General features: G+C 40.0%; 3 protein-coding genes and 1 long non-coding RNA gene across 5 annotated transcripts in view; all 4 read left to right on the forward strand.

Moving 5' to 3' along the window:
* The window catches only part of LOC119719128 (UDP-D-xylose:L-fucose alpha-1,3-D-xylosyltransferase 1-like), a 7081-nt gene extending 4600 nt beyond the window's left edge, over positions 1–2481 (forward strand). Inside the window, exon 3 of the mRNA XM_038188452.1 lies at positions 538–2481. Within this exon, the coding sequence (XP_038044380.1) occupies positions 538–1469 (932 nt within the window). The 3' untranslated portion in view covers positions 1470–2481. The remainder of the gene's footprint in view (positions 1–537) is intronic.
* Positions 2482–11512: 9031 nt separating this feature from the next.
* On the forward strand, positions 11513–54911 carry LOC119719662 (mucin-2-like; the record flags this gene model as incomplete). The annotated part of the gene is made up of 72 exons (XM_038189160.1): positions 11513–12163; positions 13348–13499; positions 14044–14520; positions 15242–15367; positions 16514–16622; positions 17655–17921; positions 18370–18586; positions 19220–19607; positions 20683–20813; positions 21127–21236; positions 21937–21983; positions 23043–23283; positions 23646–23695; positions 23940–24005; positions 24934–25191; positions 26057–26358; positions 27237–27399; positions 28384–28624; positions 29340–29389; positions 29960–30013; positions 30341–30478; positions 31276–31562; positions 31776–31890; positions 32216–32269; positions 32516–32569; positions 32815–32868; positions 33115–33168; positions 33416–33469; positions 33846–33983; positions 34780–35066; positions 35280–35394; positions 35719–35757; positions 36004–36057; positions 39203–39256; positions 39656–39724; positions 40040–40246; positions 40435–40503; positions 40819–41025; positions 41214–41282; positions 41598–41804; positions 41993–42061; positions 42377–42583; positions 42772–42840; positions 43156–43362; positions 43553–43621; positions 43937–44143; positions 44331–44399; positions 44714–44920; positions 45107–45175; positions 45491–45697; positions 45886–45954; positions 46269–46475; positions 46664–46732; positions 47048–47254; positions 47443–47511; positions 47827–48033; positions 48221–48289; positions 48605–48811; positions 48999–49067; positions 49383–49589; positions 49778–49846; positions 50162–50368; positions 50557–50625; positions 50941–51147; positions 51336–51404; positions 51720–51926; positions 52115–52183; positions 52500–52706; positions 53673–53741; positions 54058–54264; positions 54453–54521; positions 54838–54911. Coding segments are annotated over exons 1-72 (10506 nt in total), but the record flags the coding sequence as incomplete, so codon positions are not given.
* Positions 54912–54917: 6 nt separating this feature from the next.
* Positions 54918–55753, forward strand: LOC119719530. Its single transcript, XR_005269980.1, has 3 exons — positions 54918–55044; positions 55233–55301; positions 55618–55753. It is a non-coding gene; the product is annotated as an uncharacterized LOC119719530 (long non-coding RNA).
* Positions 55754–64677: 8924 nt separating this feature from the next.
* LOC119719531 (intestinal mucin-like protein) overlaps positions 64678–68647 on the forward strand; it is a 4502-nt gene continuing 532 nt past the window's right edge. Inside the window, exons 1-6 of one of the 2 annotated variants that reach the window (XR_005269981.1) lie at positions 64678–64859; positions 65167–65272; positions 66051–66170; positions 66834–66893; positions 67634–67999; positions 68065–68647. The exon at positions 68065–68647 is cut by the window's right edge and continues 532 nt beyond it. Coding sequence is in view for 1 of the 2 variants with exons in the window: in XM_038188989.1 (XP_038044917.1) it covers positions 64686–64859; positions 65167–65272; positions 66051–66170; positions 66834–66893; positions 67634–67947 (774 nt within the window). In the remaining variant the exon portion in view is untranslated. Of the gene's footprint in view, positions 64860–65166; positions 65273–66050; positions 66171–66833; positions 66894–67633; positions 68001–68064 lie in introns of those variants that run through there. The other variant, XM_038188989.1, reaches the window with a different exon arrangement.

Raw genomic sequence — 68647 nt, forward strand, 5'->3', positions numbered from 1 at the left:
CATTTTAGCTGTTTCGTTAAGATTTGTTTTCTTCTCCTTTTACAGACTTTTTGTCCATAGGTTTAGCACACGTTTCTTCTACCAGTCCACTTTGGCACTTTTTTTTTTAAACCGATTGATTTCGGACTTTGTATATAGAACACCACCCACAGATGGTCCTAGAAGAAATTCGTGATCGTGACGTCATTTTCATGTCTCCCTAATGTCACATTTTTCAGAAGTGTTTAAAATAAAATAAAACAATTGGTTAACGTTTTTTTTAATTTTATTTTTCGCTTCAGATTTTTTTATTGCACAATATGTATGCTTTTATCTCGATCGTATTGAACAAGAGAACGAGTCGGGCATATTAAACAGTGGTGTTGAAGTTTTCCGGTTTGGCATTTTATACAAATGTTCGTGCTGCTTATTTCTATCAGCTGATTTTTTCAACGCTTCTTTGAAAGCGCTTCGAAAATTGAAATTCGTGGAGTGTTAATTGGGCGAAACATGTTGGAAATACCTTCAGTATTGAATATTTAAACTCTTATTTTTCAGATTGGTCCCGCAAGTGCGATCCATGTGTAATTCATAAGACTGCAATGATAAACCAAGCTACGGGCAATGTATACAGCAAGGCAACCAACGTCCCGTTTGCAAGGGCTGATGAGCGTGGACGATTATCGAATTGCACACTTCATGACATCCTACAGCGACCCGGTGTGGTAATGTTGACAACAACCAACCTGGGCTTCCTAGACATGACCATGAACATGTTGGCAAGTGTCCGTAGGGTGGGCATTTGTGTCAATACAACTATCATTGCTGAGGATGAGAAAGTATACCAATATCTGCACAAAAAAGCTCAAGGTGACCCAGCGGTGCATGTAGTGGAAACCAACTCTGGTCTCATGCCAAGTAGTGAACTGCGACGCTACAAAAACAGAAGTTATTTAGACCTAACGAACAAACGCCAGGGGTATTATTTTAGTCTGTTGGAACTAGGCTTTGAGATTCTTTTCACAGATTCTGACACCTTTTGGTTCCGAGATCCATTTCCGTTCTTCCAGGGAGACTTCGATATGTCTATGCTGGACCCGAGATCACCTTATCCGATTCGCACCTCAAAATCACATTTCTGCTCCGGTTTTATTTACATGAAGCCAACCAACGTGACACTCCTGTTTGTTAAAGAGTGGATTCAGTCTCTAAAAAAGAAGCGTATTATGGATCAGATAATGATGAACATGCTATTGCAAGATGATAAACCCGTGCATGTCAACATCAAACCACTCGACATTAAACTTTTCCCAACCGGGCCTCCTTTTTACGATTTCTTGGCGAAGAACGCCAGCTACTCAGCTGTTGTGATGCACGCCGCCAGTATCCATGGACACGATGAAAAAGTACGAAAATTCAAAAGCTCCAATATGTGGTTGGTCAATGCAAGCAGTGACGAGTTGGTTGCCCGTGAGCAATATAATAATTAATTTTTTGAACTAATAACATTTTAAGGAGATGGTAACTTTTAGACTATTTTTTTTAGACACGTTGCTCACATTTTCGGCCTAAGCATTCATAAAGTCGTGTCATTAAATAGACTGTTTTCCCACTAAAATACACGATGGCAACCTTGTTTAACTGCAAAATGCTTTCGAATATTTGTTCCTTTTTTACGTATGCACAAAATTCTTGAGTGGGACTGAATCCAAAGATTACGACATTAACTTTACGAGTAACGTACTTCGTCTTTGGTTGTATTCTCCCCCTGCGCTTTGTTTCTTTTGGCAAAAGGCGCTATATAAATACAGTTAGAACTACTAAATCAGATAAACGGCCAACAGATTTTTTTCTAATCGCGTCTGCATTAGGGCGACACACGTTATTGGGGCGACAAAGTGGTGTCGCCCTATTGTTAAAACGACCCTTAGGACAAGCAATATCGTCACGAACTATCTAGATCGATTCCTCGTGGTCCAAAACATACCTATACCTAGGCAGGATAAACTTGGCCTACGTGACATTTTAGGTTTGTACACAAGCCTTTGGGAAAGTCGCCCTATTATAGCAGTAGTAAATAATAATATTATTATTAGAATTAGTATTATGATGTACTGAGTGTCATCAGCATAGATATAATGACAGAGACCGTGGCGGCGGATGACGTCACCCGTTGGTATCACATTGAACAGGAGTTGGCTAAGCACAAAGCTTTAGGGAACACCAAACTGTAACGGGTAAGAGACACTCGCTGCTAAGACGGTGACCCTCTGTGATTTTCAGAAGAGCTGGAAATCTTGACTTTCTGGTGGCACCCACCTTTTCTCTGTATTTGCGAAGGGTGATAATATTCTTGTCACTTTTAGGGATCCCGATGATTTAGCAAAGGAAACATTAAACTTTTGAAATGTACATATTTTATAAAGCGACTTTTTATGTAACATTTGGATTATCTTTGGTGATTATAAATGATGTTACTGTTGAATTGTTTTCTACGTACAATCTTGTTTTAAACTATATTGTACATGTATTTCCTGAAGATAAATGTTTGTGTTTCGCTCACTGTTGTCTGTGCTGAACGATGAATAATCCTGACACCCTGTTTAATACAGAAATTAAAGATCCAGTTCTGAACATTCCTATGGGAAAAGAAGTTGTATTCACCAATTCCAATCAGTTCCTAAAATGTAATATTCCCTCATTTTTTGGGTAAAATATAATAACATCAGCTAGTCACAACTTGATGTCACCATACCAAACAGGTTTCTGGTCAGTCTGATATAGATATGGAAATTATAAAATAATCAGGAAAGATATAAAATTGGTCATAATCTTCTTCCAAAAATGAATTCCCAGTTACTCCCATCTGTTCAGACCCGAACCCGGATCTTCTTTCACAACGCCACGTAGACATTTAGTATTCTGCATATTAGTTTTCAAAAATAGCATCTCTCGATCAATACATTTTGCCAGAAGTCACAGAAAAGGAGACCGTAACAATTGCAGTGCAGACAGAGCAACGCCTTTGTGTCGCCAACGTTCCAGATGTTGCGATTTCGTGGAGTTGCTTTCATTATTATATATGATTCATTATTCATCAGTTGTCATTCCGTCCATCATGATCAGTTAATACCAGGGGTGTGAAATCTCAGCTTTAAAGCTGATTTCAGCTTTTTTGGTTTTGGATTTCAGCCTTTTTCCCTCACTTGCTGTGCACAAAAGTATAGGAGATTTCCAAAGTTCAGCTTTTTTACACCTTTTTTTCAGCTGTTTTCAGCTATTTTGATCAGTGGTCACTCACACTCCTGTAATACTAACTGTCAGTTGTATATTGAAGCCAACTACATGTAGATGATTGAACACTTTGATTTTTGTCAGAACCATAATGAGCAAATGGAATAACTGAGGATTGTACAAAAATCCAAGTCATCAAGTTGAAAGATAAGCTGTATGAGCTCCGTACGCAGGTACGCTTCAACGGCCTGGGCCCAATTTCTTGACTGTGCTTACAGTTAGCGAAAAATCCCTGCTTACTTTAGCAGAAATGTGCTTGCGGTAAGCGTATTTCACGTGTTAGCGAGGAATTTTGGCTTCTGCGCATGCGTACAGTCCGTAACTAAGGATTCAGTGCTTAAAGGGTTAGCACAGAATTTTCCTGCTAGGGCGGTTAGCACAAATGGTGATGGTAAGCACGGAATTCTGTGGTTAGCAGGCATTGGGCCCAGAAAAGGAGAATTTGGGGAGACCAGACTGGTTCCCGGTTCATCTGCTGGGTGTTTCGAATGATTCAAAGTTATTTGGGGCGGGGATTAGTCAGGGAGACCATCACATGTTAAATTCGAACGTATTCGTAAGACCCGTAAAACACTATGGCTTAGTGTTGTGCAAATTCTGGATAAATAAATTGTGCGTACTCCGCGCACAAACCAGGACAGTACGCACATGCGTCCAAGGGGCTCTCAAAGTGGTAAAACGCGCCCTCTTTGTTGGCGCACGGAGCCCATAGACCACTCTGAGACCGGTGCACTGTACATTCACGGAGGCCCCCTTTCCATGGAGAAGGTATGCCGGCTGTTGTACACAGCAGATGCTACATGAGTGATATCTTAACAGTAGCTGGCACAATGCTTTTGCAATTGAAGGGGCCTCCTTGAATGTACAGATTGTCCCCAAAAAAGTAACAACACTTAAATACCATTATGGTTTTCCAATAAACTAGGGGCAGTATACGCTGTCCATTGATATCTTGGATGCATTCCTCTGGTCAAGCATCACTGAGTTCCATTGTTTTGAAAATGGTATGTGAAAACGCTCTTGGCAAAGTTTGGAGTAAAACATTACAACCACATGCAGACATATCACTCAAAGGATAAAGAGATATTTAACTGTACGAAAACATGAACAAAAAAAAAGAAATAAATGTCACTTGATAGAATAATTTGAATACAATCACACAGTTCATGATTTCTATTTTTTCACAGGACATCTCCTCATCTCATGTACTACATGTACATGTCCAATGTACGGTCCAGTATGCACACACAGTCACGAACTAGCGCACACAAGGTAGGAGGAAATTCCTTCAATGCTTGTGCGCCGTAATGGCAGCCATGCTAAAGCCAGGGCAATAATGGGAGCGCCAAGAGTGTCACTTTATTTTGACTTTTGGACCGAACAGTTTAGATTTTTTTGACCGAAAAGGGTTTTTATGAAAGGGAATAAATATGTGCTTGGTCGGTATTAAACACTATGTTTAAGACTGGTTGGAGTCTGCAATGCTGATAATTACCCCTGGCTTCACCTCGGGTAATTATCAGCATTCCAGACTCCAACCAGTCTTAAACATAGTGTTTAACACCTCCCAAGCACACATTTATTCCCTTAATAATGGTCATTGAGTTCACATTCTGTGTTTGTGCTACCTTCTGCACTGCAAAAACTGCAGTGTTAAATTTACACCATTGGTATATATATAGGACCATCTGGTGTTAAATTTTACTGGTGTTGTCCTATATAGATACCGAATGGTGTTAACTTAACACTACAGTTTTTGCAGTGTGGGGGACATCCTGTATACGGTGACAGTGTGCACGGCATGGTCCATAGGTAAGTCTTGATTACTGAGTGTACCCATTAGTACATTGACATCACCATTTTGCTAAAGTTCTTATTTTTTTTTGTAAAGTAGGCATTAATGGGAAATTATCATAACTGGAATTTGTACAAAGAACTAATTTCTTACATTAATGTGGTATTTACCCATTTGGCACTAAACAGCGCACTTTAGAAGAACAGCATATCAATTATGGGCGAGTTCTGCTGATTTCAAACACTGTGCGTACCCCCAAACTTCGCTCTAGGCCTGAGAATCGTAATAAGCATTTTAAATTCAGCGCTGACGTGTAAACAAATGCAGATGGTTCCGTACGACGCCCCTCCCCAACAAAAGCATTCTTTTTTTCACAAAATGAGCAAGGCGGATGTAGACAGTAAGAGACAGTTTTCCCGTCAGCACAAAAGCAGCTGCCGAATTAATTCCCAATTCTTTTTAAATTGTTTGTGTAGGCTTATTATTTGCAAACTTCATACATTATGCCTAATTCATTTTCTTGTCAGCTCAGCAGTTTTAATTGCCCAATCACATCGGTTGTTTCAAAATGCAAACGTGGATCAAAATGAGGGCTGATTTTTGCGGTTAAAATTCAGAGCAATGAGGACAAAGTGATTTAAGGTATTCGTCATACACTGAAAGCCAATTCCACTGGCAAGCGTTTATTAACCGTTTACACGTAGAAGTGTGAGGTTGCGTTTTCCGAGTTCTACAGACGGACATCGAAAGCAAAGGAAGGCGGCCGGGCAGAGGAGCAGCGCGCCGGTGGTTTCGCGATGGCACGCCTCCCGCTATTCCAGTGCCTCGTTCTCATTCTGCTGTCTTGGTCTCTAAGGTAACTGTATACGCCTATGGTGGGGTTGTCGGGATGGGAGGATGAACATTTGTATAACCCTAACTTCTTACGTTTTGTGTGAAAATGTCGATCACAGGGCGAGTCAGAATGATCTGGACCCAAATTAAAGAAAATATTAAAAATATGTAGCAATTGTCAAAACAAGTGAAAATGAAATATGAGATACGCGGGTATTTTGGACATATTTGGTAAAAGTTTCATGTATATCCATCTTACCATTTTGAAGAAAAGCGCTGGTAAAGAATACACGCTAAAAGAAATTCTGACCATCGTCCATTCTGACCAAACAAATTTATTAAAATAAATGAAAACCTAGTCTTGGTGACCGACTCACTTGAAGTTCTTGACACAATTCAAAAAGGCAAAACCAAAATTAAATAAAAATGCAAAATTCCTGTGGAAGACAAGGTAATAACCATTCACATGAAACACTGACCTTTTTCTCCATATTATACTCTATTTGCCATAAAAGATCTGGTGAACTTCGGTCCAGATTATTCTGACTCACCCTGCACTCAGTCGCTCAGTTTTTGTCACTATTTTTTTTTACTTTCTGACTTTCATCAGCCTGGTGGATTTAAAAACTAAAAAAAGGTTTTATTTATTTCTAAAGGAAATCAGACATGGTTGCCAACTAGAGATTGGGATTGGATGTAATGTGTGGCAGAACATTAATTATGGGCAAACAGATCAAGCGAACCGGACATCGCAAGTTAATTATCAATGATCAGCTGTATGAAATTTAATCTAAAATTGAATGTTTTGGAATAGAAGGATATGTCAAGTGGGAAAGAAATAAACGAAGCAGTATAACAAATCCGCAAGAGGTGCCGGCAAGTACCAGTCCAGTTTAAATGAGTACTTTCAAGATGATGCCACCTTTGGGGCTCGAGTTTACCACGAAAGGAAAAAGAAGATTGTCACAAAATAGATTATTAAAATTTGATGCTTTCGTGTATTTAACGTGCTAAGGAAGTTTGGAGTAGGCCTACGCACAATTTGGGTCCTCCGAAATTTTAAAAGATTTTTCATTCAAATACACCAACTCCAACATTCAATTTCGTCCACGACAATTTTTACATGCTTTCATCAAAACCAATTTTGTCATCTACCGTTTAATTTTAAAGTTTGGTCACCCTCTTTAGTCACTGGGTCGAGAAGATTGGTCAGTATTATATCAAATTCTTCTAAGCTGTTGCCGAATGGCAGCATTCAAAGATCAAATTATTCTTATAGAAATCAATTAGACGAATTTGATTTCTGAATAACAAGGTTTGGCGCAGACGATATTAAACATTGGAGGTGCACTTAATCGATGTTGATGGATATTTTGAATATTAGAAACGGTGAACTCGAATGATAAACGTTTTAAAATAGCCGAGAAAACCTATACTAAAAACTACGTGACATTAATCACTCTGTCCTGCTGTCATAGAAGAAATCAAGTGATGTTTGTAATTTCCAACGAATTTGACCGACTTTTTCGAATAATTAACGAAATCGTGTTTCGTTGCCCAAAATTTCGCACGGTTTTTACTATTTTCTCGAATCTTCAACGGTTAGTTTTTGAACATTCTTCTTTGGATTGTGAGGGTTGTTATTATGGGAAACTACTCTTTTATTTCCTGCTCGTAGATGCGATGCGAGAAGTGAACCTGTGTGCAGAAAGATAGAGAAAATTTATTACCCTGACGAATTCATTGGTTCGGCCAGCAGCCTGGGGCATTTTGTGGAAGTTAACTACGAGCAGAAATTCGTGAGAAGGTGAGAGGAATGTTTTTTCATACTTATGTACTGTTAAGAATATTATAATCACATTCCAACCCAGGACACAAAAAGGAGAATCTAGCTGGTATGGTAGAAATCAAGGATCCTACACAAAAGGACTAAAGGGACACAGGGTCCTGGAACAGCCCAGTGGGGCAACAAAACGCGCTTTGAACGAAATTATGTTAATCGGAAAGAACATTTAAAAGTAGGATATAAACATCCACACAACTATCCTTTAAAAACTGTGCATTTTTGTGTTATTCCTGTATTTTGTGGGCAAGGACGACTTTCAGGGTTCATTTTTGCGACCCCAAAAAGTCGAGCTATTTTGGTGCTAGTTGTGATTCCATCCGTAAAGTGTTCGCCTTTTGCGGACCTGTAAGAGAACACATTTTGTGCATTGGTGATTGGTCACCGCTGTTCCGAGCACGGTGCTGATGCTGTGTAGATACACCATAGAGCTGTATACAGCTCTATGAGACACGCGCAAGATATATCGTACAATGACTGAGAACGACAGGAAAAACGTATTCGTACTCCGTCGTGTCCGATGTAAACAACCGTTTTCCCCCGTCTTTTCATGGGAACGGTAAGCCATTCCTTTCAACCATGCATTAAGCACTTCAAATCAAGGGTATGAGTCAAAATCATAAGCTTTCTTTCACTACAAGAATACTTCAATATGTACTTATACATCAATATGTACTTTTTAAGTACGGAATTGTAAACAAAACCACCGTTTTGAAGTTCTGTCCATGGATCATAAAAATGTGCGTTCTTTTAGCAAACAGAAATATAAATCACACACGTCCCTATGTGAGTTGTTTTTGTTTTGCTGAATAGTTTTTTTTGTGATGCGTGGACAGAAATTAATAACGGTGGTTGTGTTTAAAATTACGTATCTAGAAAAGTACAGGAGTAATGACAAGGTAATTGTTGCATAAACCACAGCAATAAAAACGAGTTTGGGAAAATCGGCCCTTTGGGTACTGTTCATAGCGGACGAGACTCGACATTATGGCACTATTCGCTTGCAGACAGGGAAATTATTTTGGTAACAAAAACGGAATTCACCGTGGGGGTATTCTTCAACCGACCCCTCCCCCCCCACACACACACCCATGTTTATGGTGTGAATCGAGGATTTTCTTTCGTTTCTCTTCCCTTTTCCTTTGTTAGTACTTTTTCCACAACTTTTTCGCAACAGCTCTCATTGGTTTTGTACACGTTTTTTAATCGAGGTCGTCCTCGATTTGGTCGTCCTCGATTTGGTCGTCCTCGATTTGGTCCCTGTCCTCGATTCACCGATGGTTTGCACGTGTGTGTCCTCGATTTACACCATAAACGAACTCGTACTGTCATTAACAAGTCCTTTGAAAATCGGCTGGTTGAATGGGAATTAATTCGGTCATGTATATATATATACAAAATTGCAGGTGTTGTTTCGTATTTACTAACGAAACATGTTATATGTAAGGCTTTAATGTTCATTTTTATTGTAGATATTATTGCTGTGACATTTACGACAGGCCAGGCTGGTGCGGACGACGTGAGTTTTTAACCCAAATATGCTCTGAAACATGGCATTTCATTTAGAACTAGGAATGCAAGGCTGAATTTTGACAAATTAAAGCCATTATTCCTGCCATGGGCGTAGCCAGAGATGACATGGGTGGCTAGTGCGTGAAGTGCTTGCCTCTCACCACTGTGGCCCAGGTTCGATTCCCGACTCGGACCATATTGTCGCGGTTTTTTTTTAACATACTGGCAAACAGGTAGCACCGCGCATTTTCCATGCCAGCGAACACCAATACAATTGTGTATCCTGTTCACCGGTATGTAAAGGCGGTGGTAAGGCGAGTTTGGTTGGGTTCATTAACAGAACAGGGCCTGATCTATATCAAATTGCAATATAATTTATTTCAATGATAACACGCCAAAGAAATATAGGTTTTCCTGCACATTTTAAATCTTGTTTTATATATATTCATAACTTCAATTTCGTCTCGAGAAGACTGGAACGCGCAAATACGATTAATTTAGTCATTGGTCATGCCAATTGATCGACGGTCAGTCAATGTCAACATTGTACATAATGTAATGATTGAATTCGTCTTTGTTCAATCGATTTCAGAATGTTTCGACCGAATTCATCGCATGGTCTGGCGGTAAAGAACTATGTGAACAAGTTTATCGGCCTGCTCTAAGTATTCTGAAAGATTTGGAAACATGAATAGGCTACATGTTGCTTTTCATAATTGTTTTAAGTGTAGACCTGCTTATTTGAATGGAAAGAATATATTTTCGTTTGCCTCTGTATAGATCTTATTTCTTCCAGTTGTTGACGGATAAAATTGGCGAAGAACTTCCTTGATACTTTGATAATTGTGGACGACGAAATTAAAATGTCTTTCACGAAAACGGATGGCTAATGTACACAAATAGGTATTGAAAAAGATACAATTTTGCAAATTGACATGAAAAATGCTTATTTATTACACGTTAAACAAGGAAAATACTTGACAGTCACACACAAATAAAGTAAATATGCAGCAAGTAGTCAACACCACTGACAAATTCTTCAAGCGAGCGCTGCGGAGGGAATACTGAAGGTTTTATGTTGGGCATTGGACTGACTCTCCATGCCCGCTCAACAGCTGCTGTATGCAACTAGAGTTAAACTTGAATGAAATGAATGAGATGAGATGAGGTAAAAAATACCGGAAAAAAAACTTACAATCGTGCGACGAATTGAAATTAAATGTGTATTACATTGATTGCAAAACGACGGAGTTGCTTCATCTATCGTACGTTTGGCAATTGTGGACGACGAAATTGAAATGTCTTTCACGAAAACGGATGGCTAATGTATGAAATTGTTTGAACAAAGTGCAAATATGAGCGGTCATAAACAAACTTGAACATGTGATATGCAAAGTCAGGAATTTTCGAGACGAAATTGAAGTTAACCGTGTTTAAATTTAAAGGAAAAAAGTTTTAAAATGTGCAGAAAGAACCTATACAAATAACTTTCGGTAGAGGGCGAATATTACGCGAAATTTTCTCAATTAGTAGTCAATAACATGCAATATGTAATATAAAATATATGTTTTAATATTAAAAATATGTTTTATTAAATGAAGCGAGCCCAAAATATATTTATTTAACATTTTTTTCTTCTACTTCGGTTACTGCAGTGTCTTTTCGACTCACACTGTACATGTTCACTCTATGGAGTACATACACTGTTAGTGTGAAGAGTTCACCAATTTCTGAACATAATGAGCCCTAGTTTCACATATCGTTTTATACTGCATTGTTATTGCTCGATTGTTTTTGAGTTTCACATATCGTTTCTCAGTCTGTCTTATACTGTATTGTTATTGCTCGATTGTTTTTGGTAGCCCACTGCCAGTCAGATTGTTCAGAGGACAGGGGTCATTGTACCATCACAAACACGACTTGCACAACAGATAATGAAGGTATGAAAATGACAGATCGTTTCGTTTTTACGAACAATCGGTTTCCGGAACAGCGTTCTAGACAACTGCACTGAAAAAATTGCCTCGGTTAATTTTACCCCAAAAAAGGGTAAAAACTGCAACTATCCAAAATTGGGTGTTCAATAACCATTTGTTTGGGATAGAATCTCTGTTAATTCCACTAAAAGTTGTGGTCATACAAGACCAAATTGTATGACCACAAGTTTTGGTTGAATTTAGCAGAAATTCTAACCCAAAGAATCGGTTATAGAACAACCCAAGTTTGGGAAGTTGCAGTTTCACCCTTTTTGGGGTAAAATAAACTCAGGCAAGCTTTCAGCGAGGAGCGTATATTCGAAACCCCGTTCTCGTGTTGGATGGAGACGAGAACAGGGTCCCAAATGACGGGGAGCCAACTCGTGAACTTACTCCCCAACACCCCCAGCACCATATCCCCCTCCCCTTTTTATGTTAATGAGGCCGGGTTTCCGGTAGAAGAAACCTGTATTTAGCACGGATGAAATCCCCCTTCCTCCACTGTAACACCCTCCACCCCCCCCCCCCAAAGATGAGAACCCTGGCTAAGCCGCTGGTGGGGAGCACGACTACCAGTGCTAGTGCGAATACGAGTACCGGCACGCGAATGCAAGCACAAGAACACTGCATAAAATGTGATTTGTACGTTTACAACGTTGTAATTGATTGTGCGAAATTAGGTACAACTCAAATTGGAGTTACAACTCCACAATCAGACATTGCAGTTGACGAGCCATCGACGGGAGTATGTAGCATCTGCTGCGGCGGCTCGGTCCGGACTTTTGACGGTCTGTCCTACAACGTCCCGCTCATGTGTCGACACATCATGGCGCATTTCAGCAGCGAAGACGATTCTTTTACCGTGGACATCGTCCCCAATTACACTTGCGATGGGGCTTCGGAGGAATGTCGCAGCGCTGTAAATATCACGTGAGTATCAAAGCTGTTGTCATGCTGGGGAAACAAATGTAATTAATTAAATGTAATTAATTGAATGAATCGACGTGATCAGTTAGGCCAAATAAATTGGAGACTTTTGAGAAATTGGTGGCAGTAAACTCACCGGTCCTTTTTCCATTGTTGCGTCATATTGAGCTTGCGCACTTTAGCTTAAACATGGCATAAACAATGAGTGAGTTCCGAATTCCAACTTTGCAGGGACATCAAGTTTTGCCGATTTTTCTTTCCGGATACGAATGGCATAGTACGTGTGCAAAAGCATAGCGGGGTACCAGCACAGTTGAGGGATCGTCGTGTTGTGAAGTAACAGTTTTGCAAACGAAATTTGGGACAGTGAAGTGTTTTTAGGCGTCTGGTGTGTTCAAACTCAAAGGAAATTTCCATCTCTTTTCGATTGCACAAAATAGAGATTCGGTCATACCGGCAACGTCCCCCATAGCCTTGTGTGTATTTATCTGCCACGGTGATCCCGAAAAAAGTCGAGTCTTGCTGTGCACCAGACTATTTTGGAATACCGAACTCGCTTATTGAAAAGGACTGTGCTTATGTTTGCAGTCACCAACGTCTCAAAAGTCTTTCATAAGCAAAACTTTCAGGAACAGATCAAGTGTGTCACAAAAACGTCACAAAATGTAAATCAAATTAGGCTCGGGCCGCCACCGACGTATAATCTGTATAGTCTGCGTTTATACACTGCGTATACGTCGGGGAAGGGCAAAACCTAATTTGATTATTAAAAGAAAATATGTTCAAGCAAAACAATAGGAATAGTGTGAAATTCACACGTTTTTTTTTTTAATTTATGAATTTCATCAAATGCATCCCACACCCGATTTTTGCGTGTGAGACCTTGAGGGCGCGTGGGACATCGCGTGGGATGCCTCGCCTGGGACGTAGCCTTTCGCCAAGTTCAGCGTGTTTTAACTTGCGGTGCTACTCGTGCATGATGAATTAGTCTTCGCTCCAGTCGCTCGCAGTTGTAAGCCACGATGGCCTTGGCGAAAAGGCTACGTTGGACGGCACGTGGAATTCCGCGGCCTGGCTTGTACTCACAATCTCCGTTCAACGTTATACCTTCATGAAAGACGGCCAGAGCTTAATGTGCACTCGCACTTGTTTAGTTCCTCTCTTAAACTTATATTCTTTGAAAACAGGACTGGGGCCAGCCATGAACTATTGGTGATAGACTTGCTCCCCGGCGGAGTCGTCCAAGCAAATGGCAGGATCGTCGAAATGCCATTCCACAGTACCACTAACAGCAAGGTCTACAAAGAAGGAATTTACGTTGTATTCCTTTCTATGGATGGTAAATATCCAAACTATTCAACAGTCTGCTATGTGTTTTAGCAGCTACGAATTCCCCCACATGGATTTATTTTCGGACAATGAATCATCTGCATGCAATGTAATTAGGTGAGTATCCAAAAAGGCGAAGGAAGCTTTATACCGTCAAACTATTAGGAAATCCAAGCGGAACAATTCACATTATTATGTAGTGAATGCCAGGGATATATTAGTGATCATCTATTTTTATTCGGGATAGATCGGGGGTATTCGTGGCCATAATTCGGGAATGTGTGAACCTAGCAATAAACTGGCAAAAGGAGCCGGAAAGTGCTATCGTATATGGAGCACCGCGTGATGGACTAAAATTTGAATCATTTTGTAGACCATGAACAAACTTCCAGTGATTAAGTCAATTATTGTTTGGAATTTTGTGCTCCCGGCCCGGGTCAGCTTCACTATGCTTGGTATGGTCTTGTTTAGGGATATATATAGCAAGGGTTCTGAAAGTTGAATATTGTGACATTCGTTCCAGTAAGCTTTGATATTTCTTCGAATCCACACAGGAACGGTGAAGGTGTCTTTTGACGGCAGCAACAGAGTAGTCATGGCAGTCGATCGACTCTTCCACGGCGCCAACGGTCAGGAAAACACCATGAGAGGTTTGTGCGGTACCTTCGACAACAACGCCGGAAACGATCTGAAGGGGATGACGGTGGCCGAGTTCGCCAATCTCTACAGGGGACCGTTTGGTCAGTGTTCCGCACCCCTGAAAACCAGCGATCTCAACCCATACGAGAGTCTGACCCCGAACCAGCAAGAAAACGTGACAAGGATCTGCGAAGAGTTCGCCACCAGCCCTCGCTTCAGCGGGGGCAGACAGCGCGTTCGGGTGCAGTCGTTTCGCAACTCCTGCAGGTTCTCCATGTCGCTCTGTCACCGCGATCGATCACAATGCGACATCTGCGCAGTGTACTCCGACTACGGGGAGGCATGCTCGAGACGGGGCGTTATAACCAATTGGAGATCACGCGACTTCTGCGGTAAGTTAAACAAAAATAGCTTAAAATAAGGTTAGAAGAGCAAGACCTAATTTGATTTACATCGCCCCGACGCAAAATTCCATCTAATTATGAATTGTTAATGCGTACCCGCTGCTATGTAAGCCTACACTGATTCGAACCAGTCACCAAATCCCGTTAGCTCGGTGGTCGAATGGTAAGACATCTGCACAAGGTTCGAGTCCCACCCGAGTGACTTTCGAACTTTCACTCGGGAGATAACACACTGAGCATACAGTGTTTATACCTCGGCGAAGGGCAAAACTTAATTTTGATTGATATCACCACGACGTTAAATTCCGTCTTATGTATAGCAATAGGTCATGTTCTATACTAACGTGATCCGTGTTAGCATTTAAAGGAGCTTTTAAATTATTCGTGTTTAAATGAAGGCATGTGGAAAATAAAACTTCAACCGATTTTACACTGTTACAGAAAAGTGTACAAATACCCCCGTAGCTGGCTCTGAACGTATTTTGAGGACACGCGTATAATTATTGTTACCAGTATAATTGTTTAAGGGTATCAGAGCAGGGGGCATTATTTTTTAATGAATTTCTAAGAAAAAACCCAGAGCTTCAGCTCCTGGGTTAACACCCCTCCCCCAGATCCTCGCCTGCTTTTGAACTGGACAGTGTGGTCGTATAAAGACAAAGAGAAAAACTCCTTAGACAATGTATTTCTTTTGCCTTTTTATGGGCAGGTATACAATGCAGTAACGGCATGGAGTACAATGAGTGTGGGTCGGCGTGTCCTCGGACCTGTGAGAACATGTTCTTTTCTGGTGTCTGCGATAAACGTTGCATTCCCGGTTGTCAGTGCCCGGATGGTAAGTGTTACCTCTTGACGGATTTCTGATTCAAACTTTAAACCGATCGATTTATTCGTAAGATGAGTTTTTCAGTCCAGTGCTAATAATTGCAACGTGTTCATCTGTCATGAAATTATATACGAACAATCAGTAAGGAGCTTTAAACAACAGTTTCAGCCGTGTGGTTTCGGAGGGCGATTTTTGAATGTTACATGACACTTTATTTTGAATGAAACTACAGGCACACAACATGTCACGTTGGCGGGCGAAATCTTTTAAAAATAGACCGTATCATGCAACTTTCAGGGCTTATTTCCCTTATAATGATCCAAGTATGTACTAAAAATCATGATCATTACTTTTCGTTGAAATTGTAAAAAAAGGCCTTGCTACGTGCATTTTTTAAAGTTGTAACACGGGCGTATGCAATACATGTCAATCTTTTCTAGCCTTACGAATATTAATAAGGTTCCAATCTATTATGGTGTGTAGTAAAAATTTGAAGAAAAAACCTCTTTCACGAGTTATTACTTGATAAATATCAGCCTCTTTGCCGGCTTCCATTAGTCGATACCGAGACCCACGCCAAGTCACGCCGACTGACGCTAATAAATATGCATCGGCGTCATTGTGTTGCCGGGCCGAGATCGGTCAACCGTAGCTCCTACAGCACTGTAGGTTTTTAGCTGAAAACCATGGGTTTTGATGGCAAAAATTCCTCGTCGAAGTTTTGCTTGGAGATGGTTAGGTGTAACACAAGCGTTTGCAACAACAGATTAAGCTACAATTCGGAACATTCTTAGATGATATAAGTGTCCAACTACTCTGAAAGATTTCTTCCCGACTTTAAGGTCAGCTTTACCAGTAACCAGTATTGACGTTTTGGCATCGATGAGGGCGATTTTTCCACTGACATGAAGTTAAGAATTTCTTCCTCCATTATCGTTTCAATCATACTGAGTATATTTTCTGAGAAACTCGACGTTCAATAGGCCGTTTTTTGTGGGTTCACAAATTTCACTGCTCTGTTACAGCGTTTAAGTACGTAATCGGATTAGCTTTGCTGAACAACAGGCACGATTGCGCGTTCGCAACCACACGGCTGGATTTTGCTCATTGTCTGTATAAACCTTTCCATATTTTGAACATTTCCCTTTTATCTAGGAACTTATTTTGACGGTGCCACATGCGTTCTCAAAGAAAACTGCCCTTGTCGTCATGGTGGGCAGCTGTTCTCGGCCGGTACTACTGTGAGGGACACCTGTAGAGAGTGGTGAGTGTCGCATCAGGTTGCTTGAGCTGCGAATCAGCTCTTCTCTGCTCGACTCGCCTAAAATGTGTTGCGTTGTGTTGCTTTGTGTTGTGTTGGGTTTCATTGTGTTGCGTTGTGTTGCTTTGCGTGGCGTTGGTTTGGCTAGGGGTTGGGTTTGGTTGGGTTGAGTTGAGTTTGGTTGGAGGTTATTTTTTTTGCATTCAATAGGGGAAGTTGAACAATAACGGCAATAGTGTCCACAATTCCCGAAACTCCAAATTGACGATCGTGTACAAAACATATGAGAGGTTTTTCTAAAAAAAAAGTTCACGTACAAACAAAAAAGGGGCAACAGGGGTCCACGATTACGTGTTTACAACTTGTGTGTGTGGGTTGGGTTGGATTGCGTGTGTAAACACCGGCAAACGTGAATGTAAGACAAAGAATTGGGGCACAAACAATACGTCCACGATCTCAAATCGTGAACAAAATCAATGAGAGCTGTTGCTTAAAAGTTAGAGAACAAACAAAGGAAAGAGGATTAGGGACAATGGGGCGTCCACGATTGCCGGTGTTTACACACGTGTGTGCATATATTGGGTTGGGTTGGGTTGGGTTCCTGTGTAAGGGTGGGTGCGTTGGCTTGGGTTACGTTTGGTTAGGTGGGGTTGGGATGGGTTGGGTTGGGGTGGGGTGGGATGGGATGGGGTGGGGTGGTTGGGGTTGGGTTGTCTATTGATACACAAAACATCACAAGTAATTCAATCCAATATTCAACTGACTATAGCTATTCAAAGTAATCATGCCCTCTTTATTTTGTTGATTGGAAATGGGCTTGCGTTTTGCATGGACATGTGATGTACTAGTGACCTATCATTAGTACGTGGATTACAACAATGGTTTAGCATGAATTGCGCCTCCGAGTGGCAGCCTTGTGAATCATTGTAATGGTAGGGTCAATCCGATGCATGCAAATGCCTGCATGCGCTTGCGCAAAAGTTAAACTTGTCTCTAAAGAACTTTTTTTTAAAAATTGTCCCTTAACTCCATCAGTATATGCATGGAAGGCAGGCTCAGTAACTGTAAGAACATCTCCTGCCCGGCTACGTGCACCATTTATAGAGGGCGCTCTTTCACCACATTCGATGGGACCAGCTACGAGTTTGATGGCAATTGCGAATACGTGCTTGTCCAGAGCCTGGGCAGGGACATCGCCACCTTTAGCATATTCATGGATAAGACGGGTTGCAAGGGCAACAAGCTGCGCTGCAATTCGCCTCCCGGCATCAGCGTCAGGTCTCCAGACGGTTCTCTTTTTGAGTGAGTTGCCTTAGCCTATTTTAGCCAACTTTTAGTTGGTTTTTCTCATTACGATATCCGATTCTCAGACCGACATTATAAAAAAATAATAAGACTGGCATTCAGGCAGTTTGAGAAAGTACAATTAATTTGCCCAAGCTAAAAACAAAATAAACTTGATCAGTCATTAGCAGACGTGCAAAAAGAGACATGACATCCACACGAAAATAGGAAAACTGTCCCTCAAACCATGTTGCATATCTGTTTACATCGATAATGCATACAGAAGAAGCAGATGACACCACAAAACCGCTTTAAAAAATACAATGGACACGCAGGTGCAGTATGCAAACAATCCAAACCAATAAATTTGACCGCTCATAGATCTTAAGATCTAAAATCAAAATATCAACTTTGGAATGAAAAGTCCTTATTCTGCGATCTCTTTTTATCTTGCCAATAAAAAAAGACTCAACAGTCAAGGTGAAGTCACTGTGAGTATCAACAACCAGCCAAAGGCGAGGATGGATTTGCCGTACGAAAGATTTGCTGTGAACGGCGCAATCTCGATAAGGCGTGTGTCCTCCACCTTCACTTTGGTGAAAATGCCGGAGCAGGGAATTGAGCTTCTGCTCGGCATGGATAACCGCATCTATGTGACTGCAGCTGAAACCATGCTTGGCAAGGTATGTCATATCACCGCTATACTATAAAGAAGAAAGGAAGGATGTATGCGCATGTTTAAGGTGTGAATCGAGGACACACATGTGTAGCATCATCGAGTAATTGAGGACAGGAATCTAATCGAGGACGATTATAAAACGTGTACAAAACCAACGGGAGCTGTTGCAAGTTACTATTAACAAAAGATCAAAGATAAAGAATAACAGAAAAGCCTCGATTTAAAGTCGGGCAGTTCTTGTTAGTTGTGATGCCAGCCGTAAGGGTTCGCCTTTTGCGGACTTGTTAAGAAATCACATTTTGCGCATTGGCGATTGGTCACCGTTGTTCGTGAGCACGGTGCTGTGTACGTGTGTAATACTAGACACACACAACGTGTATCATACATTGTATGAAAACGACAGGAAACACGTGTCAGACCTCGTCATGTCCGTTGTAAACAATCGTTTTTCCCCCGTCTTTTCTCGGGAACGGTAAGACATTAGGTTGGTTTCCTTTCAACCAGATGTGTGAAATAGGATAAGTAAACAATCCAAAACATGACATTTTCGGGGATTTCAGGACATCCAAAACATGACATTTTCGGGGATTTCAGGACGCAGTGCCCCTTTAAGGTTTTCTTCTCCTTCAATTTGCAGGTGCATGGTCTTTGCGGAAACTTCAACAGGAAGAATGTTGATGACTTCCAGCTCCCCTCGGGGTCGACTGTAGGAGTGCCGAACCTGTTCGCCCCGAAATGGAACGCCAATGCTGAGTGTACTGAGGGCAGCCTCGGGAACGGCGAAGACTTCTGTGAACTCGAGCCGACTTATCGTGCCTGGACCAACTCCGTCTGCCGTATACTGAAGCAGGCTCCCTTTTCGGAGTGTTTCTACAAAGTGGAGACCGTGAAGTTCTACAAACAGTGCTTGAGCGACGGATGCACGGACTCGGCGGCGGGAGCGACGTGCTTGGCCTTCGCTGCTTATGCCCGAGAATGTGCTAAAATGGGTGTTGTCATTGACTGGAGGAGCCAGCATCTGTGTTGTAAGTATATAGTCACTGAAGACTGCTTCCCCGGCCGCCCCGTCCCGCCCCTCCTAAAAATATGGGGACCGGTAGCTAGCTCTCATTTAAAGCCATTGATTGGATCACCTCTGCGCACGCGCATCATTGTTTAGCAGAGTCCGTGCATGGACGGTGATTGAACACAGGTTTTTTTTTTTACTCACCATGTATTTATTTATTTATTATTACATTTCTTTACCCAGGGTATACCAAACAGTTTAAAACTGGTTTCCATTGGGGCTCTGCATACATTAAAAAAACTACAAACATGTATATATACAAATACAATACATTACAAATACAATACAATTCAAAACAAAGGGATAACATCATTAATTGACTAATGCATAATTGTTAAGCAAATGTTATAAATACAATATATTGTAAAACTACATTATAGCTACATGTACAGTGTGACAGTATTGTCGTGTGATGTGTACCTTCCTCCCCATTCAGTACTATAATAATCTAAATATGGCAAAACTAAGCTAACAAAAAGAGAGTGCAGTCTGCTTTGGGGAACATAGTGGCGGATTCTATTTAGCATACCTAGTTTAGAGGAAACTGTTTTCTTCACGTATGGAATGTGTGGGCCCCAACTTAAAGTTCATCACCTAGACACTTCAAAGAGTTCACCTTTACAACTGGGCTACCAGCAATACTGACATTAAGGCAAGTACTGTAGACTTTTATTTTAATTCCAGTAAGCATGGATTTGGTTTTGCTGGCGTTTATTGTAAGTTAGTTTCTGACACACCAATCGTAAATTCTCGCTAGGGCTGTATTCAGGTTGTTCTCTATTTCATCAACATTGGTTGAACTACACGTTGATGTCGAGTCATCGGCATACATGAACAAAGTACATTCATTAGGGATACAAAGGGGTAGGTCACTTGTATAAATACATGTAATAAGTAACAGTGGACCTAAAATTGATCGCTGTGACACGCCAGTGTTAACTGGTAGGGCTTTAGATATGTTGCCCTCAATGTTCACTCATTGACTACGTTCACTTAGATATGTATACATTTTTGTTTCTGCATGATGACAACAGCCGCTGATTGTCCTAATGGCAAGGTGTACAAAGAGTGTGGTTCAATGTGCAACGTGACCTGCCACGATCTGACAAGTGCTTCTGAGTGTGAAGAACAATGCATCCAGGGATGCCGGTGCCCCGATGGAAAGGTAACAACTAACGGGCCCACTTGGCCCACCAGTCAACGCCTGGGTATTCTGTAATTTCATGCTCAATGCTCCGAGGTTGACTTTTGGTGAATGTTGACGTGTTTTCACACCTAGTAACACCTTACGATGCTCTTCGAACCAATTTGATCATTATATATCGAAATTAGCTACAAATGGTTTTCCTAAAATTAACAAATAGATAACTCTGTCAAGTAGTCTTAATAGTTTAGCAAAGTGCGGCGATGCGTCAAAGTTTGATTTGATATGAGTGTTTAGCAACTAAATTTACTTCAAACTGTTTTTGTTGCAATAGGTTTTCAGTGACGAAGAAAACAAGTGCGTAGCCGTATCGGAATGCCCTTGTCAACGTAACGGGAGGACGTTTCAACCTGGCAAGGATTGGTGGGAGTCTTGCAATCAATGGTAAAAGTCTAAATGTGTACAGAGAAAAGAAGCATTACCATACGTTTCATGATCAAACTTATCACCGTATGTTCCGAACAGTACAGTTGTGCTACTCGCCCGTATTGTGCAGTAGGACCATAAAAATGAAAAGGCTTCGCGAGTTCGCATCCCCGTGACGGCTGCACTGCCTTCACACGCTTCGCTTATATTCCTAGCTGCATACGTTACCATATCTAACGGTTCCTAATTATGCGACCCCATCCTAGCAGATGCGATAACCGTTTGCCAGTTGAGGCCTGTTACAACTGATAATGTAGTAACCAACGAATAATGTATCACCAACCGAAAATGTCACATAGATTGACCGATACTGTATCACTAACCGATAATGTAACACGAAATTGACCGATAGTGTAGTAAAATTAATGTACTATACTATCAGTCAGCTGTTGTTCCCTTATCGGCCGTAACCGATAATGTAACACAAATTTACTGGTGCTGTGGTTACATAACAGTGTCCGTCATTTTTTGTTACATTATCAATTAGTGATAAAATATCGGTCAACTTTGTCGGTTGGTGATCAAACGTTATCAGTTTGTTACTACATTGTCAGTTGTAACAGGGCCGAAGCCATAAAACGTATGTGATTAGGCGAACTGTTTGACAGCAATACAGTCTTTACTCACATTGTTTTTGTTTTTTAAACTATTATTGCAGCGTGTGTACAAATGGTATCGCCAAATGTTCGCAAAGAACCTGCCCAGGTGAGTTCCTGAATGTTCCGTTGAATTGAATAAAACATGTTGTTTTTTTCTGGACTAAACAACTTTCGTTTTGTTTTTGGCCGGTACAACACAAATGGTAAGTCATATCTTTTGTGTCTAGTTTTGAGACCGACCAACCTTTGCACGGCTCGGAGTTGGCTATTTGGTTTCATGCCGCTTCACTCGGTCTTCAATTAATGCGTTGCCCGTCTCTCCAGTTTTTCATCCAGGCTTCGTGAAAACTCCTTTTTTCCCTAGTTTCTGCTGCCTTTGACAACAACTCAGGGCTGTTGTAATAGTATAACAAACAAGACTCATTTGTTGTATTTGGCATGCCTTCGAGAAAATATTGAGAACAGTTACTGTCTTTTTTTACCGGATTTCACAGATCCCAGATTTCACCAATGCTCTCAAATGTAGCCAACACGTGCAAAGAAGTTAGGAATTAGTTTATATCGTTTTTTTTTGTGTTGGCTATTGGAAGAGTTGATGAACTTATTAAATCTCGAAGAGGATCTGCAAAAGGGAATGGCAACATACGAGAGTAAACATTTTGTGGATAGACGCTTTGCATTTTGACGTCGCATCTGAGGGCAGTTCTTGAGTTTGTCTACGAGTAGCACTTTGTGGTTCATTTTCACTGAGCGTTACACCTGTTAATGGTGCCTTAAGGAGACATATTGTCGTCATAACTTATACCTTCGGGAGACACCGGGCACACTGTCTCCCTAATGTCACAGCTACTATTTAGAGGCAAAATTATATCGTCGCGATAGGCTAGATCGATTGCTCGTAAATATATATACCAAAATTCGTGGGGTAGGATGAGGTACAGTTGCGTTAGGGGTCATTAAAGTTGGAAACCATGTGTGCACAATTCTATTGGAATGTCTCCCAAATGACCCATTTATCTTTAATAAATGATTGTCATTAATTATTATTTTTTTTTATTTATTATTATTACTTATTATTTAGAATCGAAATCATAAATCCTGTCATTGGTAAGAACGCTACGTGCAAATGTTAATCCTTTCGCATTTTACATTGTTTACTGTCCAGACCGCATTGACCAGTGTCCAGACGGCTTAACGTGGATGAAATGCGTGCAATGCGAGCGTCAGTGCGACAACATCCACCTGTCATGCAAAAGGGGGCATTGTTCCCCGGGCTGCGGCTGCCCCATTGGATTGGTCCGTGCACCTGGCGGTGGGACGTGTATCAAAGAGGAACTGTGCCCTTGTTACCACAACGGCCGTAGCTACAACACAGGCGAACACTTTAACATAGACTGCAATAAATGGTGATTATTAGCCAGACGTTTTGTCCTTTAGTTTATTGAACCCACAAAAAAATTTCAAGATAAGCATATTAGATAATAACTTCTACATTATTGCCACACTGCCTTTTCAAAAAAAGTTTTAGTCCTGAACTGCTTGATTAAACAGGAAAAAGGAAAAAAAGTTGGGTTGGAAAACGGCTGTGTGCATTAATGAACAGTATTTTTAGAGTTGATTTAACTAAAGTACAAGTAGAAACGGTTTTTTTTTTCAAATCGATTGAGTAGTCTACTTATTTTTCTCCCTCCATGTCCCCTACCCCCCCCTATTTTTTTTTTAAAGGGCGCAAAATCCGCCAATTTAAAACACTTGTGCTTTCTTTCAGCGTTTGTCGTCCGAACGAGAACATCGAATGCGAAGATAAAACGTGTCCAGGTAATTTCCCCATACAAGTTCAGGACTTGTGTTCAAAAATGCATTATGTTGGCAATGTTAATTTATTACTTTTTTTTTAGCGAGGATGCTGTTTGTCTGTCCATAACTAAATTTTTCCATAACTAAAAAACAAAATCAAGGCTGGGATCAGCAATCCTCAACCTTTCTTGAGATGTTTTGTTTTCCATCCACATTTTTGTCTTTCGAATGATGCATCATAAATCATTTTATTATCCACCTGTAGCTACCTGCCGATCTTATGGAGATCCACACTATATAACGTACGATGGCAAAAAATACGATTTCCAAGGTAAATATTTAACATTTTCGAGTGTGAAAACACATTTGAAGATCGAGGTACTCTCCTTGTTCTTCCCCCCAAAAATGATGTTTTTCTCCATACGATATTTCAATTTGTAAGTTTTGTTTGAAAGTAAAAAGTTTCAATTTTGTTCCTAGTCTGCTCTCTACTGACAAAAAATACATTATTGTTCTTTTGGACGCTTTTGAGACCTTAACGACAAAGGTACGCTTGAATTATAAACGGACCTCTAAAATCCGAGATTTGTAAGGGAATTACATCATATTTACTCAACACAGGTGACTATAGTTTCGCTCGATGCCTCAATCAAACCGCGTGAAATTGTAGTGCTAGAAAATAACCCATTATTTTTCGGGCTGAAACTAATAAAACAGCACGGATTGAATTGACCTATAAACAGTACGAAAATGTATCATAGCGATTTGTTTCAAGGTATTTTATCAGTAACATAACTGCTGTCAGGAGTAACAAAATTAAAATTACTATTTGAACTGTATACATATTTTTTTATTCACATATTTCTGGTAATAAAACCAACGATTCCTCAAAAGTGCCCTATATGCACTGTAGCTCGACAGCCAGAAGAGACCTATTAAAAGACAGAAAAAATTACAGTTTTAAAAGTGGGAAGAAACCCCAGAAGAATATTCTGGGGAAAGCCACGCAATCAAGTATAGGGACTGAAAAACCCAATCCACATGTGGACCAGGGTAAGAATCGAACCAGGGCCACACGGTGGAAGGCGAGAAAAGTAAGCGCTTTTGGGGGTCAGGGATCTAGACATACACCTTTATAGATGGCAGTTTTAAAGTTCTGTAGCTTCCTTGCAGCCCCTGTTCAACTTGTATTATTTTGTATGTCTAGAAGTGTCAATCATTAGAATATAAACAAACCATAAATGCTGGTTATGTCGCAGGAGATTGTCGGTACATTTTGACAACCGACGACTGTGGTGAACATGGTGCACGAAGCACATTCAAGGTGGTCGTTCAGAATGTCCCTTGCGGAACGGGTCAGGTGACCTGCACCAAGGCCGTTGACGTCACTATTCATGGTGTCACCATTTCCCTAGTGAGAGGTGCCAGACCCTCCGTTCGACCCCGTAAGAAAAATCAGAAAGCCAAGTTCGAAATTCTGTATCCTGGAATGTACGTCGTTATCGTCACTGAGCACGGTAAGTTGCCTAGAACTTTTTTCAAGTATAATGTAATGCTATACTTTAAAAAAACAGGTCCAGGTTGGATTCTCGGAATCCGAGTCCAATTTGACTTTGAATCCGGCTTTATTAGGCCTGACACTTTGACGGGTCACAATAACACCTTTCGGTGGAAATTACCCGGAAATGATTCAAACAAGTTTTGACCTCGAAAGAGAATCATTTTGAACCGGAAAAGTCTCAGGGCCCAACCAGTCGGTGATGGATATTTATTGCTCGTTTTCAACTTACGATTTGAAGGTTTCCATGACATATTCAACAATAGGAGTGATTATGCGGTTAAACCACCTGACAAGAAATCTCTTTTGTGTGTTTGTGCGCGTTTAAACTTTAAGTAGGATTAAATTAGATAAACCATTTCTAAATAATAATAATAATAATAATAATGGTAATAACAATGTGGTGCTTATATAGCGCTTTGTACCAAAAGGTGTCAAAGCGCTTCACAATTATTACCGCTGATCATCAGGCCATAAGACCAGTTTGTGCAGCAGCTCGAGGTCAGCGCATCCTGGTCTCTACCTTCACAGGTACCTATTTATACTCCTGAGTGGAGAGAGGTAATTGTAATAAAGTGTCTTGCCCACGCACACAAGCACCATGTTGTGGTACGTGGGTTCGAACCCACGTACCAAGGCACGTGAGTTGAAAACCGTAACCATTGGACCACAGCACTCCACAAAATATGGGTCTATTTGGAAGCAATAGACCCATAGAGCAGTCAAGACAAGGAGTCCAAACCATCCTCAAGGGATAGCCATGGGGCTTCTGTCTCAGTTATGCTAATGTTCAGACAACAATTCATGTCTTACGTTACTCACAGGAATCACCGTGATGTGGGATAGACGTACGTCCGTCTTCGTCACCGTAGACGGGAAATTCTACCAAAGGACCTGCGGCTTGTGCGGTAATTTTGACAGTGACAGCACGAACGACTTCAGGACGAGAGCGAACGAGGACGGTGCCACCGCCGTTGTGTTCGGCCACAGCTGGAGGATCAGTGACGGCTGCGACATGCCCCCGATACCCGAGCATCCCTGTGAGAAGTTTCCGGAGAGAAAACGGTTTGCGCAGTCCGAATGCAGTAAACTCAAAGACCCAATATTTAAGGAATGCCACCGATTGGTAAGCTAGTTCAAATCAGTTTATTGAAATTCCAAGGGGAAACATGGTAGTGAGTCAGTTTTGAACACTTTTTATAGGCAAAAATGACACCTTTGCCAAGGTTTCCGGTTTGAGCCAACGCAAAAAGTGATCTTGCCAGAGAAATGTCATTTTGACCCAGAAGAAAGTGTCACTTTTGACCTTGAAAAGTATCGGGTCAAACAATGACCCAGATTCCGGATGAAATCTGACCCGGGAACTTTCTGAGTGCTGAACATTTATTTTCACAAGGACACTTTCAATGACAGTACAAAGGAAGCATGTTTTCGGTGGTTTTTAATAGAAATAGTATTGAAAATTTAAAAGAAGAGGAGTTATATTAATTACATTGCGCCCCTATTCATCTCGCACTTCATGCGCTGCCTCCTTTGTTCCGATCAGCATCACCCCTTCCTTCTCACTCCCCTCGTTCCTTCCGCCCAATCCCTTCACTTTGATCATCGCCTGCTGCCACACTAGCTTGGTACATTCCTTATTGATTTCTCCTTCCATTCTTGCATGCCGGTGTGTGCCCTACATGTTTGTTTCTTGTGCCACTGTCATGTGCCCCTAGCAGGTCTTGTTAAGACCGAAAAGTCAGGGCAGCTAATTTGGTTGAGTTAAATTATGGCTTACTATTGTTAATTCACGTGTATTGAATGGGAGGCGTTTCGTAATATTATTTCAGAATAAGTGATTCGTATATAGAATTGACAACGACTTCTCTATATTTCCGAGTAAGTTTCTGTTTTCAAGTGGCAATGATTTAAATCTGGGTTGAAATCTTAAGGTCATATATAACTAAAAGTAAATCCAGCAATCGCTAATTGTCTCAACTGTTTTTTTTTTCCGGGATCAAGGTCGACCCCGAACCATTTATTGAAGATTGCGAGTATGATACATGTGAATGCAACCGAGGAGGTGATTGCGAATGCATGTGCACTGTCCTCACCAACTACGCCAAACGCTGCGGTGAGCTGGGCGTGATCCCGGGCAACTGGAGATACAACCTAAGCAGATGTGGTAAGTCTCTTGTAGGAATATGCCTTGACCAAATTTTTCATGATTTTTGTACTATACAACATTTGCAACTGCTGTAATTTAAAAAAAAGGATTGATTTGGTTGTTATTACATTTAATCACTTAAAGCTCAAATTGTTTATAAGCAGAAATTTCGAATCAACTGGGTCCATTTAGAAATATTAAAGTCGAGCAGTCCCTCTGCATAGCATACTGTCGCACGCAGAGCACTTTGAGCCTAGGAAATACATGAAAAATATGTGTACACAATGCCCATAGACATGGTTGGGATACATAATACCTGAAGGCTAGAATAAACCAATTAGATCACGGGATTTCTAACCAATTGGCAAGCAGGACAAGTTTGCAGCTTTCCATTCAGGATGGGGTGATCTTCAGCCAATGAGAAATGGGCGGCAAGGCACATTTGGCGAACCGAGCCACAGGCATTGCGCAATTTTGGCGGCAACCCTAGCGTGCAGTCACTTTTGTCTCGGTCTCCAACGGACAAACACTGGACTAATTGAAAGGGTCTCCAAAATTGCCCAACACTATGGCTCTCAGAATTCTTTACTGAAGAATATTTTGATCTTTTATTCATGAGCTCGGCGGATGGATTTAGGTCCTATTTACCGGTGTGCACCCTTCTTCACTTATGTATGTATATCCTCTCCGTTCACAAGTACCCCCTCACCGGCAAAGAAAGCACTCGAGAATGACCGATCGACACCATCTTGCCTGACTGCAATTTTGCCGCGACGCGCGGGGGTACCATGTACAACTGCGTGTACATAGTACAAATCCCCTGGTGCACGTGCGTCACACACACGGAACGGTGCGCGTCAACCAGCTAAATGTCCCACCCACGAGACGTCGTTGTTGGTAAAAAGGGCGCCCTCTTTTGTTGGCGCACGGAGCCCACACAGACAGTTTATCAAAGGGTCAGGAATCCTTTACTGGCAACTCCTTGTCTACTTCAACCGACAGAATTTATGTGTAAGGACGGGATGGAGTATACTACATGCGGGGAAATCTGTGAGGGCACCTGTCAGGGGGAAGATTTGAAGCGAACTTTCAACTGTAAGATGAGCTGTGTGGAAGGATGTCATTGCATCAAGGGCACCAAGATGTGGAAAGATGAGTGCGTGAAGACGCCTGTCTGCCCATGTATCTACGACGGCAAGGAGGTGCCACCTGGCTACACTGTCATTGAGGACTGCCGAACTTGGTAAGACTCATTCAAATTTCATGGCTCAGCTTGATTGCCCTTAGCGAACATTCCCTGCTTACTGCGTCACAAATGTAGTTAGCGAGGTTTGTTTTTCTTAAACGCATGTGCAGAGACATCGGTCAAAAAGGATTCTGTGATGTCCGTGGAAACTTAAATGAAGAATCTTCGTCGACTAAAACTATATATATCACGCTGCCACCATTCCAGTCATGTTCAGCATCAAACAATACCGAAGGATAATGATTTTTGTGTTTGTGCAAAAAGGAACCAGACTATATTTTTCTTTCCAGCCTCGATTTTGGTTACGTTGATTTAAATGGGAAAAAAAAACCCAAGATGGCCACAACATGATAATGGTCTATTGAATGTAATTTTGCTAGGGTTACGGAGGTATGTCTTTAAGACCCTTATTCTCTCCACTTGGACAAGTGTTTTTAATACAAGCACTTTACAGTTTCCTCTAAATTAAAATTTACGATATAGGCATCCCAACCGAGCAAGGGTATCAAGGAGAAATCATACAAATTGACAAAAACTATGGCTGCCTTTGTATTTGGTACTTTCTGTACTAACGAATACAGAAAATGATGTTTTCACAGTGAATAAATTTCAGTGCATAATAGAGTTTCATTCCACAATATTTTGGCACGATCAGTAAAAAAAAAGGACCGAACAAATTACGAGAGTCTATTTTTCATTTCCTTTTTGGCAGCACCTGCAAGGAGGGACGGATGCAATGCAGCGGGTCAAGTTGTACAACAGGTACTTGTATTTGTCTTCTGGCAGAGAATGCGCGAACCTGATACTTAAACTTAAAAAGAAGTTACAAGAGTGCTCAACTCCTTTGAATATGCCTGAAATTTAAGCTTGGAAGTGTTTGTGTAAATAGTACTTCCTTTACATATAACAGATGATTTTTTGGTGGCTAACAGTGCACGCTTTAAAAGTTCAGTTTTCCTGAAGGATTTCTAAGGCTTGCGTCTATTATTACGCTGCAGTAGAGTCAGGTGGTAAACTGAACTGCTCAGGGACATAGCAAACACGAACAAGTATTCAATCAAACAAGTGTTCCGATATTCTCCAATGATTGACAAGGGGATGATTTTAAACGTGCATGCGCAAATGTCTCGATTGGAATTTTTAGATCCTCGGGAGTTGGGTCGTTTGTTTGAAACTATCCTCTGTAGTAAGTTTGTGCGCTTAGTCTGTGGGAGAATGTTATATTAAAGGGACAAAGGGAAACACATAACATTGTCCTGGAGAGTATGGTAAAACAACAGTGTGTGTGTGTTTTAACAGGTTATATCACAATTTTTACTTTTTTTCCGGCAGAAGAAATTACAACAGAAGCAGAAGCAACAGAAACTACACCTCTCACCACAAAAGGTTAGTAGATACGAGCAACTAAAAATATGCCTGTTTAAACACCAACATTAGGTAGAAAAGAGGCATGGGAAACGCCATTGTCACTTGCACTCTTGAAAGCCGTTCATCATTTAAAAATCATATTTCTCTTTGATAGTCAATTGCGGCCTCGTTTGCGTCTGTGAGCTGGACTGTGATGGTATACTCCTGAACCACAACTGTCCTCGTTATGTTTCTTCCTACTTTATAACTTGCACCAAGTGTCCACAAGGCACACAGAGGAGTGAGAATGAAGCGTATTACGTAAAAGAGTGTGTATCTCAATATCTCAAACTCATTCATTATCAGAGGAGTCAACATCAGCAGTGAGCACAACAGAATCTACGACTGAAGCAACGGAAGCAACGGCAGTGCCGACAAGCATCGTGGAAACTACCTTGACCACTGAAACTACGACATTCACTGAAACTACCACTCCAGTGCCAAGTAACTTCTTTTGTTATTTTCACTGTAACGACGGACATGCTGATTACAGAAACAATCAACGGACGCTTATATTAAAGAACTGCTGGGTGCCATCTCACCTGTAACTGCTTGTATATGTACACTGTAGATCATATGAACAGTGAACAAGCAACATGCACCTCTGATCAGTCCTTCATATGCTGTCACTCTTAGGTTATACAGCATGTCTCCCAAAAACAATGTAGCAGTGAAATGACATTTGTTTCTGAGGAAACTAAGTCGTGGAGCTGGTGGTTTGTAAATCAATTACCTTGAGATGGTAGAGTGCTTCTTTACCCTTGACGGGATTTTTTGTTTGGTGTGATGTTGACCTTTTTTTTGAAAGTCATGGCAAACCCTAGACTGTCAAAATCTGGGCCACTTTTTAAGATTAACTGACGAATGAAAGGCTTTTATAGACATTCTTGATAATAATGAATGCCTTTCATCAGATGCCAGATAATCTGAAGAGTATCCCAACTTGAAATTCGAGTCCTTTCATTTAATAAGCTGTATCTCTAGACTAGGGTGTCAAAATGAAATTAGATAAAAGAGCATTGTGTAAAGTACTTACTATATCTACAGACTCTGTAGATACGTTTTGCAAAAGGGGAGTGCCAGTACTTTTAATAATGATGGATTCATAAGTCCATAGTCCACGTTTTTCTTCGTCTTTTATTCAGTAAGCTACAGCCCGAGTGTGCTCTCAGTATTGATGTGGAGTATGCAATTTATATTATGTCTGTTTTATTTTCGTTTGTCGTTTTTGTTTTACATAGATTGCTTCGAAAAGTGTCACGTTGTGGAACCTATTCAGTGTGAAGATCAAGAGGATGAAAACTATGATCAGCAGTCCCCTCCATTCAAAACAGACAGCTTTTGTCGTCCCGATTCCCTACATTTGAAGACTTACCCCTGTAACTGCGAAGAAGGGTATCTCCGAGACTACAGCGATGACCAGAATGAAAAATCCCTGCAATACCAGATTGGCTTCGCCTGGGACACATACATGTGCGTGAAAATCGAAGATTGTCCTGATTGTGTTCTCAATGGTGAAACGTACGAGGTCAGTTTCCGTTATGTTTTTGTCGGGCATTAGAGAATTTAACAAGAACACCATCAGATCCGAATAAAACAAAATAGAACTTGCTTGCATGTTATTCCTCATTCCATCATTCTCGTATTCGACATTTAGCTTTTATCATTTTGTTTGTACTCTCACCTTCAAACAAATCTTTAAAATAATCAACATATAAGGATTGTTAAATCTTATTACCAGCGTGAAGAAGAAGTCATATTTGGATGTGACCTTTGCAAATGCCAGTCTGGAAGCAGCGAAGACAATACATATGAGATGATCTGTAAACCCATTCCTGGATGTACAACAACTACAGGTATCATTACGAATACCCTTTTCTTGTTTGGTTTTGTTAATTTTCTTTTGACAAGTGTTCAATATGACACATAGTCGCAGATTTTTTTTTTTTACATAAGACAACCTGAGCTTCTAGCTTTGATACTAACATTAGGTAGAAAAGAGGCATGGGAAACGCCATTGTCACTTGCACTCTTGAAAGCCGTTCATAAGTTGAAACTCATATTTCTCTTTGAAAGTCAATTGCGGCCTCGATTGCGCCTGTGAGCTGGACTGTGATGTACTCCTGAATCACAACTATGTGTTTTAAAAGGTTGTATAACAATTTTTTCTTTTTCCGGCAGAACAAATTACAACAGAAGCAGAAACAACAGAAACTCCACCTCTCACCACAAAAGGTTGGTAGATACGTGCAACTAAAAATATGCCAGTTTAGACACCAACATTAGGTAGAAAAGAGGCATGGGAAACGCAATTGTCACTTGCACTCTTGAAAGCCGTTCATAAGTTAAAAATCATGTTTCTCTTTGATAGTCAATTGCGGCCTCGATTGCGTCTGTGAGCTGGATTGTGATGGTATACTCCTGAACCACAACTGTGTGTTTTAACAGGTTGTATAACATTTTTTCCTTTTTTTCTGGCAGAAGAAATTACAACAGAAGCAGAAGGAACAGAAACAGCACCTCTCACCACAAAAGGTTAGTAGATACGAGCAACTAAAATATGCCTGTTTAAACACCAACATTAGGTAGAAAAGAGACATGGGAAACGCCATTGTCACTTGCACTCTTGAAAGCCGTTCATAAGTTAAAAATCCTATTTCTCTTTGATAGTCAATTGCGGCCTCGATTGCGCCTGTGAGCTGACTGTGATGGTATACTCCTTAACCACAACTGTGTGTTTTAACAGGTTGTATAACAATTTTTCCTTTTTTTTCCGGCAGAAGAAATTACAACAGAAGCAGAAGGAACAGAAACAGCACCTCTCACCACAAAAGGTTAGTAGATATGAGCAACTAAAAATATGCCTGTTTAAACACCAACATTAGGTAGAAAAGAGACATGGGAAACGCCATTGTCACTTGCACTCTTGAAAGCCGTTCATAAGTTAAAAATCCTATTTCTCTTTGATAGTCAATGGCGGCCTCGGTTGCGCCTGTGAGCTGGACTGTGATGGCATACTCCTGAACCACAACTATGTGTTTTAAAAGGTTGTATAACAATTTTTACTTTTTTTCCGGCAGAACAAATTACAACAGAAGCAGAAGCAACAGAAACTCCACCTCTCACCACAAAAGGTTAGTAGATACGTGCAACTAAAAATATGCCAGTTTAGACACCAACATTAGGTAAAAAAAAGAGGCATAGGAAACGCAATTGTCATTTGCACTCTTGAAAGCTGTTCATAAGTTAAAAATCCTATTTCTCTTTGATAGTCAATTGCGGCCTCGATTGCGTCTGTGAGCTGGACTGTGATGGTATACTCCTGAACCACAACTATGGGTTTTAACAGGTTGTATAACAATTTTTACTTTTTTCCGGCAGAACAAATTACAACAAAAGCAGAAGCAACAGAAACTACACCTCTCACCACAAAAGGTTAGTAGATACGAGCAACTAAAAATATGCCTGTTTAAACACCAACATCATAAAAGAGGCATGGGAAACGCCATTGTCACTTGCACTCTTGAAAGCCGTTCAAGAGTGTGTATCGACCGAAGCTCCACCAATGACGAAAACCGAGCAACCAACAACAGGTACTGAAAACACTCATTATTGGCCATAAAAGAAAGGTTCAATCCTTGTTAAGGTTCGAACATGCAACAACATCATCAGAAATTGTGTTTTGCTTGAAGAGAATATGTTCCGTGCATAGGTAAGCTTTCATGAAATAAGTAATGTCTCCAGTAACGTTTTAAATCCACGATTTGAGGCCATTATGAACTTTCAATACCTCAAACTCGTTCATTATCAGAGGAGTCAACATCAGCAGTGAGAACAACAGAATCTACGACTGAAGCAACGGAAGCAACGGCAGTGCCAACAAGCACCGTGGAAACTACCTTGACCACTGAAACTACGACATTCACTGAAACTACCACTCCAGTGCCAAGTAACTACTTTTGTTATTTTCACTGTCAAGACGGACATGCTGATTACAGAAACAATCAACGGACGCTTATATTAAAGAACTGCTGGGTACCATCTCACCTGTAACTGCTTGTATATGTACACTGTAGATCATATGAACAGTGAACATGCAACATGCTCCTATGATTAGTCCTTCATATGCTGTCACTCTTAGGTTAAAAAGCATGTCTCCCAAATACTTTGTAGCAGTCAAATGACATTTGTTTCTGAGGAAACTAAGTCGCGGAGCTGGTGGTTTGTAAAACAATTACCTTGAGATGGTAGAGTGCTTCTTTACCCTTGACGGGATTTTTTGTTTGGTGTGATGTGGACCTTTTTTTTGAAAGTCATGGCAAACCCTAGACTGTCAAAATCTGGGCCACTTTTTAAGATTCACTGACGAATGAAAGGCTTTTATAGACATTCTTGATAATAATGAATGCCTTTCATCAGACGCCAGATAATCTGAAGAGTATCCCAACTTGAAATTCGAGTCCTTTCATTTAATAAGCTGTATCTCTAGACTAGGGTGCCCCAATAATATTGGATAAAAGAACATTGTGTAAAGTACTTACTATACCTACATACTCTGTAGATACGTTTTGCAAAAGGGGATGCCAGTACTCTTAATAATGATGGGTTCATAAGTTCATAGTCCACGTTTTTCTTCTTCTTTTATTCAGTAAGCTACAGCCCGAGTGTGCTCTCAGTATTGATGTGGAGTATGCAATTTATATTATGTCTGTTTTATTTTCGTTTGTCGTTTTTGTTTTACATAGATTGCTTCGAAAAGTGTCACGTTGTGGAACCTATTCAGTGTGAAGATCAAGAGGATGAAAACTATGATCAGCAGTCCCCTCCATTCAAAACAGACAGCTTTTGTCGTCCCGATTCCCTACATTTGAAGACTTACCCCTGTAACTGCGAAGAAGGGTATCTCCGAGACTACAGCGATGACCAGAATGAAAAATCCCTGCAATACCAGATTGGCTTCGCCTGGGACACATACATGTGCGTGAAAATCGAAGATTGTCCTGATTGTGTTCTCAATGGTGAAACGTACGAGGTCAGTTTCCGTTATGTTTTTGTCGGGCATTAGAGAATTTAACAAGAACACCATCAGATCCGAATAAAACAAAATAGAACTTGCTTGCATGTTATTCCTCATTCCATCATTCTCGTATTCGACATTTAGCTTTTATCATTTTGTTTGTACTCTCACCTTCAAATAAATCTTTAAAATAATCAACATATAAGGATTGTTAAATCTTATTACCAGCGTGAAGAAGAAGTCATATTTGGATGTGACCTTTGCAAATGCCAGTCTGGAAGCAGCGAAGACAATACATATGAGATGATCTGTAAACCCATTCCTGGATGTACAACAACTACAGGTATCATTACGAATACCTTTTTCTTGTTTGGTTTTGTTAATTTTCTTTTGACAAGTGTTCAATATGACACATAGTTGCAGATTTTTTTTTTTAAATCAGACAACCTGAGCTTCTAGCTTCGATACTAACATTAGGTAGAAAAGAGGCATGGGAAACGCCATTGTCACTTGCACTCTTGAAAGCCGTTCATAAGTTAAAACTCATATTTCTCTTTGAAAGTCAATTGCGGCCTCGATTGCGCCTGTGAGCTGGACTGTGATGTACTCCTGAATCACAACTATGTGTTTTAAAAGGTTGTATAACATTTTTTTCTTTTTCCGGCAGAACAAATTACAACAGAAACTCCACCTCTCACCACAAAAGGTTGGTAGATACGTGCAACTAAAAATATGCCAGTTTAGACACCAACATTAGGTAGAAAAGAGGCATGGGAAACGCAATTGTCACTTGCACTCTTGAAAGCCGTTCATAAGTTAAAAATCATGTTTCTCTTTGATAGTCAACTGCAGCCTCGATTGCGTCTGTGAGCTGGACTGTGATGGTATACTCCTGAACCACAACTGTGTGTTTTAACAGGTTGTATAACAATTTTTCCTTTTTTTCCGGCAGAAGAAATTACAACAGAAGCAGAAGGAACAGAAACAGCACCTCTCACCACAAAAGGTTAGTAGATACGAGCAACTAAAAATATGCCTGTTTAAACACCAACATTAGGTAGAAAAGAGACATGGGAAACGCCATTGTCACTTGCACTCTTGAAAGCCGTTCATAAGTTAAAAATCCTATTTCTCTTTGATAGTCAATGGCGGCCTCGGTTGCGCCTGTGAGTTGGACTGTGATGGCATACTCCTGAACCACAACTATGTGTTTTAAAATGTTGTATAACAATTTTTACTTTTTTTCCGGCAGAACAAATTACAACAGAAGCAGAAGCAACAGAAACTACACCTCTCACCACAAAAGGTTAGTAGATACGTGCAACAAAAATATGTCTGTTTAGACACCAACATTAGGTAAAAAAGAGGCATAGGAAACGCAATTGTCATTTGCACTCTTGAAAGCTGTTCATAAGTTAAAAATCCTATTTCTCTTTGATAGTCAATTGCGGCCTCGATTGCGTCTGTGAGCTGGACTGTGATGGTATACTCCTGAACCACAACTATGGGTTTTAACAGGTTGTATAACAATTTTTTTTTTTCCGGCAGAACAAATTACAACAAAAGCAGAAGCAACAGAAACTACACCTCTCACCACAAAAGGTTAGTAGATACGAGCAACTAAAAATATGCCTGTTTAAACACCAACATCATAAAAGAGGCATGGGAAACGCCATTGTCACTTGCACTCTTGAAAGCCGTTCAAGAGTGTGTATCGACCGAAGCTCCACCAATGACGAAAACCGAGCAACCAACAACAGGTACTGAAAACACTCATTATTGGCCATAAAAGAAAGGTTCAATCCTTGTTAAGGTTCGAACATGCAACAACATCATCAGAAATTGTGTTTTGCTTGAAGAGAATATGTTCCGTGCATAGGTAAGCTTTCATGAAATAAGTAATGTCTCCAGTAACGTTTTAAATTCACGATTTGAGGCCATTATGAACTTTCAATACCTCAAACTCGTTCATTATCAGAGGAGTCAACATCAGCAGTGAGAACAACAGAATCTACGACTGAAGCAACGGAAGCAACGGCAGTGCCAACAAGCACCGTGGAAACTACCTTGACCACTGAAACTACGACATTCACTGAAACTACCACTCCAGTGCCAAGTAACACTTTTGTTATTTTCACTGTCAAGACGGACATGCTGATTACAGAAACAATCAACGGACGCTTATATTAAAGAACTGCTGGGTACCATCTCACCTGTAACTGCTTGTATATGTACACTGTAGATCATATGAACAGTGAACATGCAACATGCTCCTATGATTAGTCCTTCATATGCTGTCACTCTTAGGTTAAAAAGCATGTCTCCCAAATACTTTGTAGCAGTCAAATGACATTTGTTTCTGAGGAAACTAAGTCGCGGAGCTGGTGGTTTGTAAAACAATTACCTTGAGATGGTAGAGTGCTTCTTTACCCTTGACGGGATTTTTTGTTTGGTGTGATGTGGACCTTTTTTTTGAAAGTCATGGCAAACCCTAGACTGTCAAAATCTGGGCCACTTTTTAAGATTCACTGACGAATGAAAGGCTTTTATAGACATTCTTGATAATAATGAATGCCTTTCATCAGACGCCAGATAATCTGAAGAGTATCCCAACTTGAAATTCGAGTCCTTTCATTTAATAAGCTGTATCTCTAGACTAGGGTGCCCCAATAATATTGGATAAAAGAACATTGTGTAAAGTACTTACTATACCTACATACTCTGTAGATACGTTTTGCAAAAGGGGATGCCAGTACTCTTAATAATGATGGGTTCATAAGTTCATAGTCCACGTTTTTCTTCTTCTTTTATTCAGTAAGCTACAGCCCGAGTGTGCTCTCAGTATTGATGTGGAGTATGCAATTTATATTATGTCTGTTTTATTTTCGTTTGTCGTTTTTGTTTTACATAGATTGCTTCGAAAAGTGTCACGTTGTGGAACCTATTCAGTGTGAAGATCAAGAGGATGAAAACTATGATCAGCAGTCCCCTCCATTCAAAACAGACAGCTTTTGTCGTCCCGATTCCCTACATTTGAAGACTTACCCCTGTAACTGCGAAGAAGGGTATCTCCGAGACTACAGCGATGACCAGAATGAAAAATCCCTGCAATACCAGATTGGCTTCGCCTGGGACACATACATGTGCGTGAAAATCGAAGATTGTCCTGATTGTGTTCTCAATGGTGAAACGTACGAGGTCAGTTTCCGTTATGTTTTTGTCGGGCATTAGAGAATTTAACAAGAACACCATCAGATCCGAATAAAACAAAATAGAACTTGCTTGCATGTTATTCCTCATTCCATCATTCTCGTATTCGACATTTAGCTTTTATCATTTTGTTTGTACTCTCACCTTCAAATAAATCTTTAAAATAATCAACATATAAGGATTGTTAAATCTTATTACCAGCGTGAAGAAGAAGTCATATTTGGATGTGACCTTTGCAAATGCCAGTCTGGAAGCAGCGAAGACAATACATATGAGATGATCTGTAAACCCATTCCTGGATGTACAACAACTACAGGTATCATTACGAATACCCTTTTCTTGTTTGGTTTTGTTAATTTTCTTTTGACAAGTGTTCAATATGACACATAGTCGCAGATTTTTTTTTTTTACATAAGACAACCTGAGCTTCTAGCTTTGATACTAACATTAGGTAGAAAAGAGGCATGGGAAACGCCATTGTCACTTGCACTCTTGAAAGCCGTTCATAAGTTGAAACTCATATTTCTCTTTGAAAGTCAATTGCGGCCTCGATTGCGCCTGTGAGCTGGACTGTGATGTACTCCTGAATCACAACTATGTGTTTTAAAAGGTTGTATAACAATTTTTTCTTTTTCCGGCAGAACAAATTACAACAGAAGCAGAAACAACAGAAACTCCACCTCTCACCACAAAAGGTTGGTAGATACGTGCAACTAAAAATATGCCAGTTTAGACACCAACATTAGGTAGAAAAGAGGCATGGGAAACGCAATTGTCACTTGCACTCTTGAAAGCCGTTCATAAGTTAAAAATCATGTTTCTCTTTGATAGTCAATTGCGGCCTCGATTGCGTCTGTGAGCTGGATTGTGATGGTATACTCCTGAACCACAACTGTGTGTTTTAACAGGTTGTATAACATTTTTTCCTTTTTTTCTGGCAGAACAAATTACAACAGAAGCAGAAGCAACAGAAACTCCACCTCTCACCACAAAAGGTTAGAAGATACGTGCAACTAAAAATATGCCGGCTTAAACACCAACATTAGGTAGAAAAGAGGCATGGAAAACGCAATTGTCACTTGCACTCTTGAAAGCCGTTCATAAGTTAAAAATCCTATTTCTCTTTGATAGTCAATTGCGGCCTCGATTGCGTCTGTGAGCTGGACTGTGATGGTATACTCCTGAACCACAATTGTTCCAGTAATGTTCTTTCTTACTGTACAACTTGCACCAAGTGTCCACAAATGTTGATCATTGTAAAGATGCAAACATGCACCAACTTTTATAAAATGAGTCCTAGCAATCGTGTTTTGCTTGAAAACATAATGTTTTATGCAACACGTTTCTAGGACATTATTCACTTTCCATATCTGAAAATCGTTCATTATCAACAGAGTCAACGACAGCAGTCAGCCCAACAAAGTCTACAACTGAATCAACAACAGCGGAAACTACCACTCCATGTAACTACTTTCTCATTTTGTTATCTTCAATAAAATAGAAAAGCTGGAATTCGACACTCACATGATTAATCGATGAACATACTTGTAGTTAAGAATGATCTCAGTAGAATCCAAAACACATCTGTGCAATCATGATATGCTATAGTAGTCTCCTATTTATTGGTTTGGTGCTTTCAAAGTGAATGAATTTAATTTTTGTGTGTGTACACGTCGAATTTGAATATTTGATTAGTCGACAAATGATGAATGATGATGTTGAATCAATCACTTACCTAACTCGAGAAGTTTCTAAGTTATTTACGTTGCTGTCGACAGCCTTTTGTGACGACAACTGCGTCTGTACGGTGAACTGTGATGGTAAACTCGTGAACAAAGCCTGCCGACGTCAGGTTCCTCGCAACTGCAGGATTTGCACTTGTCCACAAGGCACACGGAGGAGTAGGAACGAAGCGTTTTGCAAACAACCGCCAGAAGACTGTAGAACCACTCCAGCAACGCCTGAAACGGAGCAACCAACAACAGGTGCTCAATCACTTATAATATATTTTATTGGCTTTAAAATGTTGATCATTGTAAAGATGCGAACATGCACCAAATTTTATATAATGAGTCCTAGCAATCGTGTTTTGCTTGAAAACATAATGTTTTATGCAACACGTTTCTAGGACATTATTCACTTTCCATATCTGAAAATCGTTCGTTATCAACAGAGTCAACGACAGCAGTCAGCCCAACAAAGTCTACAACTGAATCAACAACAGCGGAAACTACCACTCCATGTAACTACTTTCTCATTTTGTTATCTTCAATAAAATAGAAAAGCTGGAATTCGACACTCACATGATTAATCGATGAACATACTTGTAGTTAAGAATGATCTCAGTAGAATCCAAAACACATCTGTGCAATCATGATATGCTATAGTAGGCTCCTATTTATTGGTTTGGTGCTTTCAAAGTGAATGAATTTAATTTTTGTGTGTGTACACGTCGAATTTGAATATTTGATTAGTCGACAAATGATGAATGATGATGTTGAATCAATCACTTACCTAACTCTAGAAGTTTCTAAGTTATTTACGTTGCTGTCGACAGCCTTTTGTGACGACAACTGCGTCTGTACGGTGAACTGTGATGGTAAACTCGTGAACAAAGCCTGCCGACGTCAGGTTCCTCGCAACTGCAGGATTTGCACTTGTCCAGAAGGCACACGGAGGAGTAGGAACGAAGCGTTTTGCAAACAACCGCCAGAAGACTGTAGAACCACTCCAGCAACGCCTGAAACGGAGCAACCAACAACAGGTGCTCAATCACTTATAATATATTTTATTGGCTTTAAAATGTTGATCATTGTAAAGATGCGAACATGCACCAACTTTTATATAATGAGTCCTAGCAATCGTGTTTTGCTTGAAAACATAATGTTTTATGCAACACGTTTCTAGGACATTATTCACTTTCCATATCTGAAAATCGTTCGTTATCAACAGAGTCAACGACAGCAGTCAGCCCAACAAAGTCTACAACTGAATCAACAACAGCGGAAACTACCACTCCATGTAACTACTTTCTCATTTTGTTATCTTCAATAAAATAGAAAAGCTGGAATTCGACACTCACATGATTAATCGATGAACATACTTGTAGTTAAGAATGATCTCAGTAGAATCCAAAACACATCTGTGCAATCATGATATGCTATAGTAGGCTCCTATTTATTTGTTTGGTGCTTTCAAAGTGAATGAATTTAATTTTTGTGTGTGTACACGTCGAATTTGAATATTTGATTAGTCGACAAATGATGAATGATGATGTTGAATCAATCACTTACCTAACTCGAGAAGTTTCTAAGTTATTTACGTTGCTGTCGACAGCCTTTTGTGACGACAACTGCGTCTGTCCGGTGAACTGTGATGGTAAACTCCTGAACAAAGCCTGCCGACGTCAGGCTCCTCGCAACTGCAGGATTTGCACTTGTCCACAAGGCACACGGAGGAGTAGGAACGAAGCGTTTTGCAAACAACCGCCAGAAGACTGTAGCACCACTCCAGCAACGCCTGAAACGGAGCAACCAACAACAGGTGCTAAATCACTTATAATATATTTTATTGGCTTTAAAATGTTGATCATTGTAAAGATGCGAACATGCACCAACTTTTATATAATGAGTCCTAGCAATCGAATTTTGCTTGAAAACATAATGTTTTATGCAACACGTTTCTAGGACATTATTCACTTTCCATATCTGAAAATCGTTCATTATCAACAGAGTCAACGACAGCAGTCAGCCCAACAAAATCTACAACTGAATCAACAACAGCGGAAACTACCACTCCATGTAACTACTTTCTCATTTTGTTATCTTCAATAAAATGGAAAAGCTGGAATTCGACACTCAAATGATTAATCGATGAACATACTTGTAGTTAAGAATGATCTCAGTAGAATCCAAAACACATCTGTGCAATCATGATATGCTATAGTAGGCTCCTATTTATTGGTTTGGTGCTTTCAAAGTGAATGAATTTAATTTTTGTGTGTGTACACGTCGAATTTGAATATTTGATTAGTCGACAAATGATGAATGATGATGTTGAATCAATCACTTACCTTACTCGAGAAGTTTCTAAGTTATTTACGTTGCTGTCGACAGCCTTTTGTGACGACAACTGCGTCTGTCCGGTGAACTGTGATGGTAAACTCCTGAACAAAGCCTGCCGACGTCAGGCTCCTCGCAACTGCAGGATTTGCACTTGTCCACAAGGCACACGGAGGAGTAGGAACGAAGCGTTTTGCAAACAACCGCCAGAAGACTGTAGCACCACTCCAGCAACGCCTGAAACGGAGCAACCAACAACAGGTGCTAAATCACTTATAATATATTTTATTGGCTTTAAAATGTTGATCATTGTAAAGATGCGAACATGCACCAACTTTTATATAATGAGTCCTAGCAATCGAATTTTGCTTGAAAACATAATGTTTTATGCAACACGTTTCTAGGACATTATTCACTTTCCATATCTGAAAATCGTTCATTATCAACAGAGTCAACAACAGCAGTCAGCCCAACAAAATCTACAACTGAATCAACAACAGCGGAAACTACCACTCCATGTAACTACTTTCTCATTTTGTTATCTTCAATAAAATGGAAAAGCTGGAATTCGACACTCACATGATTAATCGATGAACATACTTGTAGTTAAGAATGATCTCAGTAGAATCCAAAACACATCTGTGCAATCATGATATGCTATAGTAGGCTCCTATTTATTGGTTTGGTGCTTTCAAAGTGAATGAATTTAATTTGTGTGTGTGTACACGTCGAATTTGAATATTTGATTAGTCGACAAATGATGAATGATGATGTTGAATCAATCACTTACCTTACTCGAGAAGTTTCTAAGTTATTTACGTTGCTGTCGACAGCCTTTTGTGACGACAACTGCGTCTGTCCGGTGAACTGTGATGGTAAACTCCTGAACAAAGCCTGCCGACGTCAGGTTCCTCGCAACTGCAGGAGTTGCACTTGTCCAGAAGGCACACGGAGGAGTAGGAACGAAGCGTTTTGCAAACAACCGCCAGAAGACTGTAGCACCACTCCAGCAACGACTGAAACGGAGCAACCAACAACAGGTGCTAAATCACTTATTATATATTTTATTGGCTTTAAAATGTTGATTATTGTAAAGATTCGAACATGCACCAACTTTTATATAATGAGTCCTATAGCAATCGAGTTTTGCTTGAAAACAAAATGTTTTATACAACACGTTTCAATGACATTATTCACTTTCCATGTCTGAAAATCGTTCAATATCAACAGAGTCAACGACAGCAGTCAGCCCAACAGAATCTACAACTGAAGCAACAACACCGCAAACTACCACTCCATGTAACTACTTTCTCATTTTGTTGTCGTCAATAAAATGGAAAAGCTGGAATTCGACACTCACATGATTCATCGATGAACAAAATTGTAGTAAAGAATGATCTCAGTAGAATCCAAAACACATCTGTGGATCATGATATGCTTATAGTAGGCTCCTAGTTATTGGTTTTGTGCTTTCAAAGTGAATAAATTTAATTTTCGTGTGTGTACACAGCGAATTTGAATGTTTGATTAGTCGACAAATGATGAATGATGATGTTGAATCAATCACTTACCTAACTCTAGAAGTTTCTAATTTATTAACGTTGCTGTCGACAGCCTTTTGTGACGACAACTGCGTCTGTCCGGTGAACTGTGATGGTAAACTCCTGAACAAAGCCTGCCGACGTCAGGTTCCTCGCAACTGCAGGAGTTGCACTTGTCCAGAAGGCACACGGAGGAGTAGGAACGAAGCGTTTTGCAAACAACCGCCAGAAGACTGTAGCACCACTCCAGCAACGACTGAAACGGAGCAACCAACAACAGGTGCTAAATAACTTATAATATATTTTATTGGCTTTAAATGTTGATCATTGTAAAGATGCGAACATGCACCAACTTTTATATAATGAGTCCTAGCAATCGAGTTTTGCTTGAAAACATAATGTTTTATGCAACACGTTTCTAGGACATTATTCACTTTCCATATCTGAAAATCGTTCATTATCAACAGAGTCAACGACAGCAGTCAGCCCAACAAAATCTACAACTGAATCAACAACAGCGGAAACTACCACTCCATGTAACTACTTTCTCATTTTGTTATTTTCAATAAAATGGAAAAGTTGGAATTCGACACTCACATGATTCATCGATGAACATACTTGTAGTTAAGAATGATCTCAGTAGAATCCAAAACACATCTGTGGAATCATGATATGCTATAGTAGGCTCCTAGTTATTGGTTTTGTGCTTTCAAAGTGAATGAATTTAATTTTTGTGTGTGTACACGCGAATTCGAATATTTGATTAGTCGACAAATGATGAATGATGATGTTGAATCAATCACTTACCTAACTCGAGAAGTTTCTAAGTTATTTACGTTGCTGTCGACAGCCTTTTGTGACGACAACTGCGTCTGTCCGGTGAACTGTGATGGTAAACTCCTGAACAAAGCCTGCCGACGTCAGGTTCCTCGCAACTGCAGGATTTGCACTTGTCCACAAGGCACACGGAGGAGTAGGAACGAAGCGTTTTGCAAACAACCGCCAGAAGACTGTAGCACCACTCCAGCAACGCCTGAAACGGAGCAACCAACAACAGGTGCTAAATCACTTAAAATATATTTTATTGGCTTTAAAATGTTGATCATTGTAAAGATGCGAACATGCACCAACTTTTATATAATGAGTCCTAGCAATCGATTTTGCTTGAAAACATAATGTTTTATGCAACACGTTTCTAGGACATTATTCACTTTCCATATCTGAAATCGTTCATTATCAACAGAGTCAACGACAGCAGTCAGCCCAACAAAATCTACAACTGAATCAACAACAGCGGAAACTACCACTCCATGTAACTACTTTCTCATTTTGTTATCTTCAATAAAATGGAAAAGCTGGAATTCGACACTCACATGATTAATCGATGAACATATTTGTAGTTAAGAATGATCTCAGTAGAATCCAAAACACATCTGTGCAATCATGATATGCTATAGTAGGCTCCTATTTATTGGTTTGGTGCTTTCAAAGTGAATGAATTTAATTTTTGTGTGTGTACACGTCGAATTTGAATATTTGATTAGTCGACAAATGATGAATGATGATGTTGAATCAATCACTTACCTAACTCGAGAAGTTTCTAAGTTATTTACTTTGCTGTCGACAGCCTTTTGTGACGACAACTGCGTCTGTCCGGTGAACTGTGATGGTAAACTCCTGAACAAAGCCTGCCGACGTCAGGTTCCTCGCAACTGCAGGATTTGCACTTGTCCACAAGGCACACGGAGGAGTAGGAACGAAGCGTTTTGCAAACAACCGCCAGAAGACTGTAGCACCACTCCAGCAACGCCTGAAACGGAGCAACCAACAACAGGTGCTAAATCACTTATAATATATTTTATTGGCTTTAAAATGTTGATCATTGTAAAGATGCGAACATGCACCAACTTTTATATAATGAGTCCTAGCAATCGAGTTTTGCTTGAAAACATAATTTTTTATGCAACACGTTTCTAGGACATTATTCACTTTCCATATCTGAAAATCGTTCATTATCAACAGAGTCAACGACAGCAGTCAGCCCAACAAAATCTACAACTGAATCAACAACAGCGGAAACTACCACTCCATGTAACTACTTTCTCATTTTGTTATCTTCAATAAAATGGAAAAGCTGGAATTCGACACTCACATGATTATCGATGAACATACTTGTAGTTAAGAATGATCTCAGTAGAATCCAAAACACATCTGTGCAATCATGATATGCTATAGTAGGCTCCTATTTATTGGTTTGGTGCTTTCAAAGTGAATGAATTTAATTTTTGTGTGTGTACACGTCGAATTTGAATATTTGATTAGTCGACAAATGATGAATGATGATGTTGAATCAATCACTTACCTTACTCGAGAAGTTTCTAAGTTATTTACGTTGCTGTCGACAGCCTTTTGTGACGACAACTGCGTCTGTCCGGTGAACTGTGATGGTAAACTCCTGAACAAAGCCTGCCGACGTCAGGTTCCTCGCAACTGCAGGATTTGCACTTGTCCAGAAGGCACACGGAGGAGTAGGAACGAAGCGTTTTGCAAACAACCGCCAGAAGACTGTAGCACCACTCCAGCAACGACTGAAACGGAGCAACCAACAACAGGTGCTAAATCACTTATAATATATTTTATTGGCTTTAAAATGTTGATCATTGTAAAGATGCGAACATGCACCAACTTTTATATAATGAGTCCTAGCAATCGAGTTTTGCTTGAAAACATAATGTTTTATGCAACACGTTTCTAGGACATTATTCACTTTCCATATCTGAAAATCGTTCATTATCAACAGAGTCAACGACAGCAGTCAGCCCAACAAAGTCTACAACTGAATCAACAACAGCGGAAACTACCACTCCATGTAACTACTTTCTCATTTTGTTATCTTCAATAAAATGGAAAAGCTGGAATTCGACACTCACATGATTAATCGATGAACATACTTGTAGTTAAGAATGATCTCAGTAGAATCCAAAACACATCTGTGCAATCATGATATGCTATAGTAGGCTCCTATTTATTGGTTTTGTGCTTTCAAAGTGAATGAATTTAATTTTTGTGTGTGTACACGTCGAATTTGAATATTTGATTAGTCGACAAATGATGAATGATGATGTTGAATCAATCACTTACCTAACTCGAGAAGTTTCTAAGTTATTTACGTTGCTGTCGACAGCCTTTTGTGACGACAACTGCGTCTGTCCGGTGAACTGTGATGGTAAACTCCTGAACAAAGCCTGCCGACGTCAGGTTCCTCGCAACTGCAGGAGTTGCACTTGTCCACAAGGCACACGGAGGAGTAGGAACGAAGCGTTTTGCAAACAACCGCCAGAAGACTGTAGCACCACTCCAGCAACGACTGAAACGGAGCAACCAACAACAGGTGCTAAATCACTTATTATATATTTTATTGGCTTTAAAATGTTGATTATTGTAAAGATTCGAACATGCACCAACTTTTATATAATGAGTCCTAGCAATCGAGTTTTGCTTGAAAACAAAATGTTTTATACAACACGTTTCAATGACATTATTCACTTTCCATGTCTGAAAATCGTTCAATATCAACAGAGTCAACGACAGCAGTCAGCCCAACAGAATCTACAACTGAAGCAACAACACCGCAAACTACCACTCCATGTAACTACTTTCTCATTTTGTTGTCGTCAATAAAATGGAAAAGCTGGAATTCGACACTCACATGATTCATCGATGAACAAACTTGTAGTAAAGAATGATCTCAGTAGAATCCAAAACACATCTGTGGATCATGATATGCTTATAGTAGGCTCCTAGTTATTGGTTTTGTGCTTTCAAAGTGAATAAATTTAATTTTCGTGTGTGTACACAGCGAATTTGAATGTTTGATTAGTCGACAAATGATGAATGATGATGTTGAATCAATCACTTACCTAACTCTAGAAGTTTCTAATTTATTAACGTTGCTGTCGACAGCCTTTTGTGACGACAACTGCGTCTGTCCGGTGAACTGTGATGGTAAACTCCTGAACAAAGCCTGCCGACGTCAGGTTCCTCGCAACTGCAGGAGTTGCACTTGTCCAGAAGGCACACGGAGGAGTAGGAACGAAGCGTTTTGCAAACAACCGCCAGAAGACTGTAGCACCACTCCAGCAACGACTGAAACGGAGCAACCAACAACAGGTGCTAAATAACTTATAATATATTTTATTGGCTTTAAATGTTGATCATTGTAAAGATGCGAACATGCACCAACTTTTATATAATGAGTCCTAGCAATCGAGTTTTGCTTGAAAACATAATGTTTTATGCAACACGTTTCTAGGACATTATTCACTTTCCATATCTGAAAATCGTTCATTATCAACAGAGTCAACGACAGCAGTCAGCCCAACAAAATCTACAACTGAATCAACAACAGCGGAAACTACCACTCCATGTAACTACTTTCTCATTTTGTTATCTTCAATAAAATGGAAAAGCTGGAATTCGACACTCACATGATTCATCGATGAACATACTTGTAGTTAAGAATGATCTCAGTAGAATCCAAAACACATCTGTGGAATCATGATATGCTATAGTAGGCTCCTAGTTATTGGTTTTGTGCTTTCAAAGTGAATGAATTTAATTTTTGTGTGTGTACACGTCGAATTCGAATATTTGATTAGTCGACAAATGATGAATGATGATGTTGAATCAATCACTTACCTAACTCGAGAAGTTTCTAAGTTATTTACGTTGCTGTCGACAGCCTTTTGTGACGACAACTGCGTCTGTCCGGTGAACTGTGATGGTAAACTCCTGAACAAAGCCTGCCGACGTCAGGTTCCTCGCAACTGCAGGATTTGCACTTGTCCACAAGGCACACGGAGGAGTAGGAACGAAGCGTTTTGCAAACAACCGCCAGAAGACTGTAGCACCACTCCAGCAACGACTGAAACGGAGCAACCAACAACAGGTGCTAAATCACTTAAATATATTTTATTGGCTTTAAAATGTTGATCATTGTAAAGATGCGAACATGCACCAACTTTTATATAATGAGTCCTAGCAATCGAATTTTGCTTGAAAACATAATGTTTTATGCAACACGTTTCTAGGACATTATTCACTTTCCATATCTGAAAATCGTTCATTATCAACAGAGTCAACGACAGCAGTCAGCCCAACAAAATCTACAACTGAATCAACAACAGCGGAAACTACCACTCCATGTAACTACTTTCTCATTTTGTTATCTTCAATAAAATGGAAAAGATGGAATTCGACACTCACATGATTAATCGATGAACATATTTGTAGTTAAGAATGATCTCAGTAGAATCCAAAACACATCTGTGCAATCATGATATGCTATAGTAGGCTCCTATTTATTGGTTTGGTGCTTTCAAAGTGAATGAATTTAATTTTTGTGTGTGTACACGTCGAATTTGAATATTTGATTAGTCGACAAATGATGAATGATGATGTTGAATCAATCACTTACCTAACTCGAGAAGTTTCTAAGTTATTTACGTTGCTGTCGACAGCCTTTTGTGACGACAACTGCGTCTGTCCGGTGAACTGTGATGGTAAACTCCTGAACAAAGCCTGCCGACGTCAGGCTCCTCGCAACTGCAGGATTTGCACTTGTCCACAAGGCACACGGAGGAGTAGGAACGAAGCGTTTTGCAAACAACCGCCAGAAGACTGTAGCACCACTCCAGCAACGACTGAAACGGAGCAACCAACAACAGGTGCTAAATCACTTATAATATATTTTATTGGCTTTAAAATGTTGATCATTGTAAAGATGCGAACATGCACCAACTTTTATATAATGAGTCCTAGCAATCGAATTTTGCTTGAAAACATAATTTTTTATGCAACACGTTTCTAGGACATTATTCACTTTCCATATCTGAAAATCGTTCATTATCAACAGAGTCAACGACAGCAGTCAGCCCAACAAAATCTACAACTGAATCAACAACAGCGGAAACTACCACTCCATGTAACTACTTTCTCATTTTGTTATCTTCAATAAAATGGAAAAGCTGGAATTCGACACTCACATGATTCATCGATGAACATACTTGTAGTTAAGAATGATCTCAGTAGAATCCAAAACACATCTGTGCAATCATGATATGCTATAGTAGGCTCCTATTTATTGGTTTGGTGCTTTCAAAGTGAATGAATTTAATTTTTGTGTGTGTACACGTCGAATTTGAATATTTGATTAGTCGACAAATGATGAATGATGATGTTGAATCAATCACTTACCTAACTCGAGAAGTTTCTAAGTTATTTACGTTGCTGTCGACAGCCTTTTGTGACGACAACTGCGTCTGTCCGGTGAACTGTGATGGTAAACTCGTGAACAAAGCCTGCCGACGTCAGGTTCCTCGCAACTGCAGGATTTGCACTTGTCCACAAGGCACACGGAGGAGTAGGAACGAAGCGTTTTGCAAACAACCGCCAGAAGACTGTAGCACCACTCCAGCAACGACTGAAACGGAGCAACCAACAACAGGTGCTAAATCACTTATAATATATTTTATTGGCTTTAAAATGTTGATCATTGTAAAGATGCGAACATGCACCAACTTTTATATAATGAGTCCTAGCAATCGAGTTTTGCTTGAAAACATAATGTTTTATGCAACACGTTTCTAGGACATTATTCACTTTCCATATCTGAAAATCGTTCATTATCAACAGAGTCAACGACAGCAGTCAGCCCAACAAAATCTACAACTGAATCAACAACAGCGGAAACTACAACTCCATGTAACTACTTTCTCATTTTGTTATCTTCAATAAAATGGAAAAGCTGGAATTCGACACTCACATGATTAATCGATGAACATACTTGTAGTTAAGAATGATCTCAGTAGAATCCAAAACACATCTGTGCAATCATGATATGCTATAGTAGGCTCCTATTTATTGGTTTTGTGCTTTCAAAGTGAATGAATTTAATTTTTGTGTGTGTACACGTCGAATTTGAATATTTGATTAGTCGACAAATGATGAATGATGATGTTGAATCAATCACTTACCTAACTCGAGAAGTTTCTAAGTTATTTACGTTGCTGTCGACAGCCTTTTGTGACGACAACTGCGTCTGTCCGGTGAACTGTGATGGTAAACTCGTGAACAAAGCCTGCCGACGTCAGGCTCCTCGCAACTGCAGGATTTGCACTTGTCCACAAGGCACACGGAGGAGTAGGAACGAAGCGTTTTGCAAACAACCGCCAGAAGACTGTAGCACCACTCCAGCAACGCCTGAAACGGAGCAACCAACAACAGGTGCTAAATCACTTATAATATATTTTATTGGCTTTAAAATGTTGATCATTGTAAAGATGCGAACATGCACCAACTTTTATATAATGAGTCCTAGCAATCGAGTTTTGCTTGAAAACATAATGTTTTATGCAACACGTTTCTAGGACATTATTCACTTTCCATATCTGAAAATCGTTCATTATCAACAGAGTCAACGACAGCAGTCAGCCCAACAAAGTCTACAACTGAATCAACAACAGCGGAAACTACCACTCCATGTAACTACTTTCTCATTTTGTTATCTTCAATAAAATGGAAAAGCTGGAATTCGACACTCACATGATTAATCGATGAACATACTTGTAGTTAAGAATGATCTCAGTAGAATCCAAAACACATCTGTGCAATCATGATATGCTATAGTAGGCTCCTAGTTATTGGTTTTGTGCTTTCAAAGTGAATGAATTTAATTTTTGTGTGTGTACACGTCGAATTTGAATATTTGATTAGTCGACAAATGATGAATGATGATGTTGAATCAATCACTTACCTAACTCGAGAAGTTTCTAAGTTATTTACGTTGCTGTCGACAGCCTTTTGTGACGACAACTGCGTCTGTCCGGTGAACTGTGATGGTAAACTCCTGAACAAAGCCTGCCGACGTCAGGTTCCTCGCAACTGCAGGATTTGCACTTGTCCACAAGGCACACGGAGGAGTAGGAACGAAGCGTTTTGCAAACGACCGCCAGAAGACTGTAGCACCACTCCAGCAACGACTGAAACGGAGCAACCAACAACAGGTGCTAAATCACTTATAATATATTTTATTGGCTTTAAAATGTTGATCATTGTAAAGATGCGAACATGCACCAACTTTTATATAATGAGTCCTAGCAATCGAGTTTTGCTTGAAAACAAAATGTTTTATACAACACGTTACAATGACATTATTCACTTTCCATGTCTGAAAATCGTTCAATATCAACAGAGTCAACGACAGCAGTCAGCCCAACAAAATCTACAACTGAATCAACAACAGCGGAAACTACCACTCCATGTAACTACTTTTTCATTTTGTTAACTTCAATAAAATGGAAAAGATGGAATTCGACACTCACATGATTCATCGATGAACATACTTGTAGTTAAGAATGATCTCAGTAGAATCCAAAACACATCTGTGGAATCATGATATGCTTATAGTAGGCTCCTAATTATTGGTTTTGTGCTTTCAAAGTGAATGAATTTAATTTTCGTGTGTGTACACGGCGAATTTGAATATTTGATTAGTCGACAAATGATGAATGATGATGTTGAATCAATCACTTACCTAACTCGAGAAGTTTCTAAGTTATTTACGTTGCTGTCGACAGCCTTTTGTGACGACAACTGCGTCTGTCCGGTGAACTGTGATGGTAAACTCCTGAACAAAGCCTGCCGACGTCAGGTTCCTCGCAAATGCAGGAGTTGCACTTGTCCAGAAGGCACACGGAGGAGTAGGAACGAAGCGTTTTGCAAACGACCGCCAGAAGACTGTAGCACCACTCCAGCAACGACTGAAACGGAGCAACCAACAACAGGTGCTAAATCACTTATAATATATTTTATTGGCTTTAAAATGTTGATCATTGTAAAGATGCGAACATGCACCAACTTTTATATAATGAGTCCTAGCAATCGAGTTTTGCTTGAAAACATAATGTTTTATGCAACACGTTTCTAGGACATTATTCACTTTCCATATCTGAAAATCGTTCATTATCAACAGAGTCAACGACAGCAGTCAGCCCAACAAAATCTACAACTGAATCAACAACAGCGGAAACTACCACTCCATGTAACTACTTTCTCATTTGTTATCTTCAATAAAATGGAAAAGATGGAATTCGACACTCACATGATTCATCGATGAACATACTTGTAGTTAAGAATGATCTCAGTAGAATCCAAAACACATCTGCGGAATCATGATATGCTATAGTAGGCTCCTAGTTATTGGTTTTGTGCTTTCAAAGTGAATGAATTTAATTTTCGTGTGTGTACACGGCGAATTTGAATATTTGATTAGTCGACAAATGATGAATGATGATGTTGAATCAATCACTTACCTAACTCGAGAAGTTTCTAAGTTATTTACGTTGCTGTCGACAGCCTTTTGTGACGACAACTGCGTCTGTCCGGTGAACTGTGATGGTAAACTCCTGAACAAAGCCTGCCGACGTCAGGTTCCTCGCAACTGCAGGAGTTGCACTTGTCCAGAAGGCACACGGAGGAGTAGGAACGAAGTGTTTTGCAAACAACCGCCAGAAGACTGTAGCACCACTCCAGCAACGACTGAAACGGAGCAACCAACAACAGGTGCTAAATCACTTATAATATATTTTATTGGCTTTAAAATGTTGATCATTGTAAAGATGCGAACATGCACCAACTTTTATATAATGAGTCCTAGCAATCGAGTTTTGCTTGAAAACAAAATGTTTTATGCAACACGTTTCAATGACATTATTCACTTTCCATGTCTGAAAATCGTTCAATATCAACAGAGTCAACGACAGCAGTCAGCCCAACAGAATCTACAACTGAAGCAACAACACCGCAAACTACCACTCCATGTAACTACTTTCTCATTTTGTTGTCGTCAATAAAATGGAAAAGCTGGAATTCGACACTCACATGTTTCATCGATAAACAAACTTGTAGTAAAGAATGATCTCAGTAGAATCCAAAACACATCTGTGGAATCATGATATGCTTATAGTAGGCTCCTAGTTATTGGTTTTGTGCTTTCAAAGTGAATAAATTTAATTTTCGTGTGTGTACACAGCGAATTTGAATATTTGATTAGTCGACAAACGATGAATGATGATGTTGAATCAATCACTTACCTAACTCTAGAAGTTTCTAATTTATTAACGTTGCTGTCGACAGCCTTTTGTGACGACAACTGCGTCTGTCCGGTGAACTGTGATGGTAAACTCCTGAACAAAGCCTGCCGACGTCAGGTTCCTCGCAACTGCAGGAGTTGCACTTGTCCAGAAGGCACACGGAGGAGTAGGAACGAAGCGTTTTGCAAACGACCGCCAGAAGACTGTAGCACCACTCCAGCAACGACTGAAACGGAGCAACCAACAACAGGTGCTAAATCACTTATAATATATTTTATTGGCTTTAAAATGTTGATCATTGTAAAGATGCGAACATGCACCAACTTTTATATAATGAGTCCTAGCAATCGAGTTTTGCTTGAAAACAAAATGTTTTATGCAACACGTTTCAATGACATTATTCACTTTCCATGTCTGAAAATCGTTCAATATCAACAGAGTCAACGACAGCAGTCAGCCCAACAGAATCTACAACTGAATCAACAACACCGCAAACTACCACTCCATGTAACTACTTTCTCATTTTGTTATCGTCAATAAAATGGAAAAGCTGGAATTCGACACTCACATGTTTCATCGATAAACAAACTTGTAGTAAAGAATGATCTCAGTAGAATCCAAAACACATCTGTGGAATCATGATATGCTTATAGTAGGCTCCTAGTTATTGGTTTTGTGCTTTCAAAGTGAATGAATTTAATTTTCGTGTGTGTACACAGCGAATTTGAATATTTGATTAGTCGACAAATGATGAATGATGATGTTGAATCAATCACTTACCTAACTCTAGAAGTTTCTAATTTATTAACGTTGTTGTCGACAGCCTTTTGTGACGACAACTGCGTCTGTCCGGTGAACTGTGATGGTAAACTCCTGAACAAAGCCTGCCGACGTCTGGTTCCTCGCAACTGCAGGAGTTGCACTTGTCCAGAAGGCACACGGAGGAGTAGGAACGAAGCGTTTTGCAAACGACCGCCAGAAGACTGTAGCACCACTCCAGCAACGACTGAAACGGAGCAACCAACAACAGGTGCTAAATCACTGATAATATATTTTATTGGCTTTAAAATGTTGATCATTGTAAAGATGCGAACATGCACCAACTTTTATATAATGAGTCCTAGCAATCGAGTTTTGCTTGAAAACAAAATGTTTTATACAATACGTTTCAATGACATTATTCACTTTCCATGTCTGAAAATCGTTCAATATCAACAGAGTCAACGACAGCAGTCAGCCCAACAAAATCTACAACTGAATCAACAACAGCGGAAACTACCACTCCATGTAACTACTTTCTCATTTTGTTAACTTCAATAAAATGGAAAAGATGGAATTCGACACTCACATGATTCATCGATGAACATACTTGTAGTTAAGAATGATCTCAGTTGAATCCAAAACACATCTGTGGAATCATGATATGCTTATAGTAGGCTCCTAATTATTGGTTTTGTGCTTTCAAAGTGAATGAATTTAATTTTCGTGTGTGTACACGGCGAATTTGAATATTTGATTAGTCGACAAATGATGAATGATGATGTTGAATCAATCACTTACCTAACTCGAGAAGTTTCTAAGTTATTTACGTTGCTGTCGACAGCCTTTTGTGACGACAACTGCGTCTGTCCGGTGAACTGTGATGGTAAACTCCTGAACAAAGCCTGCCGACGTCAGGTTCCTCGCAAATGCAGGAGTTGCACTTGTCCAGAAGGCACACGGAGGAGTAGGAACGAAGCGTTTTGCAAACGACCTCCAGAAGACTGTAGCACCACTCCAGCAACGACTGAAACGGAGCAACCAACAACAGGTGCTAAATAACTTATAATATATTTTATTGGCTTTAAAATGTTGATCATTGTAAAGATGCGAACATGCACCAACTTTTATATAATGAGTCCTAGCAATCGAGTTTTGCTTGAAAACATAATGTTTTATGCAACACGTTTCTAGGACATTATTCACTTTCCATATCTGAAAATCGTTCATTATCAACAGAGTCAACGACAGCAGTCAGCCCAACAAAATCTACAACTGAATCAACAACAGCGGAAACTACCACTCCATGTAACTACTTTCTCATTTTGTTATCTTCAATAAAATGGAAAAGATGGAATTCGACACTCACATGATTCATCGATGAACATACTTGTAGTTAAGAATGATCTCAGTAGAATCCAAAACACATCTGTGGAATCATGATATGCTATAGTAGGCTCCTAGTTATTGGTTTTGTGCTTTCAAAGTGAATGAATTTAATTTTCGTGTGTGTACACGGCGAATTTGAATATTTGATTAGTCGACAAATGATGAATGATGATGTTGAATCAATCACTTACCTAACTCGAGAAGTTTCTAAGTTATTTACGTTGCCGTCGACAGCCTTTTGTGACGACAACTGCGTCTGTCCGGTGAACTGTGATGATAAACTCCTGAACAAAGCCTGCCGACGTCAGGTTCCTCGCAACTGCAGGAGTTGCACTTGTCCAGAAGGCACACGGAGGAGTAGGAACGAAGCGTTTTGCAAACAACCGCCAGAAGACTGTAGCACCACTCCAGCAACGACTGAAACGGAGCAACCAACAACAGGTGCTAAATCACTTATAATATATATTTTATTGGCTTTAAAATGTTGATTATTGTAAAGATGCGAACATGCACCAACTTTTATATAATGAGTCCTATAGCAATCGAGTTTTGCTTGAAAACAAAATGTTTGATACAACACGTTTCAATGACATTATTCACTTTCCATGTCTGAAAATCGTTCAATATCAACAGAGTCAACGACAGCAGTCAGCCCAACAGAATCTACAACTGAAGCAACAACACCGCAAACTACCACTCGACGTAACTACTTTCTCATTTTGTTGTCGTCAATAAAATGGAAAAGCTGGAATTCGACACTCACATGATTCATCGATGAACATACTTGTAGTTAAGAATGATCTCAGTAGAATCCATAACACGTCTGTGGAATCAAGATATGCTTATAGTAGCCTCCTAGTTATTGGTTTTGTGCTTTCAAAGTGAATGAATTTAATTTTCGTGTGTTTACACGGCGAATTGGAATATTTGTTTAGTCGACAAATGATGAATGATGATGTTGAATCAATCAAATACCTAACTCGAGAAGTTTCTAAGTTATTTACGTTGCTGTCGACAGCCTTTTGTGACGACAACTGCGTCTGTCCGGTGAACTGTGATGGTAAACTCCTGAACAAAGCCTGCCGACGTCAGGTTCCTCGCAACTGCAGGAGTTGCACTTGTCCAGAAGGCACACGGAGGAGTAGGAACGAAGCGTTTTGCAAACAACCGCCAGAAGACTGTAGCACCACTCCAGCAACGACTGAAACGGAGCAACCAACAACAGGTGCTAAATCACTTATAATATATTTTATTGGCTTTAAAATGTTGATTATTGTAAAGATGCGAACATGCACCAACTTTTATATAATGAGTCCTATAGCAATCGAGTTTTGCTTGAAAACAAAATGTTTTATACAATACGTTTCAATGACATTATTCACTTTCCATGTCTGAAAATCGTTCAATATCAACAGAGTCAACGACGGCAGTCAGCCCAACAGAATCTACAACTGAAGCAACAACACCGCAAACTACCACTCCATGTAACTACTTTCTCATTTTGTTGTCGTCAATAAAATGGAAAAGCTGGAATTCGACACTCACATGATTCATCGATGAACAAACTTGTAGTAAAGAATGATCTCAGTAGAATCCAAAACACATCTGTGTATCATGATATACTTATAGTAGGCTCCTAGTTATTGGTTTTGTGCTTTCAAAGTGAATGAATTTAATTTTCGTGTGTGTACACAGCGAATTTGAATATTTGATTAGTCGACAAATGATGAATGATGATGTTGAATCAATCACTTACCTAACTCTAGAAGTTTCTAATTTATTAACGTTGCTGTCGACAGCATTTTGTGACGACAACTGCGTCTGTCCGGTGAACTGTGATGGTAAACTCCTGAACAAAGCCTGCCGACGTCAGGTTCCTCGCAACTGCAGGAGTTGCACTTGTCCAGAAGGCACACGGAGGAGTAGGAACGAAGCGTTTTGCAAACAACCGCCAGAAGACTGTAGCACCACTCCAGCAACGACTGAAACGGAGCAACCAACAACAGGTGCTAAATCACTTATAATATATTTTATTGGCTTTAAAATGTTGATCATTGTAAAGATGCGAACATGCACCAACTTTTATATAATGAGTCCTAGCAATCGAGTTTTGCTTGAAAACAAAATGTTTGATACAACACGTTTCAATGACATTATTCACTGTCCATGTCTGAAAATCGTTCAATATCAACAGAGTCAACGACAGCAGTCAGCCCAACAAAATCTACAACTGAATCAACAACAGCGGAAACTACCACTCCATGTAACTACTTTCTCATTTTGTTAACTTCAATAAAAGGGAAAAGATGGAATTCGACACTCACATGATTCATCGATGAACATACTTGTAGTTAAGAATGATCTCAGTAGAATCCAAAACACATCTGTGGAATCATGATATGCTATAGTAGGCTCCTAGTTATTGGTTTTGTGCTTTCAAAGTGAATGAATTTAATTTTCGTGTGTGAACACGGCGAATTTGAATATTTGATTAGTCGACAAATGATGAATGATGATGTTGAATCAATCACTTACCTAACTCGAGAAGTTTCTAAGTTATTTACGTTGCTGTCGACAGCCTTTTGTGACGACAACTGCGTCTGCCCGGTGAACTGTGATGGTAAACTCCTGAACAAAGCCTGCCGACGTCAGGTTCCTCGCAACTGCAGGAGTTGCACTTGTCCAGAAGGCACACGGAGGAGTAGGAACGAAGCGTTTTGCAAACAACCGCCAGAAGACTGTAGCACCACTCCAGCAACGACTGAAACGGAGCAACCAACAACAGGTGCTAAATCACTTATAATATATTTTATTGGCTTTAAAATGTTGATCATTGTAAAGATGCAAACATGCACCAACTTTTATATAATGAGTCCTAGCAATCGAGTTTTGCTTGAAAACAAAATGTTTTATACAACACGTTTCAATGACATTATTCACTTTCCATGTCTGAAAATCGTTCAATATCAACAGAGTCAACGACGGCAGTCAGCCCAACAGAATCTACAACTGAAGCAACAACACCGCAAACTACCACTCCATGTAACTACTTTCTCATTTTGTTGTCGTCAATAAAATGGAAAAGCTGGAATTCGACACTCACATGATTCATCGATGAACATACTTGTAGTAAAGAATGATCTCAGTAGAATCCAAAACACATCTGTGGAATCATGATATGCTTATAGTAGGCTCCTAGTTATTGGTTTTGTGCTTTCAAAGTGAATGAATTTAATTTTCGTGTGTGTACACAGCGAATTTGAATATTTGATTAGTCGACAAATGATGAATGATGATGTTGAATCAATCACTTACCTAACTCGAGAAGTTTCTAAGTTATTTACGTTGCTGTCGACAGCCTTTTGTGACGACAACTGCGTCTGTCCGGTGAACTGTGTTGGTAAACTCCTGAACAAAGCCTGCCGACGTCAGGTTCCTCGCAACTGCAGGAGTTGCACTTGTCCACAAGGCACACGGAGGAGTAGGAACGAAGCGTTTTGCAAACAACCGCCAGAAGACTGTAGCACCACTCCAGCAACGACTGAAACGGAGCAACCAACAACAGGTGCTAAATCACTTATAATATATTTTATTGGCTTTAAAATGTTGATCATTGTACAGATGCGAACATGCACCAACTTTTATATAATGAGTCCTAGCAATCGGGTTTTGCTTGAAAACATAATGTTTTATGCAACACGTTTCTAGGACATTATTCACTTTCCAAATCTGAAAATCGTTCATTATCAACAGAGTCAACGACAGCAGTCAGCCCAACAAAATCTACAACTGAATCAACAACAGCGGAAACTACCACTCCATGTAACTACTTTCTCATTTTGTTATCTTCAATAAAATGGAAAAGCTGGAATTTGACACTCACATGATTCATCGATGAACATACTTGTAGTTAAGAATGATCTCAGTAGAATCCAAAACACATCTGTGGAATCATGATATGCTATAGTAGGCTCCTAGTTATTGGTTTTGTGCTTTCAAAGTGAATAAATTTAATTTTCGTGTGTGTACACAGCGAATTTGAATATTTGATTAGTCGACAAATGATGAATGATGATGTTGAATCAATCACTTACCTAACTCGAGAAGTTTCTAAGTTATTTACGTTGCTGTCGACAGCCTTTTGTGACGACAACTGCGTCTGTCCGGTGAACTGTGATGGTAAACTCCTGAACAAAGCCTGCCGACGTCAGGTTCCTCGCAACTGCAGGAGTTGCACTTGTCCAGAAGGCACACGGAGGAGTAGGAACGAAGCGTTTTGCAAACAACCGCCAGAAGACTGTAGCACCACTCCAGCAACGACTGAAACGGAGCAACCAACAACAGGTGCTAAATCACTTATAATATATTTTATTGGCTTTAAAATGTTGATCATTGTAAAGATGCAAACATGCACCAACTTTTATATAATGAGTCCTAGCAATCGAGTTTTGCTTGAAAACAAAATGTTTTATACAACACGTTTCAATGACATTATTCACTTTCCATGTCTGAAAATCGTTCAATATCAACAGAGTCAACGACGGCAGTCAGCCCAACAGAATCTACAACTGAAGCAACAACACCGCAAACTACCACTCCATGTAACTACTTTCTCATTTTGTTGTCGTCAATAAAATGGAAAAGCTGGAATTCGACACTCACATGATTCATCGATGAACATACTTGTAGTAAAGAATGATCTCAGTAGAATCCAAAACACATCTGTGGAATCATGATATGCTTATAGTAGGCTCCTAGTTATTGGTTTTGTGCTTTCAAAGTGAATGAATTTAATTTTCGTGTGTGTACACAGCGAATTTGAATATTTGATTAGTCGACAAATGATGAATGATGATGTTGAATCAATCACTTACCTAACTCGAGAAGTTTCTAAGTTATTTACGTTGCTGTCGACAGCCTTTTGTGACGACAACTGCGTCTGTCCGGTGAACTGTGTTGGTAAACTCCTGAACAAAGCCTGCCGACGTCAGGTTCCTCGCAACTGCAGGAGTTGCACTTGTCCACAAGGCACACGGAGGAGTAGGAACAAAGCGTTTTGCAAACGACCGCCAGAAGACTGTAGCACCACTCCAGCAACGACTGAAACGGAGCAACAAACAACAGGTGCTAAATCACTTATAATATATTTTATTGGCTTTAAAATGTTGATCATTGTAAAGACGCAAACATGCAGCAACTTTTATATCATGAGTCCTAGCAATCGAGTTTTGCTTGAAAACAAAATGTTTGATGCAACACTATACAAGGACATTATACACTTTTCATATCTGAAAATTGTTCATTATCAACAGAGTCAACGACAGCAGTCAGCCCAACAGAATCTACAACTGAAGCATCAACTGAAGCAACGACAGTTACAACGAACAGCGTTGAACCTACCTTGACCACTGTATCTACAACCCCTGTAGTTCCAAGTAACCACTTTGTCGTTTTTATTGTCAATAATTTGGGTAACCTGTAATTAGACAACCACAAGATTGATCGATTAACTCAAGAATGGTCTCAGTTAAATTAAAAATTCATCTGTGGAATCCTGAAACTCTATAATAGGTTTGTATGAGAATTGTTTTCGTGTGTGTACAAAGTGACTTTGAACATTGAATTGGTCATAACCTGTCATTCCTAATAATACAAAGGAGGGAAATACTTAATTGACTCGAATATTTAAGAATAAGTTAATTGCATTTCTGTATATAGAAATTTGCGGCGACGATTGTGTCTGTTTCCTGGACTGTGATGGTAAACTCCTGAACCAATCCTGCCCATCTGGAGTTCCTCGTTACTGCGAACATTGCATCACTTGTCCAAATAGCACGGAGAAGAATGAGAATGGAATGTATTGCGAACGTCATCCACCGTCTGAAGAGTGTGTCCCGACCAAAACTCCAGCAACGACAGAAACTGAGCAACCAACAACAGGTGCTAAAGTACTCTGATAACAATAATATAATATTTTTAAACCAGTCCTGTAATTGGCGGTTTTTTCTGCTGTTGGATGTGGATAATAAATAAATAAATAAATAAATAATGTGTTGGCTTTAAAAGGGTTGACCATTAAAGGTGCGAATATACAACAACATGTTCTAGAAACGTGTTTTGCTTGACAAAAAGTTCTTCTATGCAAAGGTAAGCTTCCGTTTATATAAACAAAAAACATTCCTATTTACAACTTTTTTCCCCCCTTTCGACAGGACAAACTACAGCAGAAGCTTTTACCCCACCTGTCACGGCAACAGGTTAGTAGACCCGCGCTGAAGATAAAATGTCTGTCTAAATATCGACCTCGGGTCTCAGACAAGGGATATGGGAAACGCCATTGTCACTTGCACTCAAGCTGGTCTTAAGTTAAAATAAAAAAAGTCAGTGTCAGAGTCATTTGCTACCTCGTTTGTGTCTGTACGCTGGACTGTGATGGTATACTCATGAACCAAACCTGCTCATATAATGTTCTTTACTACTTTACGAGGTGCACCGATTGTCCACAAAGCACAGAGGAGTCACGGAGCGTATTGCGAACTTCTTCTACCCGTGAACTTTGTGTATCGACCGAAGTTCCATCACAATGATCATGAACATCAGGCTCGACGATTGCAAAATTGATGTGGAATTTAAATTGCAAGTTCGGTTTTGGGTGAGGTGAACTCTGCAGATGGGAAGAGGGAAGGGGGCGTATATTTCCCAGGGCCCAAAAAAATTAGAAAGAAATGACTACATTTCCCCGAAAAGCTTGAGTTGGGTGTCTGATGCCTACTCGCCGATCCCTTGACGAAAACGTCATTGTGGCTCTGCGCAGACACATGCGATCCGCTACGGAGTGCAGCACGCAATTTTCTGCGCTGTTTCTTCCCAGGATGAAAGAGGAATTTCAAACGTATTGAGGTGTCGTTTCGAGCGAGCACGGGGATAGGGAGAATAGTAAGCTCAACATAAAGCTGTGAGCATTGTGTACATGTCAGATTTTCCTATAAACGGCAAGATCCTCGTATAGGGGACTTTGTCTTCCCAGGATACTCCCAAGAATGAGAGGAGGCACCGGAAATGAAAAGCATTAAGCCCGCACTCATGTCGACGATCAACAGTGTAAACACGTATTTTGAGGTTGCATCTAGGTTGCGCATGTTTCACACTCAAAGCCGGCTAAGTGTTGTTAAGGCTTTGCTATTACGGCAACATATCTGAGCATCCAGTGAGTTGGTGTTGGTAACAGTTGATACCAAGTAGGTGAACGTGTCAACAAATTCTAATAGAGCGCCGTTAAGCACTATCCAAGATTGATTTTCAGCCAAACTCGCTACATGTTTTGGTGAAAGAGTCTAACGAAGAATGAATACCATAGCTACTATGTAGGAAGCAATTGAAGCGTTTGTCTGCATACAAGAACTCATTAACTCTGACGCGGTTTACTTTTGACTTTTGCGAGAAAGTTACAATATTTTGCCGGTGCTTCGCGTATGCAGGAGTATTCCAGAGGGCTATGAGTAGGCTCTAACGAGAATTGTGCTTAACAGGCTTGGAGCAAGGATGAACCTTGTTAAAGATGAGGATGGTATACTCCTGAACCACAACTATGTGTTTTAACAGGTTATATAACAATTTTTACTTTTTTTCTGGCAGAAGAAATTACAACAGAAGCAGAAGCAACAGAAACTACACCTCTCACCATAACAGGTTAGTAGATACGAGCAACTAAAAATATGCCTGTTTAAACACCAACATTAGGTAGAAAAGAGGCATGGGAAACGTCATTGTCACTTGCACTCTTGAAAGCCGTTCATCATTTAAAAATCATATTTCTCTTTGATAGTCAATTGCGGCCTCGATTGACAAAAAGTTGTTTCATGCAAAGGTAAGCTTTCGTTTATATGAACGAAAAAAACAATCGTAATTACACCTTTTTTGCTCTCGACATGACAAACTACAGCAGAAGCTTTTACCACACCTGTCACGGCAACAGGTTAGTAGACCCGCGCTGAAGATAAAATGCCTGTCTAAATATCGACCTCGGGTCTCAGACAAGAGATTTGTGAAACGTCATTGTCAGTTTCTGATAGTACGTCTTCTTACATTCTGAATCTTTTTAATTTCCTATCCAGTTGAACGCGGAACACCACCACTACCTAATCCACGTAAGTAATACATGACTATATTTAGCTTGACCAGGTTAATTGTATAATGAACACCAAATTAAAGCTTGGAAAAAAAAAGATCAATTTCTTGCTAGTGGTGCTCCGGTATCCGCTATTCCCGGCATGCTAATGAGATTTTATTGGTAGCCTTCAAACTGTGACTTTTCAAGCGTTCTTTAACAGGTAAAGTTCGTAGTTTGAAGCCTGTTTTTTTGATAATTTAATCTCCGAAAATTATATTCCGTATGCGCTATGCCTATGAAATACAATTTTAATGTAGGCAATTCTCAAAAACAGTATTGTTCATTCAATTAATGAACCTTTTGATGGCTTCTGTTTATTTTATTTGACCCCAATTATAGAATGCCCCCTTGGAATGCAGCCTGCCGACTGCAGCAAGCCTTGTTTTGAGAACTCGTGCACCAGCAGCATTTGTTACTTTGCTCTGCTTGTGGATCCATTCAGCGGTATAGAATACTGCTGCAGGTGTCGGGATAACACGAACTGTGACTACTGTCCGTGCCAGGGTGAAAATGGACCAACCGCAGAGGTAGCTATCTAGTGACATTTGACTGGGTCAAACTTGCATCTAACTGACTCTATAGACCTTAAGAACTGCTAGGTCGGATTAACCCGGAATCTTCATCTAAATCTGCTCTATCCTTTGCGGTGTTCAAATTGACACGTTCTCAAAACGTGCGGGATGAAACATTTGTTACATTGTATCGACCGAAACCTCGAATTAAACAATAGCCTGATTTAAAGCAAATTCTTTTGCAGAGCATACCATTACCTTTTTGTAAAAATCTGGTGGGTAGGCATATTGTGATTTTTTTTGTGTTTCCCTGATTTTGAAGAAAGTTACATCCAGCTACCAGAACAGGACATGCAAGAAGTGTACTTGCACTAACGACGAAATTAACTGCTACCCCGAAAACCCTGTGTGTGCATCAACTACACCAGGTGAGCTAGCTCATACTCCTTTTTTAGCCACACTATTTATTCAACCTTAATATATTCCGTTGATGTTCGGTTCAGTTCCGAACTTCTTATTCTCGTTCTTATTCCTCATTCTCCAAAGCTATATTAAACAGAGAATACAAAACCTTTTTATCCTCGCCAATTTGAACGGTTTGGGCTGTTAAATAGAAAGAAAGAACATAGCCCGAGAATGCCCCAAGTTATGATGACAGAAAGTATCTGTTCACATTTTGTTTAAAATGTGAACGATTGCAAATGGAAGACAAGCAGGATTCTCGTAGGGAGCTCTGAAGAGAGGCAACGCGAGAGAAAGGCTTGACGAATATAACACAGTAATAGCCCCAGCATCTAAATGTTACGATACATCAACGCGACCAAAGTAAAGTCTGTCCCGAGCCAATGTGGCCCATCAGGCCGGCGTTTATCTCCGGTTTCAGTAGCATGAAACGACTGAGAATATTTCGTTCCCTCCTGAATTGGATGTCAGTCCATCGCAGGTTACTCCCCAGCTAATGCCGGTACCCATTTATATTCCTGGCTGGATAGAGTCAAGTGGGAGTGAAGTGGCTTGCCCAAGGATACAACGTACCAGCAGCTGAATTCGAACCCCTGACCATCTGATCACTAGAATCCTAACTACTAGGCCACACCCCCACACACTCCCCCATCAACATGACATTACGGCCGTGGGAATAGGTAAAGAAAGGACGAAAATCCCCACATTTACCGACCAAATTATTTCCCCCCCCCTCATAAACAGAAGGAACACCAGCAACTACCATCACTACAGTCAAAATCTCAACCACCCAATCAACAACTTCAGAGATAACTGCTTCCGCTGCGCGGACAACTACGGAGACTACGCAGCCTCCGTCAACAGGTGACATACTTAATTGTCTAATGTATGAGGAAAATAGACAGCTGGTGAAAAAAAAATAGGTTACTATATGTACCAGTTCACACTCTAGATGCACATTTTGCGAATATTTTCTCCGGATATGTACATCGGAAATGCTTTTTTAAAACGAGTGTCAAAATCAACTCGTTTGTAAGGTAGGCTGGTTTGCCTGTCGAGGTAATAGGGTTAAGTCTTTCGTCCATAAATATCCATTAATATCCATAAAAATTAGTTGGTCGGATATTGCCTCACATCGCACCACAGAGCATCGAGAACCCAACAATTTTTCTGGTTCTTTGAGCGGGCCCCGAGCCCCATGCGATAATTATTTGGAGCCACTTTTGGGGGGAATAAAAATTGTTTTGCCCCCCAAAATAGATCTGGATCCGCCCTTGAGTCGCAGCAGTCCTGTCGCAGTAAAATACTTTGGCATTCCTCTTCCGATTCGCCTTTGAATAAAGAAGCTTAACTTTATACCCACAGTTTTTAAAGCTTTGAAATTTGTTTGGACAACCTGTCCCTTTGAGAGTAAACGATAAAACGATACAAAAGAGGAAAACAAAATGAGGACTATGACCCTCACTTGTGTTGAAGCGATTCAAATACATACCAATTGTTTGAATGACTTTACATTGTCGCAAACAGTGACAACACCTACTCGAAAGACGACTCCACCCGAAGGAACCACTGCAGTTACAACCGAAGGTAATTTTGCTTTTGCTTTTAGAAGTCATATATGAAATATGAATGGACCATTGGATACTGATTATTCTTCGTTTTTATAGTGAAATTGAGGAGTATATCACTTTTTTTGGCAAGGTGAAAATGTTGAAGATGAAGATGGTGACAAATCTATGCATTACCTACTTCTCCCCCCACGGGCATTAACTTTGTATTTCTGTTAAGTGGTTGCCAGAGATTTCAAAGTTATGATAATTAAACATAACTATAAACACCTAAGACAGTTTACCCATTCCTATTGGTCGAGAGCCCGTCACGTGGCCGGTTTGAAAAGGTTGATAAAGACAGGGCTGGCTGGTCTTAAACACTTTTCCAGTGTCACATCAAATTTGGATTCCTATGAAATCCGAATCCTATAAAAGCCTTCGGCTTGGGTAATTATCCGCATCCAGACTCCAACCGTTCTTAAACAATGTGTTTAATACCAACCAAGCACACATCTATTCCCTTATTAATAATGCTAAAAAGTATAGGTAATAACTTATGTCGTTGCTTAATTTTCTTGGAACCAGAATTTCATGCTTGCTTTTTTGTTATTATTGATAACCAGTTTGTCGTATTTCCCGTAACGGAACATCAAAACATCGTGCTGGGGAAGTTCCAATACTTATTATGGCATCAGGGCCTGAAGCATTAACATTTCGATTCCCAACCGTAGGGATAATGAGAAAATGACATTAGGTATCAATTCGGTTCATCCACAGAAACTGGGAATTGTATACCCACCTCGTTCCCAGATGTTGTTGTGATCAACAAAGGTACTGTCAACTGTACGTCAGTGGAGAAAGTCTTGTACACGGGCTGTAGGGGAGGATGCGGTGAGTCGGACACTCGCGTGGAGATGCTGGCGATGTCTCAACTCCAATATGACTGCCACTGCTGCAAGCCATCCGCGGTGTACAGGAAATTTGTCGGCATGGCGTGCACAGATGGGTCTAAGTTTGACTACCATTACTACGAGATCGCGGCATGTGCGTGTAATTCGTGTGACTATGATCCTCTGGCTATCGGTTACTGAGTACAAAATGGTTTATTTACTGTCACGTCTGTTCTATTCTCCAGTTACACACATTTGTAAAATTGAAAATTCCTGTAGCAGTACAAAATGTGTTCCCTTTTGAATGAGACATCGAACAAAAACAGTGTCCCACGTTCATTATTGAATGTTACTTTACAAAATTGGAATTATCTGAGGCCCGACAATAATCAGTTTTGTTGGCAGGGTAGACTTGATTCGCCAGAATCAAGTGAACAACAGAAAAATGACGGGAATGTATGCTGCCAACTGCTTTCATTTTGCATAAAATAATGCGCTGAATACAGACCCTTATTACAATATTATACAAGTTAATCTCTAACTGAAATCGTGAAACTTAAGCTGGAGAATATGACAATCGCTGGCAAATTTGACTACGGCTTTGAAAATGTATGTTGAGTGCTTTAGTAATGCTAGATTGCTTTGCTTAGATTTAGACGCTTTTTGCTCATTTTGGTTAGGGAGGCACGTTGTGCTTGCATATACAGAGTGGTCCAAAATAGTTTTTAAAAAAGTTCACACGCGTGTTTCTCGGAATCGAGGAGACATGTTAATACTGTTTGAAGCTATTTCAAACTACAACATCCTTGTGGTATTTGATTAAAATGGCGCTGAAAATAAAGCCTAAATTAAGAAATGGCGATAGTTTAAAGAAAGTTGCGAAATCTGTTTGTCCACACGC

This window comes from Patiria miniata, unplaced genomic scaffold, assembly GCF_015706575.1.
Source record: "Patiria miniata isolate m_02_andy unplaced genomic scaffold, ASM1570657v1 HiC_scaffold_8, whole genome shotgun sequence".
Classification (NCBI taxonomy): Eukaryota; Metazoa; Echinodermata; class Asteroidea; order Valvatida; family Asterinidae; genus Patiria; species Patiria miniata.